This window comes from Hyperolius riggenbachi, chromosome 5 (assembly GCF_040937935.1).
Source record: "Hyperolius riggenbachi isolate aHypRig1 chromosome 5, aHypRig1.pri, whole genome shotgun sequence".
NCBI classification, from domain to species: Eukaryota; Metazoa; Chordata; class Amphibia; order Anura; family Hyperoliidae; genus Hyperolius; species Hyperolius riggenbachi.
The window spans coordinates 412,721,064-412,793,152 of NC_090650.1; the positions used below are offsets into that span (position 1 = coordinate 412,721,064).

The 72,089-nt window shown below is 46.8% G+C and overlaps 1 long non-coding RNA gene across 1 annotated transcript; it reads right to left on the minus strand.

Annotated features, from left to right (window-relative positions):
• Positions 1-7,913: 7,913 nt before the first annotated feature.
• Positions 7,914-44,532, minus strand: LOC137517872 (uncharacterized). The gene is made up of 3 exons (XR_011020697.1): positions 44,272-44,532; positions 16,633-16,909; positions 7,914-8,140 (listed from the first exon to the last, which is right to left on the minus strand). It is a non-coding gene; the product is annotated as an uncharacterized lncRNA (long non-coding RNA).
• Between the last annotated feature and the right edge of the window lie 27,557 nt (positions 44,533-72,089).

The window sequence follows — 72,089 nt, forward strand, 5'->3', positions numbered from 1 at the left end:
GCCCTCTGTGTGAATCATTTCAGCAGGCAGGGAAAGACTGTGTGACTCATCTGTCTGAGTCATCAGTAGAGAGAACCGGCTGTGTGAGTCATTTAGCAGGCAGGGAAAGACTGTGTGACTCATCTGTCTGAGTCATCAGTGGAGAGAGCCAGAGAGAGCCGTCTGTGTGATTCATTTCTGCAGGGCAAAGAGAGGATCGGGACACTGCTCTACTCTACCGCTCAATGGGCTGCGGTAATTTACCGACCTCCAAGGGCAGCTGGGGAAATCTTTATGAATTAGCACACAGACCGGGAAAATACAGAGTGCGGTATTTTCCCGACAAGATTTTTTTTATCGCACTGCTGTTTATGAATCGAGGCCATTAAGTGTGAACTGTGCCATAGAAAAACAAGGGCATTACTTTGAAAATCAGTTGTCCTGAGAGCAACTGATTAAAGAAAACCTGAACTGAAAATTAAAAGTCAAAATAAGCATACACAAGTCATACTTACCTTCCATGTAGTCTACTCCTCAGTGTCTTTCTCCTGTCCTGCGTCCTGTTTGTTCACTGTGATCAAGGGAATTTTCTGTCCTCCATTTTGAAAATGGCCATTACCCCATAACAGCTTTCTGGTCAGCACACAGTTAAACTGTAACATCGCTCACTTGAGCCATAGGGAAACGTGGACATTACATGGTACATCAGTTTTCCTCTCAACTATAACTGACAGCAACTGATATTTTACTGACTGCAACTGATATATTTCAGATCTGACAAAATATTGTCAGAACTGGAAGGGATTATTGTCAGAAGAGAATGGTGAGCTTCTGAGAGGAACTGATGGCAAGGTAACTATGTAATGTTCTTTTGAAGTTACCTCATTTGTTTACTTTATACTATACTATATTTTTACTCAGTACAGGTTCTCTTTAAGTGTAAAAGAGGCCTAAGCCCTATACAAAAAGAGTTTAATTTATCTGAGGCTTCTACCAGTCCCCTGCAGACGTCCTGTGCCTGCGCCGGGACAAAACAGTCCTCTGGTTCCCCGCCACGGCTCACCTCCGGTTTTTAGCGACTTTAATGTCACAAGCCACTGGCCGCACAAGTTCTTGCTCCCACTCATGTCGCCAGGAGAATCCTGCGCAGCACCCAAGCCCCACTATTACCAACCTCGCTCCCCATTCTGTCCAACACCTTGGCTAATGATCACTGGTTTAAATAGGCTCTTCTCCATTTTGCTCCGCCGTTTGATAAGGAAGCAGGTAAAAGTGCGAGTATCCATGGCTGGAGTGTGATATTACAAGAAACCCATCCAAAATGGAGAACAGGTAGAAGAAGGATGCCAAACAACAGGTGTCCTTTAAACAGTGACAGTTTAGCGCGTAGGGGGTTGTTTTGAGACAAGGTGAAGAAGGACAGGACTTAAAATGAGTCAGCAGGAAGTTTAAAAACAAGATGATACCATTTATTGGCTAACTTAAAAGAAAAAGTTTTGCCGCCCTTCTGCTTTTACCACCCAAGGCCATGGCTTTTGTGGCCCTGTTGAGAGAATAAGGTGTTAGGATTTTGACTACGTGATTGCTGGTTAATCCTTAATCAACCAGGGCTACATTTCCAGAAAGGCCTCACATGTCCCAGCCTAGGATGGTTGGTCATGAATGAGAGATCAGTGATGGTTTTAGGTAAAATAGGGCCCTAGTCAGAAATGAATGTTGGGCTCTTTCCCATTTTCATGTAAGCCTGTGACCTCTACAATCCCTCACTTGTCAGGTCCCTAAGGAGTTTGGGTTCTTGGACAATCTGACCTTATGGAAGCTCTCCAGCCTTGAGAGGGATTGCTGCATGTATAGGGTGACCAGATGGATTTGGCTAAAGAGGAGGGCACAGACAGTCAAAAAGAGTACAAAAATGTTACCGGTATTTCGTCTTGTGATAATCAGAAAACTTGCATTTTCTCTTTTTGGTGTTAGACTTTGCTGTTTCTTTTGAATTTGACATTTTACAAAAACCTATTCGTTATTACTTTTATATTAAACAACTAACAATTAACAGCTGACTGTTGCGCTGTCGGACGTAACTAGAATATAAAACAGTGTTGCCACCAGGGATAGCCGCACATGTTCACAGCCGAAAGGTTCCCGGTGAATAACAACTGTTAGCCATTCGCATTTTGCGGAACCCCAACTACTAACCTTCCCTCCAATACTCCAATTCAGGTTTTTTTTGGCTACACACACTGGTACAGCCCCTGCACACGCAGGGGGCCAGGGGCCCTGCTCAGGGCTGTTTTGGGGGGCAGGAGGGATCGCAGCATGAGGGGAAAGCGTGACCACACATCGGCGGGGAGGGAGGACAGTCCTCCCCCTCCCTTACCTCGGGCTCCCCCTCAGCACTCCCCTCCAATATCAATCATTGGCAGCAGCGGCGGGCAGGACACATACCTCCATGCGTTCCATGCGCCGGAGGTTCCGCTCTCTAAGTGGCTGCTGCTACTTCCTGTTTAAATAGGAAGTAGCGTGAGGCACTTAGAGATCAGATCTCCACATTGGATGGATGTATGCGTTCCTGCCCACCGCCTGCTGCCACTGATTGATGCTGGAGGGGAGCGCTGAGAGGAGAGACCGAGGTGAGGGAGGGGGATGACCGCCCCTCCTCCCCGCCGATGTGTGGCTATGCTCACTCCTCATGCTGTGACCCCTCTTGCTCCCCAAAACGGCCCTGAGCGGGCCTGTGGGGGGGAGGGCCGTCCAAATTTTTGCAGGTGGGCCTGGTGGTTTCTAGTTACGCCCCTGGCTACACATGTTATTGGTGGGACGATCCTGATGCCCACACTTGTTTTATGACTCTTGTAAGGTGGGCCTCCAGGCTGTGAGTGCCACGAGGGGTAGGCAAGGGAAAGGGTGTGAACATTAAGGAGGCCCCATCAAAGTTTTGCTGAGGGGCCCCACGATTTGTAGTTACTCCCACGTTTGTTACCCTAATATTTATTTCTACAAACTTTTTGTGATGTGAAAGCAAAAATAGCTATATCCACTCATCGCTGGTGTAATCCAACCTTGTTGGATCAACCCCATGTCCTTCTCTTGACTTGACTCTAGCTCTCCTGTAAAGCACAAACACAGGCCACAAAGCACAAATTGATTGAATCAGTGAATTGCTGATGCTCACTCACATGCTAATTAACATGATATCGTTATGCTGCACTGGCCTGACTGATCTAATAGATGTCAGCAGTACTCAACAGCGCTTCCTTTTTAGAATGAAGGCCAGATACGCGCATCCTCTGGCCAATTCCACAGCGCAGTACCTTCTCCTCCCTGATGAGGTCACTGCTGCTCTATTTAGAGTGTGTCAAAAATTCCCCTTTAAAACTCGGCACAGAAATTTGTACTGACAGCCGTCATGACCACCGAATGGAACGAAAAAGTCATCGAATCCTTTTTTCAAGAGAATTATCTCGATGGCTTTCAAAAGAAATTCCTTAATCACTCATTTCTGGAGATCCGCTAAACAAAAAAGGCAGTTTGACCCAGAAACGCTGCGGTCCAGTTTGCCGGGAAGACCCCGATAAGTAGGCTAATTAGTGATCATTCCTATCACCCCCGTCTAGGCCCATTAAAGCTGACGGTAGTGCCGGATGGGGGTCCGATAAGGCTCATTAAAGGAGCTCACCCAAGGATGACATGCTGGAAGATCAGAGAGAAGAATTGTGATGGTTCTATTATAAGTATCACGCTCCTCATTACCGCTCACATGCAGCAACGTGCTGCTACGGAATAGAAGGACCCGTTGGTTGCATCAAAGTGTACGGCCAAAGGTGAACTGAAGACAAGACAAAAAAAGGTTAAAGAGGAACTCCAGCCTAAACAAACATACTGTCATTAAGTTACATTAGTTTTGTTAATAAAATAGATGGGTAATATAATCTCTTACCCACCCTGTTTTAAAAGAACAGGCAAATGTTTGATTTCATGATGGCAGCCATCTTTTTGGTTGAAAGGAGCTGACAGGAAGCATGAGACACAGTTCCAACTGTCCCGTGTGCTGATCACCCCTCCCAGTTGCTAGGCAACATGAATAACAACATAGGAAATCCCATCATGCTTTGCACAGCATCAGGGAAAAAAGCCCGGGCAGTTTTCTTTGATGGGTGGAGCTTAGCTAAAAAATGCAGCTACAAATGATGCTTTGGTAAGAAAAACAAAGTTCTGATGCTGTGAAACTGTTGAAGAAACACCAAGCATTTTCAGTGCTGCTGAGTAGATTTTTAGTTCGGAGGTTCACTTTAAAGCGGCCCTGATAAGCAACAGCATAATACCCTTTAAAGAAAATACATTTCTTGGTTACGGATAATACAAATCCTGACATAAATCTGCATTGTGTCTACTTCCTGCTTTTATGAAGCAGGCATAGGGCTTGATTCACAAACCTGTGATAACTTTTATCACGGTCCCGCTAGCGTTATAGCGCGCATAACGTTTTTCATGCACAAACGCAAATTTATGATCGAAAATGCCAATTGTCGCGCGAAAACGGGCATGATTTTGTGCACAAATTCACGTTTGCTCCCTAAAAACATTAGGCGCGTTATAGTGCGCGCAAAACGCTAGCGTGACCGTGATAAGTTATCACGGCTTGGTGAATCAAGCCTATAGGGTTAACATCCTGTGTTTAGAAATTAGCTGCTCTGCCGATGCAGCCAGCTGACAAAGCTGAGAGGTCAAATTACAATTGTGATTAGTCACAGATGAGGAGGAATTAGACAAACTCTCTAAATACATACAGGGTGCATTTCTCTACGTTTTCAGGTCCACTGAAAATTCCATATGGTGTCACTGGGTCAGATAAATAAGACTACCTCCAATACAAAAAGACAGATCCTGTCATGACTGTAATTGCTGCAGAATCAGGGGGCCTCAGGGATAAATACTTACCTGATGCAATGTAATCAAGATGCTCCTCCCCCCTCCTCGGGATCGGGAATGCAGTCCCAGCCATGTTTTCAAAGTCTGTAGAAAACTCTTCGGAAACCTCTGCCTGCGTTTCTGTGGCCCGCCCCCTCGGTAGCCACCAATTAGGCCATGGGGGGTTGGCCATTGCCTCAGCAGTAATTCTGAAAAAAAAGCCATGGTCGTAATTCCAAGGGGGAAGTGGAGCAATAACCTGCCTGCGTGGATAAATTATGTCAGATTAGGTAAGTATTTAACCCTAAGGACCCCTCCCAGTTCTGTATCACTAGGACAGGCTCTGTCTTTTTTGCTTGAAGTATTCTTTAAATAAGATTAACAATTGCCATTTTTAGCAATTCATTCCGTAAAAGTTCATAGCAGCACAGCTTATGTCTGGACGCTGTATTTAGTCAGCATTCTGACTAATGCTTGGGGATTAGTCAGAGAGATACATAGAAATGAAATAGTCACCTTTAGGAACAGTAGACTCTGCCCAGGAGAAATTGCTTATCTGTGTTGTCACAGCAGAAGCTCCTTCTGGAAGTTAATTTAGGCTACACCCTCCCACACTGCTAACCTTAACCACCCACCCCCATGACTAACCTTAATCAATCTTAAAGAAAATCTGAACTGAAAATGAAAAGTCAAAATAAGCATACACAAGTCATACTTATCTCCTGTGTAGTCTACTCCTCAATCTCTTTCTAGTCTCCTGTGTCCTGTTTGTCCACCGTGATCAAGGAAATTCTCCGTCCTCCATTTTGAAAATGGCCATTACCCATAACAGCTTTCTGGGCAGCACACTGTTAAACTGTAACATCGTCCACTTGAGCCATAGGGAAACATGGACATTACCGGGCACATCAGTTGTCCACTCAGCTATAACTGACAGCAGCTGATACATAACTGACAGCAACTGATATATTTCAGTTCTGCCAAAATGTTGTCAGAACTGGAAGGGATCATTGTCAGAAGAAAATGGTGAGCTTCTGAGAGGAACTGAGGGCAAGGTAACTATTTAATGTTCATTTAAAGTTACCTCATGTGTTTATTTTAAATAATTTTACTCAGTACAGGGTCCCTTTAATCATTGCTAATCATAACCCCCCCCACCACCACCACACACACAAACACACAGCTAACCTTAACTCCCTTGCCCCTCGGCTAACCATAACTCCCCCCTGCCAATTCTAGAAAAACACAAAAATGCTTGTTTCCCGGCGCCACCACAGGGTCCATTTGAAATATTGTTAACAGGTGGAAATTCGGGTACCTGCTATTTGTAGCCGTGTCTTACATTGCGAGCAGTGCCCAAATTTCCACCTGTTACCGATATTTCAATGGGCTCCTGTGGTGGATCCCATTCTTCCGTCGCTAGCGGGCACCCCACATTTCCTGCTGCCGCCAGAGGTGCCCCTTAATGTTAGGTAGCCAGCCCAGATGTACTCATCAGGTTTTGATAGTAAGAGGTCCCCCCTCGGTGTTAGGTAGCTAGAGGTTCTGCCCCCAGCTCATTCACACTACCAGAGCTTTTCTAAGCGCTTTGTGATTTTAAAAGCTCCTGCTAATGTTATCCTATGTGAGTGTTCACACTGGAGACATGTGATTTTGTAAAAATCCCCATAGCATTGCATTAACAAGAGCTTTAAAATCTCTGGTGTTTAAAAAGCTCTCGTAGTGTGAATGAGCCAACCTCAGTATTAGGAGGCCAAAAACCCACGCAGACACGGGGAGAACATAAAAACTCTGTGCAGATAATGCCCTGGAATTAAAACAGGTGACCCGGCCGGCGCTTCAAGGCGAGAGCATTAACCACTACGTCACCGTGCTGCACCACTAACTCTATTCAATTCAGTATATTTGAAAAGGGTTAGCGCCGCAATGGTGAGCAACACAGGCGCTATACATTTCTGTAAATCGCATTGCAATGCAAGAGTGTGTCTGGGCCCTTATTCTGTATAGGAGCACATTAAAGAGAAACCGTAACCAAGAACTGAACTTCATCCTAATCAGTAGCTGATGCCCCCTTTCCCATGAGAAATCTATTCCTTTTCACAAACAGACCATCAGGGGGCGCTGTATGACTGATATTGTGGTGAAACTGTTCCCACAGTGTGATGTCAGGACCATGGTTCTGACAGTTTCCTGTCTGTGAACCTCATTGCATTGTGTGAAATAACTGTTTACAGCTGTTTCCAACTGCCAAAAAAGCAAGCAGCATCTCCTTCCAGTGACATCACCTGCCAGCGGTAAAAATGTCTCCATGTGATAAATGTCAGAATGTAAATCAGGAAGAGGAAAGCTTTTACAATGGGCAAACACTGACTAAATCATTTATACATAATTATTGTAAAAATGAAGCACTTTTTTATCACATTATTTTCACTGGAGTTCCTCTTTAAGGGCTTGTTCACAATGCAGGCATTTTCGTCTTTTTTTTATTTGCCCGCCTGCGTTTTTCCAAAACTCCCCTATGAGAAGGTTCCTATCAGCGCGGGTCGTGCGTGGTGCGGCTAGGAAAGCGGTGCATGTTCCATTTTCGTGGCCATTCCGCCTCAATGCAAGGTATAGGAAAATCGGCGAACGCCTACAAAAACGCGCATTAAGGCGATTGCGCTCGCATTGTTAAGAATAAATACCCTGTATTTTTTATTTTCTGGGGTCAAAGATTTCACTTCCTGACTTGCGTCAGGGAGTGAATTACAAAACCGCTGGAAAAAAAATGCTTAGAAAACAGCTAAGCACAAAAACGAATCGCCCACCCAAGTGCAGAGAATCGGAAAAAAAAGACGCCTCAAAAAAACACAATGCGGACGGACACGCGAACGGAACGCAATGTGAACAAGGCATAACTGTCAAGGCCTATAAAACTACTGCTAAAGTTCGGGGAACTTCAGTAGTAAAAGCAAGAACAGCTACAGTACATTTTATTTCCCAGTCCTCTGAGAGCAGCCATAACATAAGCAGTATCTGCACGGGAATACATTGACATATTTTTATTCACAATATTCTGAATACACCGAGCCACAGTCAGTAGAGGGGCATCCTATCTCCTGGGCATGAGAACCTGGTGGGCCGCATGATTTTCCCCGCACTGACAAACGTGCATAAACATGTTGGCGTGGTGGTTGGAGGGCGGTGCGTGCGGTCTTTGTCTGAAGATCCCTCCATGGTGGAAAGTGACTCAGCTTCTGCTATCAGGGAAATCCTCAGAGGAACAAGGATCAACAAATCTGTTAGCAGGCTTACAGTGATTATTTTCTTGCTGAGAAAATGTGTTGAAATGCATTTTATAATGTTCATTCCCCTCAGTGCACAGTTTGTTGTTTTGATGTGTCATTCACATAAATGCCAGTTGATAGATGCTACTCTTGGGTGAGAGGTGACATATTGTCGGACTTGATTATCCCAAAAAGTCATGTGAGGAAGCTGTACTCAGGGCGCGTACGTACAAAAAGGGCGCCTGGACAAAAAGGGCGCGGGGTGTAAACTCTAAATAATAATTAATCATTAATAGGGTTTATAAATATAGTGTGCTATATTTCGTTTACAAATAATGTTTAACAAAATTATAAATCATTAAATAATGTTTATGAAATCGGAAATTGTGAAAACGTTAATCTTCCCTGTTTCAAAAGTTAAACTTATAATTACGTTTATAAAAAAACCAATAATATATGTTTAATTGTTATAATTGTATATTATTGTGAATAACCGTCATTTATGGTTTGTTGTTATAATAAAATTTGAAAATATTGTTTATAAAGATGATATAAATATAACTACGTTCGTAATAAATGTTGTAATACATTAGTAATTATTACTAAAATTTTACTAAAACTATACCTAAGCCTACTCTTACACAGAACCCTACCTGTACCTATCCCTAACCCCTAGACTCCCCTGTTGGTGCCTAAACCTAAGACCCCCCTGTTGGTGCCTAAACCTAAGACCCCCCTGTTGGTGCCTAAACCTAAGACCCCCCTGTTGGTGCCTAAACCTAAGACCCCCCTGTTGGTGCCTAAACCTAAGACCCCCCTGTTGGTGCCTAAACCTAAGACCCCCCTGTTGGTGCCTAAACCTAAGACCCCCCTGTTGGTGCCTAAACCTAAGACCCCCCCTGTTGGTGCCTAAGTAACCCTCCCTGTACCTACCCCTAACCCCTAGACCCCCCTCTTGGTGCCTAAACCTAGGACCCCCCTGTTGGTGCCTAAACCTAAGACCCCCCTGTTAATGCCTAAACCTAAAACCCCCCTGTTGGTGCCTAAACCTAAGACCCCCCTGTTAGTGCCTAAACCTAAGACCCCCCCCTGTTGTTGCCTAAGTACCCCTCCCTGTACCTACCCCTAACCCCTAGACCCCCCTATTGGTGCCTAAACCTAAGACCCCCCTGTTGGTGCCTAAACCTAAGACCCCCCTGTTGGTGCCTAAACCTAAGACCCCCCCTGTTGGTGCCTAAGTAACCCTCCCTGTACCTACCCCTAACCCCTAGACCCCCCTCTTGGTGCCTAAACCTAGGACCCCCCTGTTGGTGCCTAAACCTAAGACCCCCCTGTTAATGCCTAAACCTAAAACCCCCATGTTGGTGCCTAAACCTAAGACGCCCCTGTTAGTGCCTAAACCTAAGACCCCCCCCTGTTGTTGCCTAAGTACCCCTCCCTGTACCTACCCCTAACCCCTAGACCCCCCTATTGGTGCCTAAACCTAAGACCCCCCTGTTGGTGCCTAAACCTAAGACCCCCCTTTATTATGTGGATAATAATGTTTTACTAATTGTGGATTCAAAAAATTTTTTGCAATTTACGTTACGTACTGATCGCTTTATTTTGTGAATAATAATGTTTTACAAACAGTAAGAGATAAAACTTTAAATAATGTTTTAATTATTTAAATAAGATAAATATGTTTATTATTTTCATAAACGTTATTCGGCACGGGTGCATTTTATAAACGTAAATCACCACAAGTTCAGTTATAAATCATTAAACATCGCCGGGCGCCGTTTGTAAACTTTATTTAGCTCCTGGCGCCGTTTATAAACTTTATTTAGCTCCGGCGCCCTTTTTTCCTACTCGGCGCCCATTAAACGCTATTTATTATGGGAGTGAATGGCGGCGCCCTTTTTGTCCACTAGCGGCATGCGCCCTTTTTTCCCAGCTCCCTCAGGGCTGGTTCTAGATTTTTTGACCGCCTGGAGCGATACATTGGAACCCCCCCAGGACTGGAGAGACACGTCGGGCTGTGCATTGCAGGCACTGGCACTATGCCTACCTCTCTACTTCCTCCAAGATAGCTTCTCCTCCCTGCTGGCCTGCAGCCTCTGATCCCCAGGATGCCAGGTATACACTGCACCTCCTCCCATAGCATCTCCTCCCTGCTGGCCCGCAGCATCTAATACACAGGATACCGGGTATGTGCTGCACCTCCTCCCATAGCATCTCCTCCCTGCTGGCCCACAGCATCTGGTCCCCAGGATGCCGGGTATGTGCTGCACCTCCTCCCATAGCATCTTTTCCCTGCTGGCCCGCAGCATCTGATCCCCAGGATGCCAGGTAAACACTGCACCTCCTCCCATAGCATCTCCTCCCTGCTGGCCCGCAGCATCTAATACACAGGATACCGGGTATGTGCTGCACCTCCTCCCATAGCATCTCCTCCCTGCTGGCCTGCAGCATCTGATCCCAGGATGCCGGATATGTGCTGCACCGCCTCCCATAGCATCTCCTCCCTGCTGGCCTGCAGCATCTGATCCACAGGATGCCAGGTATGTGCTGCACCTCCTCCCATAGCATCTCCTCCCTGCTGGCCCACAGCATCTGATCCACAGGATGCCGGGTATGTGCCACACCTCCTCCCTTAGCATCTCCTCCCTGCTGGCCCACAGCATCTGATCTCCAGGATGCCGGGTATGTGCTGCACCTCCTCCCATAGCATCTCCTCCCTGCTGGCCCGCAGCATCTGATCCACAGGATGCCGGGTATGTGCTGCACCTCCTCCCATAGCATCTCCTCCCTGCTGGCCCACAGCATCTGATCCCCAGGATGCCGGGTATGTGCTGCACCTCCTCCCATAGCATCTCCTCCCTGCTGGCCCGCAGCATCTGATCCCAGGATGGCGGGTATGTGCTGCACCTCCTCCCATAGCATCTCCTCCCTGCTGGCCAGCAGCATCTGATCCCCAGGATGCCGGGTATGTGCTGCACCTCCTCCCATAGCATCTCCTCCCTGCTGGCCGGCAGCATCTGATCCCCAGGATGTCGGGTATGTGCAGCACCTCCTCCCATAGCATCTCCTCCCTGCTTGCCCGCAGCCTCTGATCCCCAGGATGCCGGGTATGTGCTGCACCTCCTCCCATAGCATCTCCTCCGTGCTGCCCCACAGCCTCTGATCCCCAGGATGCCGGGTATGTGCTGCACCTCCTCCCATAGCATCTCCTCCGTGCTGGCCTGCAGCATCTGGTCCCCAGGATGCCGGGTATGTGCTACACCTCCTCCCATAGCATCTCCTCCGTGCTGGCCCACAGCATCTGGTCCCCAGGATGCCGGGTATGTGCTGCATCTCCTCCCATAGCATCTCTTCCCTTTTGGCCTGCAGCATCTGATCCCCAGGATGCCAGGTATACACTGCACCTCCTCCTATAGCATCTCCTCCCTGCTGGCCCGCAGCCTCTGATCCCCAGGATGCCAGGTATGTGCTGCACCTCCTCCCATAGCATCTCCTCCCTGCTGGCCCACAGCATCTGGTCCCCAGGATGCCGGGTATGTGCTGCACCTCCTCCCATAGCATCTCTTCCCTGCTGGCCTGCAGCATCTGATCCCCAGGATGCCAGGTATACACTGCACCTTCTCCCATAGCATCTCCTCCCTGCTGGCCCGCAGCATCTAATACACAGGATACCGGGTATGTGCTGCACCTCCTCCCATAGCATCTCCTCCCTGCTGGCCCACAGCATCTGATCCCAGGATGCCGGGTATGTGCTGCACCTCCTCCCATAGCAACTCCTCCCTGCTGGCCCGCAGCATCTAATACACAGGATACCGGGTATGTGCTGCACCTCCTCCCATAGCATCTCCTCCCTGCTGGCCCGCAGCATCTGATCCCAGGATGCCGGGTATGTGCTGCACCTCCTCCCATAGCAACTCCTCCCTGCTGGCCCGCAGCATCTAATACACAGGATACCGGGTATGTGCTGCACCTCCTCCCATAGCATCTCCTCCCTGCTGGCCCGCAGCATCTGATCCACAGGATGCTGGGTATGTGCTGCACCTCCTCCCATAGCATTTCCTCATTGCTGGCCCGCAGCCTCTGATCCCCAGGATGCCGGGTATGTGCTGCACCTCCTCCCATAGCATCTCCTCCCTGCTGGCTTGCAGCATCTGATCCAGGGGCATAGCAATAGGGGTGCAGAGGTAGCCACCGCATCGGGGCCCTTGGGCCAGAGGGGCCTTGAAGGGTCCACCTTCTATTACAGTATTAGCTCTCTATTGGTCCTGTGCTCATAATAATCACTTCTATAGATACTTTGAATAGTGGTAATCATTAACAAGCTGTGGTTGACACTGTGGTTATCCTTGGCAGGTTTTGGTGCGCCGTATCATTTGCTATGTATGGATTGCTTGGTGGGGGGGGGCAGGGCTTAAAAAGGGGGGGCGGCGATTTATTTAAAGATTCCCTCAGGCGGCAACAAGTCTAGGGCCGGGCCTGGGGGGGGGGGGCATGTATAACTTGCACCGGGGCCCATAGCTCCTTAGCTACGCCACTGATCTGGTCCCCAGGATGCCGGGTATGTGCTGCACCTCCTCCCATAGCATCTCCTTCCTGCTGGTCTGCAGCATCTGATCCCCAGGATGCCGGGTATGTGCTGCACCGGCGCTGCATCCCCAAGGGCGCCCAGCTGCAGTGTCCTTTTTTTTAATATAATTATTTCTCGGCGCCGGGTCTCCCCCGTCAGTGACGTCACCAGTGATGTCACCGCCGCACCGCCGCGCAGCGTCCTTAGCAGTGGGACGCTGCGCAGAGCGGCAGAGAGACAGCGCCGCCAGACCCATCCTCCCATTCGCCGCCGACAAGTCACGAGGCAGGCAGGGAAGGAAGAACGGGAGGTCAGGTGATAAGTGGAGCTGGAGACAGCGTGGAGCCGGACGGACGAGCCAGCACAGGGCTGTCAGGCGGAGAGGACCGGAGCCTAATAGTGCTGTGCGCACTATTAGGTATATTGACGGTAAGCCTCAGTGAGAGGAAGCCTGGCAGAGGGAGGGTGGATGGACACATATACCCCTTGCTACATATACTGAGGACACATGTACCCCTTGCTACATATACTGAGGACACATATACCCCTTGCTACATATACTGAGGACACATATACCCCTTGCTACATATACTGAGGACACATGTACCCCTTGCTACATATACTGAGGACACATATACCCCTTGCTACATATACTGAGGACACATGTACCCCTTGCTACATATAGTGGGCACATATACCCCTTGCTACATATACTGGGCGCATATACCCCTGGCTACATATACTGGGCACATATACCCCTGGCTACATATCCTGGGCACATATATCCCTGGCTACATATCCTGGGCACATATACCCCTGGCTACATATCCTGGGCACATATACCCCTGGCTACATATCCTGGGCACATATACCCCTGGCTACATATCCTGGGCACATATACCCCTGGCTACATATCCTGGGCACATATACCCCTGGCTACATATACTGGGCACGTATACACCTGGCTACATATACTGGGCACATATACCCCTGGCTACATATCCTGGGCACATATACCCCTGGCTACATATCCTGGCCACATATACCCCTGGCTACATATCCTGGGCACATATACACCTGGCTACATATACTGGGCACATATACCCCTGCCTACATATACTGGGGACATATACCCCTGCCTACATATACTGAGGACATATACACCTGGCTACATATACTGAGGACATATACACCTGGCTACATATACTGGGCACATATACCCCTGGCTACATATAGTGGGGACATATACCTCTGGCTACATATACTAGGCACATATAGCTCTGGCTACATCTACTGGGCACATATAACCCTGGCTACATATACTGGGGACATATACCTCTGGCTACATCTACTGGGCACATATACCCCCTGGATACATCTACTGGGCACATATACATCTGGCTACATCTACTGGGCACATATACCCCTGACTACTTATACTGGGGACATATATACACCTGACTACTTATACTGGGGACATATACACCTGGCTACTTATACTGGGCACATATACCCCTGGCTACATATACTGGGGACATATACACCTGACTACTTATACTGGGGACATATACACCTTGCTACTTATATTGGGGACATATACACCTGGCTACTTATACTGGGGACACATATACACTTGGCTGTCAGATTACATGTATTTTGGGGGAACCACTATGGCAGAGCTCAAACTTCCCTGGCAGACCTTTTAACACCACTGCTAAGGTCATGAATATTTGGCCCCACCCATTACCACGCGCACATTTTGTTGCATGGCTACGCCCCTTTTTTGGCACGGGGCGCTGCGTGCGCCGCAGGTCCCTCCTTATAGGGCGCACTAATAGTCTTTGTCCCCGGGCGCTGAAAGCCCTAGCTACGCCTCTGATCACTGGCCACATGTGAAGTCCTGCTTTCTCTTTGACTACTGCGGCACCTCATGTGGCCTGACAGCTCGTAACAGGTCACATGAGGCACCGCTGTAGCTATGGATACAGGACGCTGGATGGGTGGGGGGAGATCCCATCGCTCTATTTCTGGCTCTGAACATAGCGTGGCACTTGATTTGGCCTGAGGAGGTGGACGGAGACCCACGAAACGTGTTGATAGTGCATATGAATTTGTCTTCATTGAGGTAAGCAGTGGCGTAACAGAAGGCCCTGCAGCCCCTGCGCCCGCAGGGGGGCCCGCCCCCCCCCCCCCCTGGGGCCCGCTCGGGGCCGTTTTGTGGGGGCTGGAGGGGTGGCAGCATGAGGGGAAAGCCTTGGCCACAGTCGGAAGTTCCCCCCTCTCCCTCACCTCGGGGCTCTCCGCTCTGCGCTCCCCTCCAGCTAGTTACAGTGTGTGGGCAGCAGGCAGCGGCGGGCAGATACATACCTTCTTCCGTGCGTTCAATCGCAGACTTCTCGCTCTAGTGGCTGACGTCACTTCCGGAAGTGACGTCACTTCCGGAAGTGACGTCACTTCCGGAAGTGACGTCAGCCGCTAGAGCGAGGAGTATGCGGTGGAATGCGCGGAAGAAGATATGTATCTGCCCGCCGCTGCCCACACACTGTAACTAGCTGGAGGGGAGCGCAGAGGGGAGAGCCCCAAGGTGAGGGAGAGGGGGGAACTTCCCCTCTCCCCGCCGACTTTGGCCAAGGCTTTCCCCTCATGCTGCCACCCCTCCAGCCCCCACAAAACGGCCACGAGCAGGCCCGCTCTGAAATTCTGCAGGGGGGCCCGGTGGGGCCTAGTTACACCCCTCAAACCTTATTTATTCTATAGGTTTTAATTCATTTTATTATCGTTTGAGCGCCTTTTCATCCTGTTTATCCATCGCTGGAACACTAAGACCAGGTGAGTGAAACTAGGGACAGGAAGTGCAGGGAGGGGAACATTTGGAAAGGGGAGCCGCCTCTTGCTGCCCTCTCATCGTTGCCATCCTGAAGCATGTGATTTACTTTGCTTCATGAAAGAACCCTTCCTGGGTACATCTTAATACAGACAATGGCATACACAAAAGATAGGCATTGGTACATAATACAGAATTGGTAGACATAGTAATTACAGTGACAAATGTAACATAAGGTTGGCCGGGGGGGGGGGGGGGGGGTGTCAGAAAAGCATTTATCGATTTGTTGGCTTTCCGTGGCTCTTCCTTGCATGCAGCATTGTTCACCCCTGCAGGGAGACACAAAAGCATGGCGTTAAACGATCCTGGAAACAACCTGTTGCTTCCAAGATCGGCAAATTGCAGAGCAGACAATGGAAAAATGGGGATCGAAATGCGGCGTTTGCACAAACAATGGTAAACGGCAGTAACCGAAAGTACCAATGGTTGTCCATTCATCTGAGTGGACAGCGTTTAAGTGACGACTGCCGTGGCTGTCGTTTACAGTCGTAGAACCAAGCCTTAGTTAGAGCGGATGCTTGTTTCGGAAAAAGTGAGGGAAGATTTCAAAGGTTGAAGAATGACAGATGTGTTTTGGAAAGGGATTCCAGAGGAGGGGTGAGGCTCTTGAGAAATCTTGTATACATGATTGTGAGGAGTTTATTCTAGAGTAGAACAGAGGTCATGTGCAGAGCAGAGATTGCGATTGGGTTATCTGGGAACTAGTGAGGTGTAAAGAGGAGAGAGATTGCGGAACATCTACTTTTATTCGACACCAACATTGACTATTGGTTAGTGTTAGGTGTAGGTACAGCAGGAGGGATAGTGTTAGCCAGAGGAAAGGGTGATGTGAGTGTAAGGAGTAGGTAAGGGATTTAGTGTTAGGTGTAGGTAGGAGAGAGTTAAAGTGAGAGATAGGTTAGGGAAGGTGATAGTAAAATATTTGTAACATTACTAAAATATTGCTATCATCTTCACTCGGCAACCAAATTCCCAGATGCCTGTCTCCATTTGTCCCCAAGACAAATAGGGCACAAGGTACTCACTGAGACTATGGCAGAATCAACCCAAAGTGTAACATCCATCAAAATTGGACATATCTTTTGATCGCGGAAGCTGAACAACTGGAATCCAGCGAGTTAACTGTTGATCTCTTAATTTTCTTCCTCTCTGAAGGCCTCTTTCGAAGAATCCTGGAGGAATAGCCTCTTCTGTAATCACGGAACTGTTTGAGATCTTTTTCAATACGTTGGCAAAATAAACGGAATTGCATATAACTACTGGAATGATCAGCACATGGTAACCAGAGTTTTCAGCTGAGGTCTAAAACATAAACAAAAGAGCGGTTACATGTATATATTGTGGGGTTCTGCTAATCCTTTAAGGATATACAACAAATGACTTCAAAGGCGTACGGGATGTGTTGAGTGTGCCCCTGGGAGCTAGGCAGTTATTATGCAGCTTCTTGAGTCTGTCATAGGCCCCTCATTCATTCACCCATCACATGGCCTACGCGTAGCACCATGTCACTCAATGAAAGAGCGTTTCAGCTTGATTTTTGGGCAATCAGAAGAAGGTTTTGCTAAAACCTCCTCAGCACCTCCGTCTCCGGATCTGTGTGTTGTGATGGAGCCGTTGCCCTTCCTCTGACACTTACTGAACTGTTCTGCTTCAGCCAGGGTTTTGGTTTTCATCATGGGTTTGGCTGTCACATCTTTGCTACTGAGGTCACATACTGTTTGCGCAATGAACTTTACATTTTATATTCTCTTTAAAGTGTTAATGTGTACAGACAGTTTCTGAGGTTTTATGCACTTGCAGAAGTTAAGTAGCCCATATTTAAAGAAATAAATAATGCCTGAGTGCTGTACCTATTGGCAGACCCCTAAATGCTTGTCATGTGGCACATGGCCCTATTTTCAAAACTCGGCTCCCCCTAGGATTGACGCTGCTTCTGTTTGGGTGAGGGTAGGTAAAGACAGCTTCAGGACCTGTTTTAGATCTAGGGGGTCCCAGGGAGTACAGGAACTTGGAACCCCCTTACATAGGGAGAGGGTGTTTTACTAGCCACATGAAGGGTTTTGGATCCCAGAAAGGGGCCCCATGGTAATTTTTTTGCTGAAGAGTCCCATGGGTTGTTGCAGCATCCCAGCTCAAACTGACAATATTTCAACCAAAAACACTATCACCAGCGTGCTCCTCTGGATGGGAGGCAGAGTGCTGTTGTTCTTTTACTGCTTACAATGATGCACATTGGAAGCTCTGGAGGGACACATAAAATGCCAAGGAGGGCCAGATTCGGCCTGCAGGCCTTGTGTTTGACACCTGTGGGTTAGATAGCAAAAGGAAAATATAGTTGAAGGAGAAATATACTGTAGATGGCACTGGGTTATTGGTCTTTAAAGGGAAGGTCCAAGCAAAAAAAAAAAATGAGTTTAACTTACCTGGGGCTTCTACCAGCCCCATGTAGCCATCCTGTGCCCTCATAGTCACTCACTGCTGCTCCAGTCCCCCGCTGGCAGCTTTCTGACCTCGGAGGTCAGGGCCGCATTGCGTACATTTTTACGCATTCCCGCTAGTGCAGGCACATTAACGCATACATTTTTACGCGTTAGTGGTGCAACGCATACATTTTTGTTCCTGCACTAGCTGGAATGCGTAAAAATGTATGCAATGCGACCCTGACCTCCGAGGTCAGAAAGCTGCCAGCGGGGGACTGGAGCAGCAGTGAGTGACTACGAGGGCACAGGATGGCTACATGGGGCTGGTAGAAGCCCCAGGTAAGTGAAACTCATTTTTTTTTTTTGCTTGGAACTTCCCTTTAAAGAGAACCCGAGGTGGGTTTGAAGAATACTATCTGCTTACAGAGGCTGGATCTGCCTATACAGCCCAGCCTCTGTTGCTATCCCTAACCCCCCTAAGGTCCCCCTGCACTCTGCAATCCCTCATAAATCACAGCCACGCTGCTGACAAACAGCTTGTCAGAGCTGGCTGGGTTTATCTCTATAGTGTCAGTCTGCTGCTCTCCCCGCCTCCTGCAGAACTCCAGCCCCCGCCTGCATCCCTTCCCTCCCTGCTGATTGGAGGGAAGGGACGGGGGCAGGGACCGGAGCTATGCAGGAGGCGGGGGAGCAGCTGAGACTGAGACTACAGATGTAAACACAGCCTCACAGCACGGCTGTGATTTATGAGGGATTGCAGAGTGCAGGGGGGCCTTAGTGGGGTTTGGGATAGCAACAGAGGCTGGGCTGTATAGGCAGATCCAGCCTCTGTATGCAGATAACATTCTTTAAACACACCTCGGGTTCTCTTTAAAGCACAAAAAATCCTTATTATGGCTCCCCCATGAGAGGAGATGGGCTAGTCCAAAATCTGTCGGTTCTGTCAGATTTCTACTACCTACTCTAAGTGACAGCAACATAGGAGAAAAGTAATTTATGGCTCATTTCACTCTGGAAGAAACGTACTTCTTATTTGTATACGTTTAAATATATTTTACCTTTTATGATTTTTGGGACAGTGGTCCTTTAAGCAAATACTTTATATGAGTAGGATTCATCATCAACTATGAAGCTGTAGGAATGTAGAACAGTAGATATGTGTCTAGTGCCCCGCTGAGGTTGGGACAAGTAGCTGCAAATGACTTCAAAGAGAATCTGTACTGTCCAATTTGTACAATAAAAAACATACCAATCAAGTCACTGTGATCTCCTGGGTCCCTCCTTGCCGTCTCTGCCACACCCCGCCGTGATCCTGACTTTTAAATCGCCAGTTTTAGGCAGTGTTTACAAACAAAAAACATGGCCGCTAACCAGGAAGTTAACCAGGAAGTGATGTATGTGCAAATATATAGGTATACACACACACATACACGAATATGTGTGTATGGATATGTGTGTGTGTGTGTATTACAGTATTCTACAAGTTTATGCACTCCAGTCTGGGATTAGTCACAGTTTCTCAGCATGTGACAGGCAGCTCCCTCCCCCCTCAGCCTCACAAACTGCATCACAGACAAGCTAAAACAGAGCCTGGAGGGGGCGTGCAGGCGGCGTGCATAACTTGTACCCATTACAACAGAGGCAGAGATGTCGCGAATGGTTCCCGAACCGTTTGCCGGCGAACATCTCTGCATCGCTGGGGGTTCTACTACTTCCGGGTCGCTATGATCCGGAGTAGTACGCCTGCGTTGGCCAGCAGAGCGCGTCCTAGATCGCGCTCCTGTTGCCGGGCACTTTCTGCGCATGTGCGTGATATCATGAACGACGTCACGCTCATGCACAGAGAGTGCCCGGCAACAGGAGCGCAATCTAGGACGCGCTCCGCCGGGCAGCGCAGGCGTACTACTCCGGGTCATAGCGACCCGGAAGTAGTAGAAGCCCCAGAGATGTTCGCCCGGCGAACGGTTCGGGCCATCTCTAAACAGAGGCAGCCCATTCCTCCCTTGGTCGACAAAGCTTGACAAAGAAAAGAAGATTAGATATATTACAGAGAAAGTGCAACTAGAAAAGGCTGAAGTAATCCAGAGCACAGTAGAACAGGTATAGGAACTTATAGGATACAAGAAATAAGGCTGAACATTTTGTTACAGAGTCTCTTTAAAATCTCTTGAAATAAAGTAATTCTGACACATTTGTTTTGGATGTCAATAACAGCCAATCAGCTGCAGTGAATAGGAACTCCCCAGTAATAATAATAACAATACATTGTGTACCAGACAGCCTCCCTTGTGTCAGGAGGATTTCTGTAAAACTACATTACTTGTACATTAGAAGTCACTTAAGGACAGCGACGCTGGAGAGCTTGGAAAAGGGGATTATATTAAATGAACTTGAGACTTTGCAATAGGGATTCCACGACTGCATAATCCCCCAGACTGCATCAGAGACCCGCCAGCAGATACAGAGGAATGTTCAGTAAGACACGAATCAGAATTTTGGGCAAACCATTTTGGCCCAGGCACCCCTTCCCATCCCCCTGCATATTACAATGTGGTCTTCTGTTTATTTTATTGCAAGGGGAGCTCTGTATACAATACCGTCTTTTCCAAAATAGCCAACATGTAACTTCTCATATCTCCTTCCAGTGCCCAAGAGTTATGGTGGCCATACATGGTACAATAAAAACGTTCGATTATCCCGTTAATTCGATCTAAATGATCGAATCGAATGAAAGTTGAAAATATTTTTTTTCGATCAAGAAATTCGAACGATTATCCCGTTTTTTTCGAGAAAAATCAGATTGGACATGCTTGAAAAATCTGTATATTCGATCCAACGGAATAATCGAACTAAGTTATCTAATCGAAAAAAAATGAAAAATTGTACCATGTATTAACCTATTTTGGTTCCTGGACGTAGAAACTACGTCCAGGAACCATGCGCGCTACCGCGCACTCCCGCGGCCGATCGCGTGCGTGCACGCGCACTCCCGGCCGCGGATTCGGTAGCCAAGGAATCAATGTATCGGGCTATGGTGCCCAATCACTGATTCCTCTCCCCCGCGGAAAAAGCGACAGCTTCTCTCGGAAGCTGCGCCTTTTCTGGCCGTTCCCTTCCCGATGAGTCACTCCAAGCGTGAGTTACGCTTAGAGTGACGTCATGTAAACAAACTCATGGCCGCCATCTTGTGGCCAAAAAGTAAAACTACAACTAAAATTGAAAAAAAAGTTAAACATAACACACAATTACATTATAAAACTATACTTTACATCCCACCCTCCCAAAAATACCCAAATAAAATGTTTAATATAAAAAAAAAAAACCATTACAATAAAAAAAAACAAACATGTAAATATTTACCTAAGGGTCTAAACTTTTTAAATATCAATGTAAAGATGAAATATTTCTATATTTTTTTTTATTTTAAACTTGTTAATAGTGATGGATGCAAAACGGAAAAAATGCACCTTTATTTCCAAATAAAATATTGTCGCCATACATTGTGATAGGGACATAATTTTAACGGTGTAATAACCGGGACATATGGGCAAATACAATACCTGAGTTTTAATTATGGAGGCATGTATTATTTTAAAACTATAATGGCTGAAAACTGAGAAATAATGATTTTTTCCGTTTTTTTCTTATTCTTCCTGTTAAAATGCATTTACAGTAAAGTGGCTCTTAGCAAAATGTACCCCCCAAAGAAAGCCTAATTGGTGGCGGAAAAAACAAGATATAGATCAGTTCATTGTGATAAGTAGTGATAAAGTTATAGGCTAATGAATGGGAGGTGAACATTTCTCAAGTGAAAACGACGGAACCTGAATGGGTTAAGAACACTGAAGTCATGTACAAGTAGCCTTGCTTGGGACTGCTCTTTCTTCGTTTGGTCATATCGGTCCAACCCTGTAAGGGTCTGAGCCCACTAACGCAGTTGTGTGCAGTTGTGCGCAGTTGTGTCCGCTTTCAGCATCTGTAACATTGATGAGTTGCTGAAAAGCGGACACAACTGCGCACAACTGCGTTAGTGGGCACATGCCCTTAGTGTCACAGTTCTTTAATTACCTAGGCAGAGGCGTAGATAGGGCTTTCAGGGGATGGCCCGCATCAGAATGTGAGCATGGTCATTGGTGCTGCTATACAAATACATAATAATATGGTAGAACATTAGACTATGCCTATGGTAGGGATTCGATTCTGAGCTCCTCTGAGGACAGTCAGTGACAGGATTATGTACTCTGTAAAGTGCCGCAGAAGATATCAGTGCAATATAAATACATAATAATATTAATATGCTAGGGCATTACACTATAACGATGGTAGGATTATATTGTGAGCTGCTCTGAGGACAGTCAGTGACACGACTATGTACCCTGTAAAGTTCTGCAAAAGATTTCAGTGCTGTATAAAGACATAATAATAATATGGTAGGACATTAGACTATGACTATGGTAGGGATTAGATTGTGAGCTCCTCCAACGACGGTCAGCGACATGACTATAGTCTGGTGGGTCGGGTTTGGCGCTGGAGGCCTCTGGCTCAGGCATGGTGGTGGTGTGCTGGGCTCCGGCCTAGTGGGGTCTATGGCTCAGGCATGCCTGGTGGTGTGGTGGGCACTGGGCAGGGGGCTGGAGACCGTGGTCAGCAGTGAAAGGGGGTGGGTGCCTGGGGGGGCTGGTGTGTCTGGGGTCGACTAGTGTATGGCCACCGAGGAACTTCAGCCTAAACAAACATACTGTCATTAAGTTACATTAGTTATGTTAATTAAAATAGATAGGTAATATAATCTCTTACCCACCCTGTTTTAAAAGAACAGGCAAATGTTTGATTTCATGAGGGCAGCCATCTTTTTGGTTGAAAGGAGGTGACAGGGAGCATGAGACACAGTTCCAACTGTCCTGTGTCCTGAGCACCTCTCCCAGTTGCTAGGCAACGTGAATAACAACATAGGAAATCCCATCATGCTCTGAACAGCATCAGGGAAAAAAAGCCCGGGCTTTTTTTCTTTGATGGGTGGAGCTTAGCTAAAAATGCTGCTGAAAATGATGCTTTGGTAAGAAAAACAAAGTTCTGATGCTGTGAAACTGTTAAAGAAACACCAAGCCTTTTCAGTTCTGCTGAGTAGATTTTTAGTCCTGAGGTTCACTATAACTGCCTTGTGATCAAATTGTATGCTATTATTGTTGCTATGTGTGCAGCCAACTAGATTGTAAGCTTCTTGGGGGAGAGACGTGGCTGGCTCCATGTACATGTATAAAGCATGTGAATTATGTTAACCTAATAATAATACAGGAAATAAATAGTTCTTGCCTTGAAATTTCAGGTTTTTTTTTATTCTTGTATTGTTCCAACCCTATTAGCAGAAAAATGACAAATGAGTTCCACATTGCGGGGGATGTTGTGATGGATCTGTCCAGACCAAACGAGTGGCCGAGCCAAGACAAGTAATCTGGTAACAGGAAGCAGGAATGCCATGCAGGTTGAGTGTTTTTCATGGCAAGCGCTCAGAAAGTCGGTAACTACACCACAAACCCGACTCCCTGAGCGCAGCAAGGAACTCTGTTTTTTATTTTTTTTAATTTTCATATCATTTGATTTCAATTGGTTGGAGCAGAAGCAGATTGCAGGATTGTTTAAATTTACCGACAATGACAGATCTTTTATAGGTGCCAAATAATACAAACCATGAACTCATCCTTCTAAAGTAGTCTTTCTCAAAACGATTAAGCTATGCTGCATTATGAAAGCTGGTATCCAGCAAGTACCCCCTTGTATTATGTACCAAGTACCCCCTGGTATTATAGGCATCAGCCTATGACAGCCGATCGCTTCTGTGCCATCAGAAGGGACAGCCAAGTGACAGGACAGCCGAGTGACACGGCTGTCCCCAGTACAGTGCTGCGTTAGATTGCAGCGCTGTACTTTGTGAATAGATGGCAGTTTCGCTATCTAACAGTCTCCTAGCGGCGATTGCCGCAGGGAGACTGATGACAGAGCGGAGCTCCGTCATTCAAGCAGAGATGCGAACACAAATCAGCGTTCGCGATCTCCTGCAAAACACCCCTCCAGGACTTGACGCCAATCGCATTAGGCGATACTGGCGGAGCTACCGCTTTCATGCTAATTGGCATGACTTAGTCGTACAGAAGTTAAAAGAGGGAGTGCTTGAGCAGCCAGTGCTCCCCCCCCCCCCCCCCCCCCCGCTTCCTGCACGTGCCTGGCTACTGTTATCTAAGACATTTGCATGATCTTGTTTAGTTGTGAGCATCTTGTATGTCCTACCTTGTATGCTAACCCATTTATCTATTGTGCAGCGCTGCGTAATATGATGGCGCTTTATAAATACAATAAATAATGTCACCAGTCAGTGGAGTCTTTGCACTCTAATGATCTTGCGGATCTAACAGTGTACATATTGCTGAAATGAGCATCACAATTTATGTATTGGGTATGAGTCCTCGGTCAGGCAAAACACGTTGGGAACAAAACCCCTCCAATGATGTGCCATTTTGAGTCTGAATTCTCTAGAAGCAGAATTTTGTGTTCAGTAATTATGGATGCAGAGTAACTAGAACTAGGTTTATTTACTGAATTAAGCAGCTCTCTACATTAACCACCCTGGCGTTCTATTAAGATCGCCAGGGCGGCTGCGGGAGGGTTTTTTTTTTAATAAAAAAAAAACTATTTCATGCAGCCAACTGAAAGTTGGCTGCATGAAAGCTAGTGTTGGGCGAACAGTGTTCGCCACTGTTCGGGTTCTGCAGAACATCACCCTGTTCGGGTGATGTTCGAGTTCGGCCGAACACCTGACGGTGCTCGGCCAAACCGTTCGGCCATATGGCCGAACTAAGAGCGCATGGCCGAACGTTCCCCGAACGTTCGGCTAGCGCTGTGATTGGCCGAACGGGTCACGTGGTTCGGACCCGAACGCGCTCTGATTGGCCGAACTGTCACGTGGTTCGGGTAAATAAATACCCGAACCACGTCATATCTCCGCCATTTGTCTGTGGGTTTAGCTTTGGGTAGGCAGGCAGGGTAGTTCGCGCTCCAGCCACGCTAGCCAGGGTCCCCCCCAGTCATTGTGTGTCGCTGCTGGGAACAGTAGTACACCGCTCGTTCAGCCACACTATATAGCATTCTGTGTACTGTTCTGTGTCTGCTGGGAACAGTAGTACACCGCTCGTTCAGCCACACTATATAGCATTCTGTGTACTGTTCTGTGTCTGCTGGGAACAGTAGTACACCGCTCGTTCAGCCACACTATATAGCATTCTGTGTACTGTTCTGTGTCTGCTGGGAACAGTAGTACACCGCTCGTTCAGCCACACTATATAGCATTCTGTGTACTGTTCTGTGTCTGCTGGGAACAGTAGTACACCGCTCGTTCAGCCACACTATATAGCATTCTGTGTACTGTTCTGTGTCTGCTGGGAACAGTAGTACACCGCTCGTTCAGCCACACTATATAGCATTCTGTGTACTGTTCTGTGTCTGCTGGGAACAGTAGTACACCGCTCGTTCAGCCACACTATATAGCATTCTGTGTACTGTTCTGTGTCTGCTGGGAACAGTGGTACACCGCTCGTTCAGCCACACTATATAGCATTCTGTGTACTGTTCTGTGTCTGCTGGGAACAGTGGTACACCGCTCGTTCAGCCACACTATATAGCATTCTGTGTACTGTTCTGTGTCTGCTGGGAACAGTAGTACACCGCTCGTTCAGCCAGACTATATACCATTGTTTACTGACACTATATAGCAGACTATATAGCATTGTGTGTACACCGCTCAGCCAGACTATATACCATTGTTTACTGACACTCTGTGTACACCGCTCAGCCAGACTATATACCATTGTTTACTGCCACTCTGATTCTGCTGGGAACAGTAGTACACCGCTCGTTCAGCCACACTATATAGCATTCTGTGTACTGTTCTGTGTCTGCTGGGAACAGTAGTACACCGCTCGTTCAGCCACACTATATAGCATTCTGTGTACTGTTCTGTGTCTGCTGGGAACAGTAGTACACCGCTCGTTCAGCCACACTATATAGCATTCTGTGTACTGTTCTGTGTCTGCTGGGAACAGTAATACACCGCTCGTTCAGCCACACTATATAGCATTCTGTGTACTGTTCTGTGTCTGCTGGGAACAGTGGTACACCGCTCGTTCAGCCACACTATATAGCATTCTGTGTACTGTTCTGTGTCTGCTGGGAACAGTAGTACACCGCTCGTTCAGCCACACTATATAGCATTCTGTGTACTGTTCTGTGTCTGCTGGGAATAGTGGTACACCGCTCGTTCAGCCACACTATATAGCATTCTGTGTACTGTTCTGTGTCTGCTGGGAACAGTAGTACACCGCTCGTTCAGCCACACTATATAGCATTCTGTGTACTGTTCTGTGTCTGCTGGGAATAGTGGTACACCGCTCGTTCAGCCACACTATATAGCATTCTGTGTACTGTTCTGTGTCTGCTGGGAACAGTAGTACACCGCTCGTTCAGCCACACTATATAGCATTCTGTGTACTGTTCTGTGTCTGCTGGGAACAGTAGTACACCGCTCGTTCAGCCACACTATATAGCATTCTGTGTACTGTTCTGTGTCTGCTGGGAACAGTAGTACACCGCTCGTTCAGCCACACTATATAGCATTCTGTGTACTGTTCTGTGTCTGCTGGGAACAGTAGTACACCGCTCGTTCAGCCACACTATATAGCATTCTGTGTACTGTTCTGTGTCTGCTGGGAATAGTGGTACACCGCTCGTTCAGCCACACTATATAGCATTCTGTGTACTGTTCTGTGTCTGCTGGGAATAGTGGTACACCGCTCACCCGTCACTGTATAGCATTGTGCTCTGTGTCGCTGCTGGGAATAGTGGTACTGTATAGCATTTCTGTACTGCCACTGTACTGCTGCCAGTCAGCGTGTACTGTAAGGATAAGTGAAATGAGGAAGAAATCCGGTGAAAGAGGGAGGGGCAAGGGAAGAGGTGTTTCCCCTGACGGTTCACGTACAGGCCACAGGGGAGCACCCAAGAAAACCCACTCAATACCGCCCATGTTGTCCAGGACAACAACCCTCACAAATCCAAAAGAACAGGACCAGATAATTACTTGGATGACCTCTCAAGCGTCCAGCAGTGGGTTAAGCAGCACCAGCACATCACGCACGAGGTCCGAGTCCTCAGCCAGTTACAAGGAGCCAGTGGGCACAAAGCTGACACAACCGGCAGCGACACCACGCACACAACTGCCAGATAACCAGTCCGATGAATTACCTCAGGACACAATGGGGTATTCGCAGGAGCTATTCCCAGCCCAACAAACTTCCACCTTTCAAAGGTCAATGGAGGAACAGCCAGAAATGTTGTGCCTGGATTCACAACCGTTAACTGTGGGAAATGCACCGCGCACTGAAATACAAGGCGAGTCCGAAGAGGACTCGGAAACCCAAATCCCAGAGCAATTTGGGCAGGAGGGGTTGCAATTGCAGGAGGTCGGCCGACAAGATCTGGAAGACGACGTTGGAGTGTGCTGCGCAGAGGTTGTTGTGGGGAGCTCTACTCCACGGCGGTGGCCCACAATGACATATGACGAGTTTGAGGAGATGGAAGAGGAGGGTATGGACAATGTGGACAGAGACCCAGATTTTGTTTGTGAACGAGAACATCGCCGTCGTAGCAGCAGCACAGATGAGTCTGTTGAAGAACACACTGCTGCACGAGTTCGCCTTGTGCCACAAGGTAGGCGGCGCGCAATTTCAGGCACCACAAGCGTGGAAGTTCAAGTGAGAGGCAAAAGAGGAGCAAACAGAAATCGCCAGCAAGGAGGCAGGTGCTCCAAAGTCTGGGCTTTCTTTGAAGACTGCACTGAGGATGTTACCATGGCGATTTGCAAGGTGTGCAAGACCCGCCTGAGCAGGGGGAAAAATATTAACAACCTCTCCACCACCAGCATGAGCCGTCACATGCTATCCAAACATCCCACTCTTTGGGCAAACGCGTCAGGACAGGGTACCAGAAACAACACTGCCTCCCTTGGGTTCACCAGACCCGCCTCAGCAGCAGCAGTAGCCCAGCCATTGCGTGGTTCACAACATTCACAAACATCAGACGACGCTGACACTGTCACTTTCCGGAGTAGTGCTCTTGAGGTCTCCCAGTGTTCATCAAACACAACAACCAACAGCCCTTCCGTGTGCAGCGCTACGGTTCAGTTGTCTGTGTCGGAGATGTTTGAGCGCAAGAGGAAATTGCCAGCAAATGACCCCCGGGCCGTGGCAGTAACAGCCAGCATAGCCAAGCTTCTGGCCTGCGAAATGCTGCCATATCGATTGGTGGAGACAAACAGCTTCAAGGGCATGATGTCAGTGGCCATCCCACGTTACGTGGTTCCCAGCCGCTACCACTTTGCACGCTCTGCAGTGCCTGAGTTGCATGAGCACGTGGTCAGCAAAATAACCCGAAGCTTGAAGAATGCCGTTGCCTGCAAGGTTCACCTCACCACTGACACCTGGACGAGTGCGTTCGGCCAGGGTCGATACATCTCCCTTACCGCGCACTGGGTGAACCTTGTGGAGCCTGGCAGCGATTCCTCACCTGCTACGGCACGGGTGTTGCCCACGCCACAAACAGCTGCACCGCCGTCCCTCCCACTGGATAACAACAGCAGCACCTACCTCTCTGACTCCTTCTCCTCCAACGCATCTCAAAGCTGTACCTCATCCGGAAACGCTAACCCAGCAGCAGTAGGATCGTGGAAGCAGTGCAGCACAGCTGTTGGCATGCGTCAGCAAGCGTTGCTGAAGCTAATCTGCCTTGGGGATAAGCAGCACACAGGGGAGGAAATTTGGAGGGGAATAAAGGAACAGACGGATTTGTGGCTGGCACCGCTGGACCTGAAACCGGGCATGGTTGTGTGTGATAATGGGAGTAATCTCATTCGCGCTTTAAGGTTGGCTAAGCTGACACACATCCCTTGCCTGGCGCACGTGATGAACCTAGTAGTTCAGCGGTTCCTGAGGACATACCCAGGCGTGCCCGATCTGCTGTTGAAGGTGCGTCGAGTGTCCAAACATTGTAGAAATTCCAGTACTGCTTCGGGGGCACTCGCCAAGATGCAGGAGCGCTTCAATCTCCCCCACCATCGCTTGCTGTGTGATGTCCCTACGCGCTGGAATTCTACGCTGCACATGCTAGCCCGCTTTTGCGAGCAGAAGAGTGCAGTGGTCCAGTACATGACGGCGCAGTACCGAGGCGCATCCGGCCAGCTGCCAAGCTTCTGTGGATCCGATTGGGCCAACATGTTGGACCTCTGCCAAGTCCTCCAAAATTTTGAGCAATCCACGTTGCTTGTGAGCAGTGACAACTCTTCAGTCAGCATTACCATACCACTGCTGTGTTTACTGAAGAGGTCGATGTTAAAAATCAAGGAAACAGCTGTCATGATGCAACTGGGGGAATCTGAAGGAGAAAACGATCAGCGTGATGGTACCAACATCAGGCCATCCGCCTCAGGGAACGCTGGCCCCAGCAGCTATGACGAAGAAGAGGAGGAGGAACAGCTGGAGTTGGAGCAGGAATTTCATGCCACCACTGACGAGGGCCAGAGCGGTGCACGTTGGACTTCCACAATTCAACGCGAATGGTCAGCAGAAGCAGACCAGGAGGAAGGTGACGACTATGATGCATCACAACAACTATCACAACGCTCACAAGAGGATGATGAGGATTCTGGTAGGACTCTGGCACACATGGCTCAATTCATGCTAGACTGCATTGAACGTGACCCACGCATTGTGCGCATTCTGGACAACACCAATTACTGGGTTTATACCCTTCTGGATCCACGGTACAAACACAATGTTCCAAAACTGCTTGAAGAAAGAGTCAGACAGGTCAAAATGGAAGAATACCAGCAGGCCCTTGTGGAGACTTTAGAGAGGAGATTGACATCCTCCCCCTCCTCTAGCCAGTTGTACGCAGACAGACTGACTTCCGCAAACCCAGGACGACCAGGAGGGCAGCAAACAACGCAAGCCGCAGCTAGTACCCAAAAGGGAATGGTATCGGCAGTGTCCTTGGAGTGGGAAAATTTTCTGACACCCATGCAGCCGCAGCCCACTGAACAGCAAGCGTGCAGATCCACCTCCAACACCGATCGCCTGGAGAAGATGGTCAAGGACTACATGTCAGATGGCGTAGCTGTGTCGAACCATCCATCTGCACCCTTCAACTATTGGGTATCGAAGCTAGACACCTGGCACGAACTGGCAATGTACGCAATAGAGGTGCTGGCTTGCCCGGCAGCCAGCGTTATGTCGGAACGCTGTTTCAGTGCTGCCGGAGGCATCGTCACAGATCGGCGTATCCGCCTCTCTACAGAAAATGCAGACCGTCTGACTCAAATTAAAATGAATCAATCCTGGATTGGAAATGACTACGCAACACTCCAGGACCCCAACCAAGTAACATGACCAATGAACATCTGGGATGGTGTTGCGTTTCCGGGCCCTGTTTATTGAACCTCTCATCTGTATTACATTTATGACTGCATGGCGGTACAAAGCCTGCTATCCGCACGCTTCTTGCCCTCATGCAAGGCCGGGGTTGTTGTGTCTCACAAAGCGTGGCCTTCTTCTCCTCCTGCGCCACCCTCCTCCTGTTCCATCACGTGTGCTGCTGCTGGGTTAGCGTTGCCGCGTGGTCCCTGTTTATTGAACCACTTATCTTTATTACATTTATGACTGCATGGCGGTACAAAGCATGCTATCCGCACGCTTCTTGCCCTCATGCAAGGCCTGGGTTGTTGTGTCTCACAAAGCGTGGCCTTCTCCTCCTGCGCCTCCTCCTGTTCCATCACGTCTGCTGCTGCTGGGTTAGCGTTGCCGCGTGGTCCCTGTTTATTGAACCACTTATCTTTATTACATTTATGACTGCATGGCGGTACAAAGCCTGCTATCCGCACGCTTCTTGCCCTCATGCAAGGCCGGGGTTGTTGTGTCTCACAAAGCGTGGCCTTCTTCTCCTCCTGCGCCACCCTCCTCCTGTTCCATCACGTGTGCTGCTGCTGGGTTAGCGTTACCGGTCCCTTTTCCTGGAACCTCTTATATGTATTACATTTATGACTGCATGCCGACAAAAAACATGTTACCTGTGCAAAGAAAACAGACATTTCCCGCATTTAAAAGACAGTTTTCCCTTTGAAACTTTAAAATCGATTTTCTCAAAAACTATAAGCTCTTTTTGCTAATTTTTTTTTCCTCTTGTACCCACTCCCAAGGTGCACATACCCTGTAAATTTGGGGTATGTGGCATGTAAGGAGGCTTTACAAACCACAAAAGTTCGGGTCCCCATTGACTTCCATTATGTTCGGAGTTCGGGTCGAACACCCGAACATCGCGGCCATGTTCGGCCTGTTCGGCCCGAACCCGAACATCTAGATGTTCGCCCAACACTAATGAAAGCCCACTAGAGGGCGCTCCGGAGGCGTTCTTCTGATCGCCTCCGGCGGCCAGAAGTAACACGGAAGGCCGCAATGAGCAGCCCTCCGTGTTTCGCTTACCTCGTCGCCATGGCGACGAGCGGAGTGACGTCATGGACATCAGCCGACGTCCCGACGTCAGCCGCCTCCGATCCAGCCCTTAGCGCTGGCCGGAACTTTTTGTTCCGGCTACGCTGGGCTCAGGCGGCTGGGGGGACCCTCTTTCGCAGCACACGCGGCTGGCAAAGTGCCGGCTACGTGTGCTGCTTTTTATTTGATGAAAATCGGCCCAGCAGGGCCTGAGCGGCAGCCTCCGGCGGTGATGGACGAGCTGAGCCATACCGCCCGGCTGGGTAAAGTGGATCCGCGATAAACTTTTACTCATTGAGAGAGGTAATGGAAACCGTCTGATTGACATTCACTAAAGGTGGCCATACACTGGTCGATTTGCCATCAGAACGACCAACAGATAGATCCCTCTCTGATCGAATCTGATCAGAGAGGGATTGTATGGCTGCCTTTATTGCAAACAGATTGTGAATCGATTTCAGCATGAAACCGATCACAATCTGTGAAGCTGCCGCTGCCACCGCCCCATACATTACCTGCTACGCCGGCGCGAGTCCCCGCTATCACCGCTGCTCCTTCTACGCTGGGTTCCGGCTGGCTTCACTTCCTGTCCGGGGAAGTTTAAACAGTAGAGGGCCTTCTACTGTTTAAACTTCCTGCCGGGACAGTAAGTGAAAACTTTATTGACATAGACATAAAAAGAGTAAAAATTCTCTGTTAGAGGTTCCTTGTGGATATATCCGGTACAAAATATACAGTGCAGACATCAGCTTAATCGTAGATTTTGAAAAGGGCAACGACACGCTCGTTTCGGGCAACAAAGGCCCTTTATCAGGCCAAGTTGCAGAAAGCACTGTCTGCCAATACTGTGGACAATGTACATTAGGGACACCAAGGAAGCAAAGACATCTGAGCCAACCAGATGTAAATTACACCATCCCAATGGCTGAAAAACACCTATTCTGGCGAGCTGCAAGAGTGGGAGTGCAGTCGTTGCCCTTTTCAAAATTTGCACTAAATCTACGATTAAGCTGATGTCTGCACTGTATATTTTGTACCGGATATATCCACAAGGAACCTCTAACAGAGAATTTTTACTCTTTTTATGTCTATGTCAATAAAGTTTTGATATTTTTGCATTGAAAAGCTCCAGCCCGCATTTTTTACTGATTGGGTCCTTTCTATATATACAAAGTGCTAATAGGGGAAAGTGGATCACCCCAAAAAAGGATCATAAGGTTTTTTCTTTTTCCCTTTGTGTAAAAAGACGCTACTCCCAACTATATATGAAACGGGACAGTAAGTGAAGCCAGCCGGAACCCGGAGCCTAGCGGAGAAGAAGACCGCGGGGACCAGGGGACTCGTGCCGGCCGGAGCAGGTAATGTATTGCCGCTATCAACGCACTCCCGACCCGCCGGCGATCGAGCAAAATCTTCCGCACGGACGGATCGACGGGAAGGATTGATTTCGGACGGAAATCGATTGTTCTGTCAGCGTTTGCACTACGATTTCACAGCAGATTCGATCACAGTGAACGAATTTGCTGTATATCGGCGGGAAAATCGTTAGGTGTATGGGCCCCTTTACAAACGATTTGTTCACATCCCGTTTGTAAGCTTAGTTGTCAGCAGACAGTTCCAGATCGCAGCCTAAAGCTGATAATTTAATTCCCCATATTCTTTAAAGGCTTTTTTTTTTCTAATTGTGCAAGGATGGTTGGGGACATCACGCCATCGCCATATAAATGCTGTATCCTAACATGCCTTTTAACGCTGCAGTTTTCCAAAACTTTGCAATGTACGGTAAACCTCCTTCTTTCAACCTCATCAAGAAACAGTCCAAAATTAATGAGCCGTTCATTTCCTGCCCTAATGACGTTTGTAAGTAGTGGCGACTATTAAGCGTCATAGCTCTTAAATTTATATTGTGAACATCCCTGTTTAACCACTTGAGGACCACAGTCTATCTACCCCTTAAGGACCAGAGCCTTTTTTTTCCATTCAGACCACTGCAGATTTAACGGTTTATTGCTCGGTCATACAACCTACTATCTAAATGAATTTTCCCTCCTTTTCTTGTCACTAATACAGCTTTCTTTTGGTGCTATTTGATTGCTGCTGCGATTTTTAGTTTTTATTATATTCATCAAAAAAGACATGAATTTTGTAAAAAAAAATGATTTTTTTTAACTTTCTGTGATAAAATTTGTCAAATAAAGTAAAATTTCTGTATACATTTTTGTCCAAATTTATTGTGCTACATGTCTTTGATAAAAAAAAAAACATTCAGTGTATATTTATTGGTTTGGGTAAAAGTTATAGCGTTTACAAACTATGGTGCAAAAAGTGTATTTTCCCATTTTGAAGCATCTCCGACTTTTCTGAGCATTTGTCATGTTTCATGAGGTGCTAAAATTCCAGGATAGTATAAATACCCCCCAAATGACCCCATTTTGGAAAGAAGACATCCCAAAGTATTCACTGAGAGGCATGGTGAGTTCATAGAAGATTTTATTTTTTGTCACAAGTTAGCGGAAAATGACACTTTGAGACAAAAAAAAAAAAGTTTCCATTTCTGCTAACTTGTGACAAAAAAAAAACCCTGAAATCTGCCACGGACTCACCATGCCCCTCTCTGAATACCTTGAAATGTCTACTTTCCAAAATGGGGTCATTTGTGGGGTGTGTTTACTGTCCTGGCATTTTGGGGTGCTAAATTGTAAGCACCCCTGTAAAGCCTAAAGATGCTCATTGGACTTTGGGCTCCTTAGCGCAGTTAGGCTGCAAAAAAGTGCCACACATGTGGTATTGTCGTACTCAGGAGAAGTAGTATAATGTGTTTTGGGGTGTATTTTTACACATACCCATGCTGGGTGGTAGAAATATCTCTGTAACTGACAATGTTTTGATTTTTTTTACACACAATTGTTCATTTACAGAGAAATTTCTCCCACCCAGCATGGGTATGTGTAAAAATACACCCCAAAACACATTATACTACTTCTCCTGAGTACAGCGATACCACATGTGTGGCACTTTTTTCACCCTAACTGCGCTAATGAATACCTTTAGGATTTCACAGGTTGTTTTGAGACATTTGGTTTCAAGACTACACCTCACGGTTTAGGGCCCCTAAAATGCCAGGGCAGTTTAGGAACCCCACAAGTTACCCCATTTTAGAAAGACAACACCACAAGGTATTCTGTTAGGAGTATGGTGAGTTTATAGAAGATTTTTTTTGTCACAAGTTAGCGGAAATTGACATTTTGTGAAAAAAAACCCAATAAAAATCAACTTCCGCTAACTTGTGACAAAAAAATAAAATTTTCTATGAACTCACCATATCCCTAACGGAATACCTTGGGGTGTCTTCTTTCTAAAATTGGGTCACTTGTGGGGTTCCTATACTGCCCTGGCATTTTAGGGGCCCTAAACCGTGAGGAGTAGTCTTGAAACCAAATGCCTCAAAATGACCTGTGAAATCCTAAAGGTACTCATTGGACTTTGGGCCCCTTAGCGCAGTTAGGGTGCAAAAAAGTGCCACACATGTGGTACCGCCATACTTAGGAGAGGTAGTATAATGTGTTTTGTGGTGTATTTTTACACATACCCATGCTGGGTGGAAGAAATATCTCTGTAAATGACAATGTTTTGATTTTTTTACACACAATTTTCTATTTACAGAGATACTTCTCCCACCCAGCATGGGTATGTGTAAAAATACACCACAAAACACATTTGACTACTTCTCCTGAGTACGGCGATACCACATGTGTGGCACTTTTTTGCACCCTAACATGCGCTAAGGGGCCCAGCGTCCTATGAGTACCTTTAGGATTTCACAGGTCATTTTGAGGCATTTGGTTTCAAGACTACTCCTCACGGTTTAGGGCCCCTAAAATTCCAGGGCAGTATAGGAACCCCACAAGTGACCCCATTTTAGAAAGAAGACACCCCAAGGTATCCCGTTAGTAGTATGGTGAGTTCATAGAAGAGTTTATTTTTTGTCACAAGTTAGCCGGAAATTGATTTTTTTTTCACAAAGTGTCATTTTCCACTAACTTGTGGCAAAAAAATAAAAACTTCTATGAACTCACCATACTGCTAACGGAATACCTTGGGGTGTCTTCTTTCTAAAATGGGGTCACTTGTGGGGTTCCTATACTGCCCTGGCATTTTAGGGGCCCTAAACGGTGAGGAGTAGTCTGGAAAGCAAATGCCTCAAAATGACCTGTGAATAGGACGTTGGGCCCCTTAGCGCACCTAGGCTGCAAAAAAGTGCCACACATGTGGTACCGCCGTACTCAGGAGAAGTAGTATAATGAGTTTTGTGGTGTATTTTTACACATACCCATGCTGGGTGGGAGAAATATCTCTGTAAATGACAATGCTTTCATTTTTTTACACACAATTTTCTATTTACAGAGATACTTCTCCCACCCAGCATGGGTATGTGTAAAAATACACCACAAAACACATTATACTACTTCTCCTGAGTACGGCGATACCACATGTGTGGCACTTTTTTGCACCCTAACATGCGCTAAGGGGCCCAGCGTCCTATGAGTACCTTTAGGATTTCACAGGTCATTTTGAGGCATTTGGTTTCAAGACTACTCCTCACGGTTTAGGGCCCCTAAAATGCCAGGGCAGTATAGGAACCCCACAAATTACCCCATTATAGAAAGAAGACACCCCAAGGTATCCTGTTAGTAGTACGGTGAGTTCACAGGAGATTTTATTTTTTGTCACAAGTTAGCCGGAAATTGATTTTTTTTTCACAAAGTGTCATTTTCCACTAACTTGTGACAAAAAAATAAAAACTTATATGAACTCACCATACTACTAACTGAATACCTTGGGGTTTCTTCTTTCTAAAATGGGGTCACTTGTGGGGTTCCTATACTGCCCTGGTATTTTAGGGGCCCTAAACGGTGAGGAGAAGTCTGGAAAGCAAATGCCTCAAAATGACCTGTGAATAGGACGTTGGGCCCCTTAGCCAGGGTTGCTTGTAAACTACGCCAGCGCGAATCTACGCTTCGTAGTATGCAACTACGCATCGTAGTTTGTAGGCGAAGTTTAAGAACTACACACACGCATTTCCGCGTAGTCGTAGTCCCGCTATGCGAAGCTTCGGCCGCTACGCGTAGTTGACATATGTATTGCGAAGTCAACTACGCGTGCGGTAACTGCATCTACATAGATCATTGCGCATGCGCAGAAATTTTATTGCCCTTTATACGCATATAATTCCGCATTGCATGGTGGAATGTATGCTTATATTAGTTTAAATATGCGCATAGTTAGCAGATTATTGCAGAAATTTTTCCGCATAAGGGCATAGGCGGTCGCTTCAACTATGCTACTCACTACGTGGAGCTTGCGTATTTTAACGCCTAGTCTACGGTATGCTAACGTAGCGAAGTGGCAGGTTTCGGAGCCGTAGATTGCGAAGCGTATTTGCGTAAAAATACGCGTAGTTCCAGCGTAGCGAAGTTGGCTGACTATCCCTGCCCTTAGCGCACCTAGGGTGCAAAAAAGTGTCACACATGTGGTATCGCCGTACTCTATGTAAATGGACAATTGTGTGTAAAAAAATCAAAAAATTGTCATTTACAGAGATATTTCTCCCACCCAGCATGGGTATGTGTAAAAATACACCCCAAAACACATTATACTACTTCTCCTGAGTACGGCGATACCACATGTGTGACACTTTTTTGCAGCCTAGGTGCGCTAAAGGGCCCAACGTCCTATTCACGGGTCATTTTGAGGCATTTGGTTTCTAGACTACTCACGGTTTAGGGCTCCTAAAATGCCAGGGCAGTATAGGAACCCTACAAGTGACCCCATTTTAGAAAGAAGACACCCCAAGGTATTCTGTTAGGTGTATGGTGAGTTCATAGAAGATTTTATTTTTTGTCACAAGTTAGTGGAAAATGACACTTTGTGAAAAAAACAATAAAAATCAATTTCCGCTAACTTTTGACAAAAAATAAAATCTTCTATGAACTCGTCATACCTTGGAGAGTCATCTTTCTAAAATGGGGTCACCTGTGGGGTTCCTATACTGCCCTGGCATTTTAGGGGCCCAAAACCACGAGGAGTAGTCTGGAAACCAAATGCCTCAAAATGACTGTTCAGGGGTATAAGCATCTGCAAATTTTGATGACAGGTGGTCTATGAGGGGGCGAATTTTGTGGAAACGGTCATAAGCAGGGTGGCCTCTTAGATGACAGGTTGTATTGCGCCAGATCTGATGGATAGGAGTGCTAGGGGGTGACAGGAGGTGATTGATGGGTGCACTGGGGAGGTGATCGGAAGGGGGTCTGAGGGGGATCTGAGGGTTTGGCCGAGTGATTAGGAGCCCACACGGGGCAAATTAGGGCCTGATCTGATGGGTAGGTGTGCTAGGGGGTGACAGGTGGTGACAGGTGGTGACAGGAGGTGATTGATGGGTGTCTCAAGGTGTGATTAGAGGGGGGAATAGATGCAAGCAATGCACTGGCGAGGTGATCAGGGCTCTGGTCTGAGGGCGTTCTGAGGGTGTGGGCGGGTGATTGGGTGCCCTAGGGGCAGATAGTGGTCTGATCTGATGGGTAGCAGTGACAGGTGGTGACAGGGGGCGATTGATGGGTGATTGATGGGTAATTATTTGGTGTTTAGAGGAGAGAACAGATGTAAACAATGCACTTGAGAGGTGATCTGACGGCGGGTCTGCGGGCGATATGATGGTGTGGGTGGGTGATCAGATAGTCCGCAAGGGGCAGGTTAGGGGCTGATTGATGGGTGGCAGTGACAGGGGGTGATTGATGGGTGATTGACAGGTGATTGACAGGTGATCAGTGGGTTATTACAGGGAAGAACAGATGTAAATAATGCACTGGCGAATTGGTAAGGGGGGGGGTCGGAGGGCAATCTGAGCGTGTGGGGGGTGATTGGGTGCCCGCAAGGGGCAGATTAGGGTCTGATTTGATGGGTAACAGTGACAGGTGGTCATAGGGGGTGATTGATGGGTGATTGATGGGTAATTAGTGGGTGTTTAGAGGAGAGAACAGATGTAAACAATGCACTTGGGAGGTGATCTGACGGTGGGTCTGCGGGCGATCTGATGGTGTGGGTGGGTAATCAGATTGCCCGCAAGGGGCAGGTTAGGGGCTGATGAATGGGTGGCAGTGAAAGGGGGTGATTGATAGGTGATTGACAGGTGGGTGACAGGTGATCAGTGGGTTATTACAGGGGTTAGATTCATACAGTACACAGTAGGGGGGGGGGGTGTCTGGGGAGAATCTGAGGGGGGGTGGGGGGGTGATCAGGAGCCCCCAGTGGGCAGTTTAGGGCATGAAAAAAAATAGCGTTGACAGATAGTGACAGGGTGTGATTGATGGGTGATTAGGGGGGTGATTGGGTGCAAACAGTGGTCTGGGGGGTGGGCAGGGGGGTGGGGTCTGAGGGGTGCTGTGGGCGATCAGGGGCAGGGGGGGCAGATCAGTGTGTTTGGGTGCAGACTAGGGTGGCTGCAGCTTGCCCTGGTGGTCCCTCGGACACTGGGAACACCAGGGCAGGAGGCAGCCTGTATAATATGCTTTGTATACATTACAAAGCGTATTATACGCTTTGCATGTGGCGATTGTGGGGTCAACAACCCGCCGGCGCTTCTGAACGGCCGGTGGATTGTCGTCGTGGGTGGGCGGAGCCAGTTGCCGGGGGAAGTGTGCGTCACTAGTGACGCGATCGCTCCCCGCACATGCCGAAAGGACGCAACGCCGATGGGCGTATTGCGGTCCTTTTGGTATCCAATTTCGGCTGTGGGTGGTCGGCAAGTGGTTAACTACTTCACCCTCCAGGGGTTTTTACCCTAACGGACCAGAGCAATTTTTACCTGTCAGTGCTCATCCCTTTCATTCACCAATAACTTTAACTTTATCACTACTTGTCACAACTAAATGATCTATATCTTGTTTTTTTCGCCACAAATTAGGCTTTCTTTGGGTGGTACATTATGCTAAGAAGTATTTTTAAAAAATTTAAAAACTGAATTTTTTCTCAGATTTCATTCCTCAGATAGTTTTAAAATAAAATGTGCTACTGTGAATATAACCAATGGGCTTGATTCACTAAGACGAATAGCACGCTTTATCAAAGTTAGCACGCCTTATCAGAGTTAACACACCTTATCAGAATAGCATAGCGTACTTATGCCTGCTAATTGGCAATGACGAGAGCTCCACTCTTCCTGCCCTGAGCCCCTGTAGGTTTGTAGCGCTTACTATGCTACTCTGATAAGGGGTGTTAACTTTGATAAGGCATGCTAACTTTGATAAGGCATGCAATTTGTCTTAGTGAATCAAGCACAATGTATTTTATTTGCCTATTTTTCCTGGTTATTAATACGTTTAAATGATGTCCCTAGTACAATGTATTGCAACAATATTTGGAAATAAAGGTGCAGTCATATACCCTCAAGCCATACATAGTAAAAAAAAGCGGAGCCCCAAACGTAACTATTTGTGTAATTTTTTTGGGGGGGAAGGGGGTGGAGGAGGTATTAACCACCCTGGCGTTCTGATTAAATCGCCAGGGTGACTGCGGGAGGTTTTTTTTTAAATAAAATAAAAACTATTTCATGCAGCCAACTGAAAGTTGGCTGCATGAAAGCCCACTAGAGGGCGCTCCGGAGGCGATCTTCCGATCGCCTCCGGCGCCCAGAATAAACAAGGAAGGCCGCAATGAGCGGCCTTCCTTGTTTTGCTTACATCGTCGCCATAGCGACGAGCGGAGTGACGTCATCGACGTCAGCCGACGTCCTGACGTCAGCCGCCTCCGATCCAGCCCTTAGCGCTGGCCGGAACTTTTTGTTCCGGCTACGCTGGGCTCAGGCGGCTGGGGGGACCCTCTTTCGCCGCTGCTCGCGGCGGATCGCCGCAGAGCGGCGGTGATCAGGCAGCAGACGCGGCTGGCAAAGTGCCGGCTGCGTGTGCTGCACTTTATTTGACGAAAATCGGCCCAGCAGGGCCTGAGCGGCAGCCTCTGGCGGTGTTGGACGAGCTGAGCTCGTCCAGACCGCTCAGCAGGTTAACCTATTTTGGTTCCTGGACGTAGTTTCTACGTCCAGGAACCATGCGCGCTGCCGCGCGCTCCCGAGGCCAATCGCGCGCGTGCACGTGCACTCCCGGCCGCGGATTCGGTAGCCAGGGAATCAATGTATCGGGCTATGGTGCCCGATCATTGATTCCTCTCCCCCGATGAAAAAGCGACAGCTTCTCACGGAAGCTGCGCCTTTTCTGGGCGTTCCCTTCCCAATGGGTCACTGTAAGCGTATGTTACGCTTAGAGTGACGTCATGTAAACAAACTCATGGCCGCCATCTTGTGGCCAAAAAGTAATACTACACCTGTAAAAAAAAATAAATTAAAATTAACACACATTTACATTATAAACCTATTGTTTACCTCCCACCCTCCCAAAACTACTCAAATAAAATGTTTACTATAAAAAAAAAAAACCATTACAATAAAAAAAAAAAAAAAAACATGTAAATATTTACCTAAGGGTCTAAACTTTTTAAATATCAATGTAAAGATGAAATATTTCTATATATTTTTTTATTTTAAACTTGTAAATAGTGATAGATGCAAAACGGAAAAAATGCACCTTTATTTCCAAATAAAATATTGTCGCCATACATTGTGATAGGGACATAATTTTAACGGTGTAATAACCGGGACATATGGGCAAATACAATACGTGAGTTTTAATTATGGAGGCATGTATTATTTTAAAACTATAATGGCTGAAAACTGAGAAATAATGAATTTTTTCCGTTTTTTCTTATTCTTCCTGTTAAAATGCATTTACAGTAAAGTGGCTCTTAGCAAAATGTACCCCCCAAAGAAAGCCTAATTGGTGGCGGAAAAAACAAGATATAGATCAGTGCATTGTGATAAGTAGTGATAAAGTTACAGGCTAATGAATGGGAGGTGAACATTTCTCACATGAAAACGACGGAACCTGAATGGGTTAATTTATTTTTATTTAATGTACAATGTGTAAAATGTAGTGTTAAAGGGACACTGAAACGAAAATAAAAATTATGATATAATGATTGGTATGTTTAGTACAGCTAAGAAATAAAACATTAGCAGCAGATATGGGAGTCTAATATTGTTTCCAGTACAGGAAGATTTAAGAAACCCCAGTTGTTATCTATGCAAAAAAGCCATTGAGCTCCATCACTTTCAAAGTCGCAGAGAGCTCTGTCTTCTGAAGCTTGTTATCTCAACTGTCAGTCAGTGTATTGTTTTTTCTTCAGCAGAGTGGACAGGTCAATAGTTCACTTGCCTGCTCTGTAAAATCATTTAGAATGCTGTGTAGTGTATATTTTCTTTGCTTCTAGTGTTCTAGTAATTATCCGTACTACACAAACAATTCATTATATCATATTTTTTTTTACTTCAGGTTAGCTTTAAATATGTCCCTGTTTCATTTTCCTTTTCCCTAGTATCCCTACTAAAATAAGTATTACAAATGGAGCTTGCATAAGTGAGAGATTGCTAAGGATATTATTTCTCTGCTAGCTTCTATCTGTCATGAAGGATAATGTATCCCTCGATAGCGCAGAAGAGAATCACCAGAGTGATAGACGCGATAACACAATATTCCGTCAGTGAGGCTCCCGGGTCTCCAGCGTCCAATGAGAGCTGGATATCTGAATATGGGCAGAGCAGCAGCCATTGGGGACGAGGATAGAGTCAGATGAAAGGTTGACGGAACGCATAACACATGTGGCCACAGCCAGACCTGATTCTTAGGACACCCTTGTGGAGGTGACTCAATAGACAACTCTGAGAAGCACCGAGAATGGATGCAGGTAATAAAAAGGTCCTTGCTTGGGGTGAGAGAGCATAATTTACATTTTACGTGGTGGAATCGGGGGAGTCATAGCTCCAACCCGCTCTTCAACATGTGTCTCCGTGCCTATCTGTTTCAATTACAGTGTGTAGTCATATTTGCTCTTTATAATGCAAACGGTTTCCCTAAGGCCTATTTATTAGCGCAGAATGTAGCGAAGTGACGGTCCGCTGGTTTACCAAGAATGGAAGAGACAATGCACTGGGCTTTGTAATACTCTTGGATGCAGCTACTACAGTGGTTTGCAAAAGTATTCGTCCCCCTTGAAGTTTTCCACATTTTGCCACATTACTGCCACAAACATGAATCAATTTTATTGGAATTCCACTTGAAAGACCAATACAAAGTGGTGTACATGTGAGAAGTTGAACCAAAATCATACATGATTCCAAACATTAAAAAAAAAAAAAAACTGCAAAGTGGGGTGTGCGTAATTATTCAGCCCCCTGAGTCAATAGTTTGTAGAACCACCTTTTGCTGCAATTACAGCTGCCAGTCTTTTAGGGAATGTCTCTACCAGCTTTGCACATCTAGAGACTGAAATCTTTGCCCATTCTTCTTTGCAAAACAGCTCCAGCTCAGTCAGATTAGATGGACAGCGTTTGTGAACCGCAGTTTTCAGATCTTGCCACAGATTCTCGATTGGATTTAGATCTGGACTTTGACTGGGCCATTCTAACACATGGATATGTTTTGTTTTAAACCATTCCATTGTTGCCCTGGCTTTATGTTTAGGGTCATTGTCCTGCTGGAAGGGAACCTCCGCCCCAGTCTCAAGTCTTTTGCAGTCTCCAAGAGGTTTTCTTCCAAGATTGCCCTGTATTTGTCTCCATCCATCCTCTCATCAATTCTGACCGGTTTCGCCGTCTAACAGTCCCTAGCGGCGAACGCCGCTGGGAGACCGATGACGGAGTTCTGCTCCGTCATTCAAGTCCATTTCCAGCCATTCACACCAATTGGCGTGGAGTGGTCCTGGGGCTGCCGCGCTGCTCAAGCCAATCGGCGTGGCAGTTAAGAGCATTTGTAAACACAAGTGGGCACAGTCCATGTCCATGAATACATTTTTCCTTCTCCCCAACCCTAAGAGTGTACCTCTCAACATCCACAAAACTGCCATACACACTACACCCTTCAAAGGATCTTCATCCTCAGTGTCATTTGGCCCCACCATCTGCCATAGACCTGAAGTACCTATACCATATCGCCTGTTTCAAATTTTCTGGTCCTTGTCAGCAGCCTCATTTCTAGGGTGTTGTCCTGGGGTGCAGTGTAGGAGGAGGGGCACAGTGGGCACATCAAGACACCCATGGGGAGAGGGGCACCTGTACCTGGCTACCTATACTAGGGGCCACCTATACCTGGCTACCTATACTTGGCTGCCTATACTGGGGAGAGGGGCTACATCTGGCTAGCCAATACTCGGGGCCACCTCTAGCTAACTAAAACTGGTGGCTCATATAGCATTGCAAATACTGTTCCTTAGCCCTGGGAGCAATTTAGCCTAGAAACTGCCCTGCCTATCAATGGTATTGATATGGCTTTATGGGATAGTGCTTGGACCGGTACTACAGAATACCCAGGTAGCTCATGGTGACCCAGAACCACAAGGAAAGTATAGGGGGCTAAAAGAGACCAAAAAGCCCTCCTACTAAAAAGCAACACTGAGAATAATGTCCCTTCTTAAAGGATAGTAGTAAAAATGTTTCTGTACCGTGTTAGCCAAACAATATATGTAGGTAGAAAAAAACAAAGTCTTGTAAAAGTAATACCTTTTAATGGATAACTGATAAAGTTAAATAATCCAAGCTTTCTGGGATCTAGTCCCCTTCTTCAGGCATATTTCTAGATGTTAGCTGTAGTAAAACACTGATGCAGGGAAGCTGCATGAAGATGGCAGTTGTACTGGTTGCTGTTTAGCAGTTAGATGTCAGGTGATCAGCAGGCTGGAGCCAGTGAGCTTATGCAAGCAAACATGAAATTTAGCAGGTTTCTGAAGATAGTGAAGCCAAGTCAATCATGTTACATAAGGAGTCATGAATCCCATTCCACAATTTAAACCTTCTGTTAATGTCTTGAACATTTTCATAAATTTGTACTCAGAAATCTTTCTTGCTTGTTCATTTTTAAAGTTACCCTTAAGAATAAGTACTTTTAGATCTTGCATGCTGTGTCCTGGTTCACAGAAGTGTTGGCCCACTGGTGTGTCCATTTTACCCTCATTAATTTTAAAGCAGTGATGGTTCATTCTTGTGCGCAGTTTTTGTCCTGTTTCTCCTATATAGATTCCTCTTGAGGGGCATTTCATGCAGCGTATCATGTATACATTGGATGATTCACAGGAAAATTGGTCTGATATTTGATGATATTTCTGTGAGTTTGGTATTTGTATTTGGCTTGTATCTTCATGCAGCTTCCCTGCATCAGTGTTTTACTACAGCTAACATCCAGAAATATGCCTGAAGAAGGGGACTAGATCCCAGAAAGCTTGCATTATTTAACTTTATCAGTTAGCCATTAAAAGGTATTACTTTTACAAGACTTTGTTTTTTTCTACCTTCTAAAAGGACACATCCGAGGAAAAAAACCAAAACAAGATCTACTTACCTGGGGCAGCCCCTCGCAGCTGATCTGTCCCTCCCCACAGAAGATGCTGACCTGGCGGGGTCAGCAGCTGCAACGGAGGGGACCCCGGGACACCGGAGCTGCGGCAAGGGAGAGATAGGCTGCCAGGGGCTGGAGGAAGCCTCAGATTATTACATCACGCTACTCCCATTTATTCCTCAATAACTTTATCGTTACTAATCACATTGAAATGAGCTATATCTTGTTTTATTTGCCACCAATTAGGCTTTCTTTGCTTTGTATTTTTTGCTAAGAATTATTTTATACGCATTTTTAAAGTGAATAAATAGAAAAAAAAAGCAAAAAAAAAAAAGATTTCTCAGTTTTCCTCGATTATAGTTTTAAAATAAAATGTGCTTCGATACATAAAACCCACACTTTTAATTTTCCCATTTGTCCCGGCTATTACAACATTTAAATTGTGTCCCTAGTACAATGTATGGCAATAATATTTTATCTGGAAATAAAGGTGTATTTTTTTCCATGTTTTTATTTTTAATGCTATAACAATAATTATGACCCTTTATTTGCAAAATTAGCAGTAATATACCCTCATGACATACATATTAAAAAGTCCATCAGTTAACTATTTATGTATTATTTTTTTTTTAAAAGGTGTTTATTTTTTTATTTTTACAAATGTTATTTTGGTAACTATAGTATAGGGGTGTAAGTTACATAGTTACATAGTTATTTTGGTTGAAAAAAGACATACGTCCATCGAGTTCAACCAGTACAAAGTACAACTCCAGCCTGCTCCCTCACATATCCCTGTTGATTCAGAGGAAGGCGAAAAAACCCTTACAAGGCATGGTCCAATTAGCCCCAAAAGGGAAAAAATTCCTTCCCGACTCCAGATGGCAATCAGATAAAATCCCTGGATCAACATCATTAGGCATAACCTAGTAATTGCAGCCATGGATGTCAAACAACGCAAGGAAAGCTACTAAGCCCCCTTTAAATGCAGGTATAGAGTTTGCCATAACGACTTCCTGTGGCAATGCATTCCACATCTTAATCACTCTTACTGTAAAGAACCCTTTCCTAAATAAATAAAACGTTTTTCCTCCATGCGCAGATCATGTCCTCTAGTCCTTTGAGAAGGCCTAGGGACAAAAAGCTCATTCGCCAAGCTATTATATTGCCCTCTGATGTATTTATACATGTTAATTAGATCTCCTCTAAGGTGTCTTTTCTCTAGACTAAATAAACCCAGTTTATCTAACCTTTCTTGGTAAGCGAGACCTTCCATCCCACGTATCAATTTTGTTGCTCGTCTCTGCACCTGCTCTAAAACTGCAATATCTTTTTTGTAATGTGGTGCCCAGAACTGAATTCCATATTCCAGATGTGGCCTTACTAGAGAGTTAAACAGGGGCAATATTATGCTAGCATCTCAAGTTTTTATTGCCCTTTTAATGCATCCCAAAATTTTGTTCGCTTTAGCTGCAGCGGCTTGGCATTGAGTATGATTATTTAACTTGTTGTCGATGAGTACTCCTAAGTCCTTCTCCAAGTTTGATGTCCCCAACTGTATCCCATTTATTTTGTATGGTGCTAGACCATTGGGTTAATACTTAATAAAAATGTATGTATGTAAATGTATTTTATGTATTTAATGGTGTGTTAGGGTGCATCTTACTTTTTGGCCAAAAGATGGCACTACACTTAAGTTCCGTGTTCTGTTAGTAGTACAATGAAGTACTGTTTACGTTAGCCTTTTGTGAATGATGCCTGTGTCTCCCTCTCATTCACTCATTCTCTCATTCATCACAGGCACTGTGATTGGGTTTGAGAAGAAGATGTTCTTATTCCCTGATCACAGAACGGCAAGACTGCAGCGGAATGGTCAGTAATGGTGAGGTAAACAAACAGGTACGTGTATCCACGCCCCCTGGTTGTTAAGTGAAGTTTCCAGGGGCGTAGATACACATACCAGTTGTATGAAAATGGAAGAAGGTATTTGCAGCATTAAGTGAGCAACTGTGGTTTTCCATGATGCATCACTCCAGATTCGATCAGAGAGGGATCTATCTGATGGTCCATAGCCACTTTAAGTCACTAGCCCAGAATGAGCATGCAGGTCAGATGATGTGACACTGGTGTGACTCCATTGGCTGCATGCTTGTTGTAGATGTGTGACTCAACAACTAAAGCCAAAAGCTCACCATGACAGCCGGGCAACTGTTCAGCCCAACCCAGAGAATGCTGAACAATTGGCATCATTTGACTGTCCCTTAAAGGGAACCAGAGACGAAGGATAGTGGAAAATGAAAAAAGATTTTATACATACCTGGGGCTTTCTCCAGCCCCATAAGCCTGGATCGCTCCCACACAGTCGTCCTCCGCTTCCTCTATCCGCCGGTACCGGTCCCGTCACTTCCGGTGGACGCGGCCAATTTTCCGCATGAACAGGGGCTCCCTCCTTATCCTTACGCATGCGCCTGCATAGTATAAAGGCGCATGCGTAAGGATATGGAGAAAGCCTTGTTCATGCGGAAAATTGGCCGCGTCCACCGGCAGTGACGCACTGCGCTTGCCTCGACTGGCCGGGATTACGGGACCCGGTACCGGCGGATAGAGGAAGCGGAGGACGGCGGCGTAGGAGCGATCCAGGCTTATGGGGCTGGAGGAAGCCCCTGGTATGTATAAAACTATTTTTTACCATAGTCTCTGGTTCTCTTTAATGGACCCCCAAAATAATGCTCCTACCAAAGTCCAAAGTTTAGAACCATTTTTTTCTGAGGCAAAAGGGTAATTTACCTGCCAGTCAGGGGTGTAACTAGAGGGGAGCAGCCCAGAGGAACCTGAGCTATGAGGGGACCCCAACCACTAACTTTCCCTTCCTCCAATACAGGGGACTAAGTTCAGATCAGGTGGTTTTATGGCTACACTAGTTAGGGTTGTAAAGATCACGATGGCCACACTTGTTTTATGACCCTTGTGAGATGGGCTTCAAGGCCGTGAAGGGTACCACGGGGAGATAAGGGAAGGGGTGTGAACATGGGGGAGGGGGGCACCAAAGCTTTGCAAGGGGGCCTCATGATTTGTAGTTACACCAGTGTCAGTATATGCCATCCCTAGCTGGGAAGCTGGTCCTGTAAAGGCATTCTCCAGCCATCGCGTTGCATCTCTGTTCCGAGGCCATTCATTCCATTCAGTTGATTCACGCCCGTGGGACTAAAATAGAACTGGGTGTTGGAGAATGGCCAATGCCGCTAGAGGTTTTTAGGCCAGATATGAACAGACAAGACAGGTTAGCTTTAACATTATCTCTCTAGCTATAAATAGGCATGCTATTAAACTGTTAAGAGTACGAACATCGTACCCTTAAGGGATCGCCAGCAATTTCGCCATGAAGCCTCTGGCAAGAGATGTGAAGGCAGCACACAGATAATATATATGGGAATCCTTCCAGAAAGAGATGACATCACTCTCAACAGGCAACATCAAACAAGACCAGACAATTCGAAGAATGATACAACGCAGTGTCCTGTCTTCCGTCTGCGTGCGTTTATCAATCCCGGAGACATTCCAGCAGACGTTTCTGGGTGGAGGTCTCCTTGTCTTCTTCATCATAAAACTGATATACGTGAGAATGCAAGCACCTCGTAAAAAGGGGAAACGTCAAATCTCGAAATAAAAAAACCTGGTATAAATCAGATAACTTTATGGGAAAATGTCCTTTTAAGTTCTGGGCTCTGGCTGTAACATCGAGAACTTTGGCCAGCTATGGTATTGTCTTTGATGAACTGTATTTGTACATGTTTTATGTAACCTCGAAGAAAGGAAAAGTAAGAGTGAAAGGCGAATTAACGGTGATGGGAAGGAAAGTCATCTCGCGGCTTTGATTATAAATTATTACGCAGAGTGTAAACCACAACCAAGTATAATGGTTTCAAGGAAATCTCACGTATATGATTATTGGCCAGGATGGAGCCTTAAATTGAGTCGTGAAGGCACCTCCCGTACGTCACTTGGGTCATGAGCCTTCTCTAAGGTGGAGCTGGGATTTTGGATGCGATTTAGATAGCAGGCAGACATGATATTCAATAAGCACCATTGTACCAGAAAATATCACCCAAAACCACAACATACCTCAGAGCTCTGAAGACAGAAACTCGTTCTTTTCACGAGGTCTTTGTTGGTGAGTCAACGCCACTAATTCATCCAGCAATTCACGGTCATTCATCATTAGCCCAGAACGGCAATCGGTTCCAGAACAGAAGGTTTTATGTCTTTCTTGATCAATATTTTCCAAATGTAATAAATAGTCTGTGTCACGTTTAAGTCGACCTCCAAAGAATTGTAAAAATGAAATGTAACTGAAAATGATCTTTTAATACATTTATTTTACGGCACTGTCTAATGACTACAATAGTTGTGATCCTCGGGGAAGCAGGGAGGTTGGGTTTGAATGAAAAGATGAAGTGTTGGGTAGACATGCAGGCAGAGAAGTGGGTAAGTGGTTGTTGGAGCCACATGCAGAGTTGTCAGTTTAGGAATAAGGAGAGCTGCTGGAGACTCCTAATCTAATAGGCAAGTTATTTTTTTTTTCAGTACAAAAGTGAAATGTTTTATGTCTTTTTTATGAATTTAAATAACAAACTATTTTTTTTTAAATTTGCATCAATCATCAGAAGCATAGCAATAGATAAAATAGCTGCTATGGGGCCCAGGAGCAAGAGGGGGAAAAAGGAAAAGGGTAAAGCCAAAATTGTAAAATATCATCTATAACAATGTTTTTTTAGTCATTTATTAATTTTTATCGGAGTTAGAATTATTAATATGTTAAGATAACGGCATGAACTACCTAAAGACCACGTCACGCCAATGGGCGTGACCGCAGCAGCAGCCCTAGGACCTCCTAACGCCAATTGGCGGTAAGTCCTGAGGCCGGCTACTGCAGGAGATCGCGCGCATCTCCTCTTGGGAGGTGGAGCTCCACCCCGCCTTCAGTCTCGGGAGACTGTTAGATGGTGTAACCGCAGTCTATTTACATAGTACAGCGATACGATCTGCAGCAGCGCTGTACTGGGGACAGCCGTGTGTAAAGGCTGCCCCCTATGGGACACAGGAGCGATCGGCAGTGATAGGCTGAAGCCTATCACAGCCGATTGCTATGATTGGCTGACTGGGGGAGGAAGGGGAAAATATAACATTAACAAAAAAATTGTTACAAATATTAGAAAAATAAACAAATAAACATTTAAAAAAAACCAAAAACATCTGGGGGGGCGATCAGACCCCACCACCAACAGAGAGCTATGTTGGTGGGGGGAAAAGGGGGGTGTAATCACTTGTGTGCTGTGTTGTGCGTCCCTGCAGCTTGGACTTAAAACTGCAGTTGCCGTTTTAGTAAAAAATGGCCTTGTCTTTAGGGGGGTTTAGCACTGTGGTCCTCAAGAGGTTAAAAAGGGCTTGGGTTGTAGCTGAAATTGCAAAATATCATCTATAACAATGAAAACGTAAAAGTATTTACAGTCATAATGAGGATAATAGAACATTGGTAAATATTACCGATATTTCACTACAACTAAACCTAATACTACTCTCACACAGAACCCTCCCCCTCCAATGTCTAACCTAAGACCGCCCCTGGTGGTGCCTAACCCTAAGACCCCCTTCCTGACGCCTAACCCTAAAACCTACCCTTTAAGCCTAACCTTAAAACCGCCTTCCTCTGCCACAAATAACGTACAATCAAAAACAGTAAATTTCTACACCAACAAATTTCAAAACAATAATTTACAAAATAATAATACTCAAAATGAATTTCAAACTGATAATTTTCCAACCAAGAATACTCAAAAGTAAAAATTTCTGTTAGATGGGCCCGGTGCCTGCTATTTATTGGGCGCCCACATTTCTGCTTTTGGCTCCCAATACCCGATATTTTGCATTAGCATCTATGGAGTGCCCAAATGGTCCAGTTGCCTAGAGAGCCCCAAATTTCCTCCTTCCCAGTTAGTTTCTAACCTATTGACTGAGCTCTTCCTCTATTACTGCATGTACCGGTATTTGAATCAAGTAGCGGAGCTCACGGAGGGGTAAATAGTGGTCATGTAGTGTAGGGATTTGGGCAATCGGAGGGCACTCGTAGATCCAGAGTCTGCAGTTGTGTTGGGGCAAAAGGAGGGGGTTACTATATATCTGTGTCCATGCACTGTACCTTGCACATACACTGTCCCATCCACTCATATCCATGGGGCAGGGGGGTAAAGGCAGGGCTGGTACTTACATAGAGGCAAGCTGGGCAATTACCCCTGAGCCTGCAAGAAATCCAAGTCTCCCCACCTTTCAGAATCTCTGTGGGGGTGCCAAGGGTGTGACACCTGTGGGTTGAAAGTCCACTCCAGTGAAAAAAGTAAGCAGTTAAAATCTGAAGGAACCGACAGGTTTTGGAGTAGTCCATCTCCTCATGGAGGATTCTCAGGATTTTATTGTTTTCAAAAGCATTTCCTGAATGGCAGTTTAACTGCCAAAATAGTAAGTCAACAGCCAGTCTCCCTACTCACTTGCAAACTATTTTGTCAGTTAGACTTTGCAACTGCTGTTTTGAAAACAAAGAAAACCCTGAGAATCCCCCATGAAGAGATGGACTAGACCAAAGCCTGTCAGTTCTGACAGATTTTAACTGTTTACGTTTTTCACTGGAGCGGTCCTTTAATGCATCATATCTCCCAGGTTCGGCCTGTACCTCTCCCTTCTTCCTTCCTCAACATCTCCATGGAGTAGCCTCTCTGTTCCTGTGACCTGCCAGCATGCCTACAGGTAATTAACCACTTCAGCCTACATCTTTGAAAATCGTATGCATCCGAGCAATGTTCACCTCCCATTCATTCGCTAATAACTTTATCGCTACTTATCAAAATTAATTGATCTATATCTCGTTTTTTCCACCACTAATTAGGCTTTCTTTGGGTAGTACATTTTGCTAAGAGCCACTTTACTGTAAATGCATTTTAACAGGAAGATTAAGATAGAAATGGAAAAAAAATCATTATTTCTCAGTTTTTGGCCATTATAGTTTAAAATTAATACATGCTACAGTAATTAAAACCCATGCATTTTATGTGCCCATTTGTCCCGCTTATTACACCTTTTAAATTACGTCCCTATCACAATCTATGGCGCCGATATTTTATTTAGAAATAAAGGTGCATTTTTTCAATTTGCGTCCATCACTATTTACAAGCTTATAATTTTAAAAAAATTTAATAAGATACTCTCTTGACATGTATATTTAAAACGTTCAGACCCTTAGGTAACTATTTATGTAGTTTTTTTTTTTTTAATTGTAATTTTTTTTTTTTTTAATACAAAAATGTATTTGGGTAATTTTAGTTTGTAAGGGAAACTGCTAATTTTAGATGTAATATAATGTATTTTTTTTATTTAATAAAAGTATGTGGGTGCAGTTTACTGTTTGGCCACAAGATGGCCACATTCAAAAAATTCCTGGATGCGAACGATGTCGCATCTAGGAACCAAAATGAAGAGAAGAAGTTTCCTGGGGGCAGAAATACCACGCTCTCTGATGAGAAAGCGTCGGTATTTCTGCCGGGGACTTAGATCGGTGAATGGGAATTATATTCCCATTCACTGATCGGGGGGGGGGGGCAGCGGGAGGTAGCGGGAGCGCGCGCGGGGGCGCACCCGATCGCGCGCACCACATGGATGCAGCACCACTGCCTATCTGGACGGATATATGCGTCCAGATATGGCGAAGTGGTTAAAAAAGGTGCTGTCGGCAGGTGCGTAACTAGAAATCACTGGGCCCCCCTGCGAAACTTTGAATGGGGCCCCCCCACCCCGGGCCCCCCCACCCCCACCTCCCTCGCTTTTTGTACAGGAAAACTGAAAAACAATGTTATTCAATTGGCTAGTGTACACTTGAATGTGTTTTCCCCATGCAGATAAAAACAGCAGTGAAGCACTGCACACATTTTCTCTATCAATTACATTAGCTTTTGTGATAAGCGTGCATGTTTTCACACATACAGAGACACATGGTGTGCAGAAAATGCATACAGAAAACTTACAGAAGAGTGTGCTCCCAGCCTCAGCTTATCACACGTACTCTGTCCAATTCTGATGGAGCAGAACTGGCTCTGCAGACTTCTCCAGCATCACTACAGTAAACAGCGCTTGGGAAGGGGGTGAAGACACAAGACCCCGCCCGCTGCGCACTAAATAGGCACTGTTTACAAATCTTTGCCTACAAAGTGGTTGAGCAGATGCAGTCATTAGAACAATTGTGCAGTGAGCAGAACGTTTTTTCTCTCCGTGCCCTTAGTTGTCAGTCTCACAGGACACCACCACTGTGGCTTCTTGGCCCCCCACGGCTGCATCCCTTGCAAGGTCTATTGTTACGCCCCTGGGTGCGGACAGGAAGATAGAGGAGGCTGGAGCCTGGGTAAGGAAGAAGGAGGAGAGAGCGTAGAGCAGAACAGGAACATAAAGGCTGCCAAATACTGCTAACTGGAGTGGGGGAGGGAGGACACAAAGGCCTCCTAATACTGCTATATGTGAGGGAAGCACAAGGGTCTCCTAATACTGGACACAAAGGCTGCCTAATACTGCTGACGGCACGTAGGCCACTTGATACTGAAGGATGGGGGGCATGTTTATTTTCACCCAGGGCCCTATTTCACCTAACAGGTGCCGTCCCTGAAGTGTGCCCCGGTCTGAGGCTACATTGGCATTTTGCTCTGGTTTCCCATGATGATTTGTACTATTGTCTTAATGAAATGCATTATTAAAATTGGGGCTTTAAATGCATCAGAAGCAGAGGAAGAGTGCACCAGGCAGTCAAATAGTATTTTATAAAATGAAATAAAGATGTCAGTTTATATTTTTCTCCCTACAAGTATTCTTTAATAAAGATTTAATATAATATTTAGCTAGGGGTGGCTCATCAAACAAGCATCATCATCAAAATCACATAAATAGAATGTATCGGGTAAAGGAACGCATAAATACCTCTAACAATTTACAGACGTTCCTGTCACGTGTATAGCTGCAGCATTGTTAGCAGTGTGGTTGTTTGGGCATGACAGTGCTCATGAGCTACATTTCCCATAATGCCCAGCACATCCTTACTGCCAGGAGATAGGAGGAGGGCAGTGCACAGTTCTAGAAGGGAAGAAAATAGCTTTCTTCTTTGTTGTGTTGGTTAGAGGATGGACAAAGCCATGAAGGCAGCGATCCTCTGGTTTGTGTGTCTTAGATTCTGTAGCAGGAAGTGCATACCCCATCTTTTGGAAACTGGAAAAAATGACACTATCTGAGACACACCTTTGCCACACCTTTAGCCATGCCCCAATTTTTACATGCGGCACACTGTAACGTTTGCGGAATTATTTCCGTGGTAAGCGCACAGGACGCGCGCTGACACTACGGAAATCCTCCACAAGCGTGTAATATATATATAACCCAGCTATGGTGCAATGCACCTGTAGAGGGAGATTCCCACCAGCAAATGGAGCTGTGGAGTACAGACGGACTCAGCCTCTGTACTGCCACAGATGCCAGATGGGAATTGCACGAGTTTGAAGCAATGTAGGGCTGGATAGCCCTAAAAGAGAAAGAGCACAGAGACAGAATAAATGTGTGTCCACCAATCTAGTCGCCGCCCAGCGATGGTGAACACACAACAACAGAACCAAAGTGGGAACGCAATCGCAAGAGAGGCGATTGCCAGAAGTGACACAAGACTGAGCAGAACAGAGCACGAGAGTAGCAAAGACACAGCAAGCAAGAACAATAAGGAAAATAACAAACGCTAACTAAACGCAAACACCGCACTCATTCGCAACAATGAACGCGTTTGAGCACGATCACTGCGCGTTAGGCGCCCAGTGATAAGCGTGCCACCCTAACTAACCAATGAAACACAAACACGAAATAGAGAACGCGAACGCTTGCTAAACGGTTACCTCACCGAGCCTACAGCAAGCATTCGTACAAGACAAGACAGAGAGAAGGAGCAGCCAGCAGCAACCGCAGCTCTGGCCTACGCTCCCAGACAGAGTTCAGAAGCTGCTAGAGCGAATGCGATCCAAACAGACAAACAGATCAGGCTACCAGTAGCAACCTCTGCTCTGGTTAGCACCCCTAAGGCAGAATACAGAAGGAAGAACTGCCACTACCACTAGGGCTAATGCAATCCAGACAGATGGAGCAGCCAGTAGCAACCGCAGCTCTGACCTACACTCCCAGACAGACAGAACGATTCCCTGTCGACCGCAGCTGGCGACAAGGCAATCAAGACAGAGAGACAGAACTAGGCAAAACAGATATACAACCTGACTGCACTAGAAGGGATGCCTAGAGCAGTCCCCAGGAATTACTCTAAGATAATCTTAGCAAACGACAGCAAGGCTGACACTCTAGGAGTGTATGCAGGAACAAACCTTCATGACCAGCAAAGGACTCTGTGAAACCATGGTATTTATACTGCAAGCCTTCAAAGGAGGCAACTAGGCAATTTGCATGACAAGTATATGCAAATTCCTCAGCAGCAGAGCAGGTCTGAAACTTGCAAAGTGAAGACAGGTCTCTTTTCCAGAGACCTGCAGCCCTCAGACTTAATGGAATACTTAAGTCTAAAAAAAAAAAAAAAGATATTTACTCACCCGGGGCATCCCTCAGCCCCCTGAAGCTGGATGGTGCCCTCGCAGCCCTGCTCCGATCGTCCTGTCCCCGCCGGCTGCAAGGGCACCATCCAGCTTCAGGGGGCTGAGGGATGCCCCGGGTGAGTAAATATCATTTTTTTTTTAGACTTAAGTATTCCTTTAAGGAATGGTCAAACAGCTGTCTGCACTTGCAGACAGCTGAGCAGATCGTTACACACACAAACAGCAAACTGTTTGTGGGTTTTCTTGTGCATCATCTTTAGAAGAGGCCTCCTTCTGGGACAACAGCCATGCAGCCCAATTTGGGTATTTCTTGTACCCTCGGCCATCTTCAAGTAGAGCAACATAAGCTCATCAGAGAGTTTTCTGCCACGAGGTGTCATGTTGAACTTCCAGTGCCCAGTATGAGAGAGTGTCAGCGTGAGAACGCCAAATTTAACACACCTGTTCCCCATTCACACCCGAGACCTTGTAACCAAGTAACATGACCAAGGGGAAGGAAAATGTCTAATTGGGCTGAATGTTGGCATTCTTCACTAGGGGTGTACTCACTTTTGTTACCAGAGGTTTTGTCACTAATGACTGTGGGTTTTGGGTAATTTTGATGGGATGGCAATTTTATACAGTTATTAAAGCTGTACAGTGACTACTTCACATTATATCTAAATAGGGCCGGCCCTACCAAGAAGCAACCAGAATCACGTGATTTAGGGCGGCAGCATGTAGGGGACAGTACATGAAGCAGACAATTAGGGGATGTCAAAGAGGTTGGTGGTACACAGCAGCGAACAAGGCAGAGGGAGAGAGAGAGATATGGAGCAACGTGGTGAAAGAGGCGGCTGCCAACGGATGAAGACATGCCCACCGGGCAGGAGGAGGCACACAAAAGTTACATGGACTATGTGCGGCAGTCTAGACAGTAAAAGTGGCCGCACACGATACAATAAAATGATCCGATTTTACGGCAATTCGATAAAAACAATCGTATCTCCCGAAACAATCGAAACCTTGTTTTTCATTCGACTGAAAAATCCGAGCAGATTTCCCGTTTTCTTCTATTTTCATTGATCCAGAATGCCAGATATTTTTCTTCAATCTTTCTAAAGATTGTATGGTGTGTGTTAAATTGTCAATTTATTAATATACACACCCTAGCAATTTTGTCAGACTTTCCAATCATTTTTTTTATTATAATTGGGGAAAAATTGAACATACATGTGTGGTACATTGGTCATATTTTTGAAATGTTACAATCAGTCAGAAAAATTGTTTGCAATTCTTAAATTGAACAGATATTTAAAAAATGTTATGGTGTGTGGCCACCTTAAGGCTCGGTCCACACTACATGTGGTTTCATAATGCAATCTGCGGTCCGGGCTCCAGTTTTCAAAAACCGGAACATGCATGGCAAAACACCAGATCCGTGCTACATTTTTGCAGCACGTTTCCAGTCCGTTTAAAACATTCAGTGGCTGTGCTCATGCTGGAGGGGCTAGCAACCTGAAGAGGGCCAGCACACACAGCGGTGGGGAGGGGGGTCGGACCCCCTCTCTCACCTGGGTGCCCGATTCCGCGCTCCCCCTACAGCGACTTTTGTTAAAATAATTGCGGTGACTGGGGAACTCAGTCACTTCCTTGAGTTCCACTGCTCGCCGTGGCACTTCCTGCAATGCCGCCCTCTGTACTTAAGAGGGCGGCATTGCATGAAGTGATGCGGTGAGCAGTGGAACAAGGAGGTGAGTGAGTTCCCCGCTCACCGCAGGCAATTATTTTAACAAAAGTAGCTGGAACGTTGGAGCACGGAAGCCGGCACCCAGGTGAGGAAGGCGGGTCCGACCCCCCCTCCCCACCACTGTGCCTGCTGGCCCTCTTCTGGCTGCTACCCCCTCCGGCATGGCAATCCAGATTTCCCTCCGTTTTCTGTATACAAAGTAGCTTGTGAAGAGGGAGATCCGTTTTCCTATTGCCTTACCCTACTCCTCCGTGTATCCGGGGTCTGTGAAGTCCTGACAAATCCAGACCCTGCGTTCAGTTTTTCAAAGCGGATCCCGCGGATCGCCCGCGGATCCGTGTTTGAAGAGGGTGAAGAGGAGAGCTACTTTTAACATTGGTATCCGTGGCTTTGGTTTTGGTCCGGGCCCCAAAACGGAGCCACGGATACGTTTTTCAAACAAATGTAAACCGAGCCTCACAGGAGGATGTGGCGTGGAGAAAAGGGCGTCCTCATAATGTTTGTTTCGGGCAGTAAAAAGTCTACAACCTGCCCTGTATCTAAAGCTGGCCACTAACGGTCCAATTTCTAGCGAAAAATCGTTCGAGCGATCAGAAATTCTGATCGGATGAAAAATCGTTCACTACACCATCAACTAACCAATCATTGCTTCCTATCTATCACGACCACCAAGAAAATCCAAATTTTCGTCCGACAAAAATTAATTCGGGCAACAATTTTTTTTTACTCGTTCATAATCGATTGTGTACACCAATGGAGATTATTTACAACCAATCCGATCAGAATTTCTGATCGCTCGAACGATTTTTCGCTAGAAATTGGACCGTTAGTGGCCAGCTTTAGTGTCATATCTTCGGCGTTGTCCCACGAAAATATATAATAAAATATTTACAGACATACGAGAAGTGCACTAACATTTGTAAGATACTGTATGCCCAGTTTATGTAACTTTTCCTGGTAAGCGAGACCTTCCATCTCCTTCCATCGCCCAATTTTAGTTGCCCATCTTTGTACCTGTCTTGACGCACAAAACTGTATCCTATACTCCAGATGTGACCTCACAAGTGATTTATACAGAAGGCAGCGGCAAACCCAGGATTTTCACGGAGGGGATTCCTGAAAGGTCTCCCTCAGCCATGCACAATACAGTATAATAATATGGTAGGACATCATGTTGGGTACACATAATGCAATTTCCCGTCTGACCGAAAACAGGATAGATCAGAAACAGTTTGTATACAGATAATAATGAGGACAGCCGACACTGGTAATGAAGGGGAAAGTGAAGCATTCACACAGCAGGGCACAGGGCTGTGCTCATACCTGACTCTTAAGTTCCCCAGAGCCAGGGACGGATCTAGGGGGGAGCAAGCGGGTCTCTTGCCCCAGGCGCAGTTTGTTGAATTCTTAAAAAGGCGGCAAAATGTGGATGGGGAATGGCAGTTTAGGCGCCAAAACCTGACCTTGCCCCAGGCGCAACTTGGGGCAACTTGGTCTAGATCCGTCCCTGCCCAGAGCTGCTCCATGCCCTGTACATATGTTGCTGCTCCATGGTCTGTACACATGCTGCTGCTTTATCCAAAGTCAACTGTAGCCAGGAAAGAAAAGGGGCAGTGCTGTGAGCTGCAGGATACTTGCAGATATTCTGGTGTACTTCTGTCTTTCCCCAGACACTGCACTGGCTCTGGTCTGAGGGGGGATTCTGGGCAGCTGTAATCCCCCCCTGCGTTTGCCTATGGAGGGAGTAGTATACTAGCAATATGTTTAGTTATTTGGCATCAGGGGCAGACCTACCATGAAGCCTTTTGAATCACATGACAAATCTAGAGGGCGGCATTTAGACAAACAGTTTGGGCCACCTGGCGCCTGCCTCCGCTCCAGCCTCCGCTCCAGCCTCCGCTCTCCTGCAAGCCTTTCTAGCATGCACACTACCCTCCTTATCTACGAATTCCCATCCTCATTTGACCAGTGGCACTTGCCACCCTTCCTTATGATGTCATAAGCAAGTGAGATGTCGATATATGCATCTTATCGAGTCATATTACTGTAAAACCCCATCAGCGTCGAGAGATCACCATGGCCAATCAGAGGGGAAGCTTTGGCACGCGAGAAATCAGTTGGGGGCACTGGCACCAGACTGGCCAATCACAGCCTGCTGCTCCTTTTGCTAACTGGTGCCAATGGTCTCGCGGGTGGAACTATGGCATCATCATTGGCAGGGACGGATCTAGGGGGGGGGGGGGGCAGGGGGGTCTCTTGCCCCAGGCGCAGTTTGTTGAATTCTTAAAAAGGCGGCAAAATTTGGATGGGGAATGGCAGTTTAGGCACCAAAACCTGATCTTTAGGCGCCAAAACCTGACCTTTAGGTGCCAAAACTGGATGGGGAATGGCAGTTTAGGCACCAAAACCTGACCTTTAGGCGCCAAAACCTGACCTTGCCCCAGGCGCAACTTGGTCTAGATCCGTCCCTGATCATTGAGCTGATCACTGCACTCCAAAGTTTGCTCGAGACAGAAGAAAATCTAGAACCAGCTCTGTTTGGCTTAGTGGATTGCACAATGACCTTGGGGCACGCCTTTATAAAAACTGGATTCCTCCCTTTGAAATTCTAGCACCTGTAGGTGGCATTATAGCCATGACTATTACTCTGCAAAAAAGTGTAACAGTCAGTCAGTAAAAGTTACATATTTTGTATTTCCTCACTTAAAAGAAGTCTGTTTACAATGTTAGGTTGTTAGGAAGGTTTAGTTCCACTGTATGCAATAAAATTACATTTTCCAATGCTTGAAACGGTTTTGTTGTACCTTGTGAGTATTCCAATCCTCTCCCTATTAGCGCTGGAGCCTTTTATGGCGCTGCCCGCTGGGACATTCAGTCGGTTATGGGGTCCAACTTGCCACATCTGTATTTTCGTTCTGCATGTTTATTGGCCCATGTAGCGAGCTTGTAAAACCAAACAAACAGTGTTATGATTCTGTGCGATAATCTGTGCATGACTGATGTCATTCTCAAAACAGCAGAGTACCGGGCGATATGCTGAATCATAGTTCATGCCTAGGCACTCACGCTTTCACCGTAGATATCGGAAATCACCGTTTTTGGTAATTTTGGGTAAATACCTGGAATTTGTCTTGGTGTTCCAGACTGGTTATGGGTAACATGGAGCCACGAGGAAAAATAAGTGTGGAGTTCCTACATTTGAATACCTGTACCACCAGAGTAAGGTTCTCCAGCACTAGAGGCCAAGATTCCAAAGTGCCCCTCTCCAAAAAAAAAAAATGTGCCCCTGGCCCAGAATAGGTAGTAGCAGATGTGTTCCCAGTATTGACAAAGGACAAAGAACAGACGTTCCCTCCAAAGACCGCACCACTCAAAAAATATGTTGCAAAGTCATCTTTATTAAAAAAAACCCAACCAGGTCTTCCTAATACTGGAGACATGGAGATGCGGAAGGAAGAAGGTGAGCATGCATTGCTGCTTGCAGCCTGCAGCAAATCGGGGCTTGGGGGGGATCACTGCTAACTTTGCATCAAACACGGGAGGGCCCATACAGCTGGCTCTGGGATCCTTGGCAATATCCAAGTTTGCCAACCCTTCTTGGTGGGTTAGCAGATGGGAGGCTGCTCTGCCCAACAAGTGCACAAAACAACCTCCCACCTGACCTTAAAGTGTACCCGTCTTGAGGTGAATGAAATGAAAAAAAAAAAAAAAAAAGATACTTCCCTAAGAAAAGGAAATCCTCTGAATTCTGAAAAGGCTTCCCACGTCCTCCTGGCCCCTATTACTACCTGCAAAAGAATTCTGACAAGAGCTTGTATAGGCAAAACAGAGGCGACAAAAGGATAAAAATCGCTAAAAAGTTCCAAATAAAAGAGGAGGTCAAGGTGGACTTACCTCCTCCAAGCAGACACAAGATACTGTTGATATTATGCAACAAAAATATTTATTTACATACTCCAGAAAGTGCAACACATTTCACAGGTATATCCCACTTCCTCAGGTTATCAACGGAGCGTATAACTCATGCAAGTCTGGTATAAAGCTCAGCGCCTCCGACAAGAGCTTGTTGGATTTCTGATCGGGGCTGGGCTCCTCTTTCTTCACAAGCGCGGCCATACTGAGCCTGCGCAACTGTACACGTGCATGAAGAGGAGAGTGGTCACAATCTTCAGGAGATTCTCTTCTCTTCTTGTACCCCTCGTTCCAGCACCATCACCCCCGTTCAATTTTCCGCCTCTGGAGACTTCGGAAACACTTGTGTACCTGAGTGCTTCCAAAGATGGACTGCTCCTTACTGCGCGTGTCAGTGCACTCACACATGCGCAGTACAGAGCCGCCCATCTTCGGTAGCACTTGGGGACACAAATGATTATATTGAAGCCACCCAAGGGCTTGCAGAAGTGTATTCAAACAATTGGTTGAGTACACACAACGGTGGTGATGGCGTTGGTACCGGGGGTATAAGAGAGGGCAGGGAAGGCTTTATAGGATCCAGAGCCTTCCCTCTCCATAGGTAGGTACCTGGCTTTTCTTTTTGCCTTTACATTCACTTTAACCTCCTTGGAGGTATGATTATTTCCAGATTTTAGGGTCCTTTCTAAACGTTTCAGACCCTAAAACCAGGAAAAAATTAATGCCGCCAGAGTGTCTGCAGCAGCCCCTGCTCTCACTCAACTCCCTGGGCTCCAGCACTGCAATTTTCCCTCCGTTCTCCAGGTGGCGCTGTAACTGTGTAGTGAGATCACTGATGGCAATTTCACCAGAGTGATTCAGAGCCTCTATGGAGAGGAAGTAGAATGGCTGCCTGCATCTGGATCCCTCGGGAGGTGAGTAAAAACACCCACTGCGCTCCATTGCCCTGCATTGAGCTACGGATGGCTAGCCCGAGCAATAGCTCAGGGCTAATGCCAGAGAAGTTAAAAGGAAATAAATATGGCATCTTCCATAGGTCTCACACCTCGGGTTCTTTTTAAAGCGGACCTAAGCTCAGAACTTCCTCTCTGCTCTAAAACATAATCAGCAGCATAATAACCTATAAAGAAAAACATTTCTTTGTTACAGCTGATACAAATCCTGCAATAAATCTGCAGTGTGTCTACTTCCTGATTTCATGGAAGCAGACATAGGGCTTGATTCACAAAGCGGTGCTAACCTACTTAGCACGTCTAAAGTCTTTAGACGTGCTAACCAGGGTACTAAGTAGGTTAGCACCGGATTTCTCAATCAGATCGCGCGCAAAGTTTTACACGCGCAAAGTCCTATGCGCGTGCTAAGTCCCATAGGCTTTAATGGGCACTCCGCGCGGAGCGCCATGCGCTCTGTGCAGTGCGCAGGTAGAGTTTTACGCGCATAAAGTTTTGTGCGCGAAAAGCTCGTTTAGATGTGCTAAGGGGGTTTTCACAGGCGTGCTAACAGTTCACCGCTTTGTGAATCAAGCCCCTAGGGTTAACCTTCTGTGTTTACAAATTAGCAGCTCTGCCGTGGCAGAGGAAATTCCTGAGCTGACATAGTTGAGAGATCAAATGACAGAGGTGATTATTCTATTCACAGATGGGGAGAGTTAGACAGGCTAAACTCTCTAAATACATACAGGGTGCATTTCTCGGTTTTCCTTCTGTCCTGTGCAAGAGTCCAGGTCCACTTTAACAAGGTTGCTAGTAGCCCATTGCATTGGATCAGCGATAACTGACCTCTAGTGTTATTGAGGAACTTCCTGTCCTCCTCCTCCCTCCACTGAACACAACAGGCTGCTAGGCAGAGAGGTGAAAACGTCTATCCAACTTTCATTGCTAGACAACAATAGCCTTGAGTGACAGAAATCTGGCGGGTGTAGATTGCTTCAATGTGGGTGATACACACGGTGGTTGGCTCTCCCTTATAGTTGGCATAGAAGCAGTTGACTCGTGTGTCTTTGGCACTGAGTCAGACGGGATCTTAATACAGCGGGGAAAAAAATGGGATCATCACGTTACATTTTATACCTTCAATTTTGTTCATTGAGGAGACTCGTCTGATGAAATAATTCTATAGAAATGTAAAGTTTTCATAGTTTTGTACAAAAGGGCGACAAGGGTCAAACCTTTGTGCCAAAATCTTCAAGAAATGGAAACCTGTCCAGATTCTGAACTACATGCCCAGATTTTCTTATAGGAACATATTGTAAAGAAGGACAATGGGTGTCCCAGATATGATAGAATAATGGCGCTAATCCATGAGCTTAGCTGTTCAAAGAAGAACTCCTAGTACCTCCCCACCACACTGTTCTGATTCTGCTTTGTCTACATTCACTTTAAAGGGAACCTGAATTGAGAGGCATATGGAGGCTGCCATATGTATTTCCTGTAGTTAAAAAATACCAGTTGCCTGGCAGCCCTGCTGATCTCATTGTCTACAGTAGTGTCTGAATCACACACCTATAACAAGCATGCAGCTAATCTTATCAGATTTGTGTCAGAAACATGTGATCTGCTGCATGCTTGTTTAGGGACTATGGCTTGATGTAGTAGAGGCAGAGGATCGGCAGGACAGCAAGGCAACTGGTATTGTTTAAATAGAACCCGAGACATCAGAGTACAAATGGAAAAAAAGCCAACTACTTGATTTGGGGGCTAGCTGGATTAGGTAGAGTTAACTACAGCCACTCCCCGTTGCCCCTTCTTCTTTTTGAGTAGTTTAATAAAAAAAAATTTTTTTACCCCAGGTTCAAGACGCTGCAGACTCAGCTCTGTGCTATACAAACTGCAGCTACAAAAAGCGGGCACCTAAAATTACCATTTATAGCTTAACATGGGACCAATATGGGGCACCTAAACCTCCGCGGTGCCTCCGGTGCCAAAATTTCCTGTTTTGGGAAATACTGCTATTTATATGCTGTTACATTGTAGACTACTCATCCCCAAAACTGCGCTCTGAATTATTTTCTGCAGCAGTAAGGAAACACTCAGGTGGGTTGAACACCTGGCCGGTGTGTTTGTGGAGTCCTGCCCCTGACGCATTACACCACAATGCACAAAACGTCAATCCTATGACCGTGCGGCAGAGTGTGTCAGCAGGGTCATATGCATAGTGCTCAGGGCTGTATTTACCATAAGGCACAGTAGGCACATGCCTACAGGCGCCTGATGATGGAAAGGCGGCTCACTCCCCTCCTAGAGCGCCTCCCTCCCTCCTTACCTATGAAGAGTCCTGATGAGAGTGTAAATGAGTTTACTCGCTCTTCTCTTGGCATTCCACTAACGAGATCTCCCTTCAATCAGGAATACCTCTAGCTACCTGATACTTGAGGGGACTTCTAGCTTCTTAATATTGAGGGTACTTCTGGCTACCTAATACTAAGGGCCACCTGAACCTACCTATGACAGGCAAAGGAAGTAAGGGAGAAGTGACAGCTGGGCCAGCCAGCACTCTTGTGCTGTGGTTGGTGAGGGTTTGTAATAATAATACAAACATTTATATAGCACTTTTCTCCTGTTGGACTCAAAGAGCTGCAGCCAATGGGACGTGCTCAGGAGGCCACCATGCAGTGTTAGGGAGTCTTGCCTTGAGCTCCTTACTGAATAGGTACTGACCCTAGCCAGGATTCAAACCCTGTTCACCCAATGCAGTGCCCTTAACCAGTACACTTTCCAGCGACTGTAGGTCCATGGAGGGTGAAGTCTAAGGGGAAGCGGGAAAAAAGGGCGCAGGCAGCTAGTGGACAAAAAGGGCGCCGCCATTCACTCTCATAATAAATAACGTTTAATGGGCGCCGAGCAGGAAAAAAGGGCGCAGGACATAAATAACGTTTACAAACGGCGCCAGGAGATTTTTAATGATTTATAAGTGTGCTTGTGGTGATTTACGTTTATAAAATGCACCCGTGCCGAATAACGTTTATAAAAATACTAAACATATTTATCTTATTTAACTAATTAAAACATTATTTAAGGTTTTATCCCTTACTGTTTGTAAAACATTATTATTCACAAAATAAAGCGATCAGTACGTAACGTAAATTGCAAAATATTTTTTGCATCCACAATTAGTAAAACATTATTATCCACATAATAAAGGGGGGTCTTAGGTTTAGGCACCACCAGGGGGGTCTTAGGTTTAGGCACCAACAGGGGGGTCTTACGTTTAGGCACCAACAGGGGGGTCTTAGGTTTAGGCACCAACAGGGGGGTCTTAGGTTTAGGCACCAACAGGGGGGTCTTAGGTTTAGGCACCAACAGGGGGGTCTTAGGTTTAGGCACCAACAGGGGGGTCTAGGGGTTAGGGGTAGGTACAGGGAGGGTTACTTAGGCACCAACAGGGGGGTCTTAGGTAGTGTTGGGCGAACACCTAGATGTTCGGGTTCGCGAACGTTCGCCGAACATCGCCGCGATGTTCGGGTGTTCGCGCCGAACTCCGAACATAATGGAAGTCAATGGGGACCCGAACTTTCGTGCTTTGTAAAGCTTCCTTACATGCTACATACCCCAAATTTGCAGGGTATGTGCACCTTGGGAGTGGGTACAAGAGGAAAATTTTTTTTGAAAAAGAGCTTATAGTTTTTGAGAAAATTGATTGTAAAGTTTCAAAGGAAAAACTGTCTTTTAAATGTGGAAAATGTCATGTTTCTTTGCACAGGTAACATGCTTTTTGTCGCCATGCATGCAGTCATAAATGTAATACAGAGAAGAGGTTCCAGGAAAAGGGACCGGTAACGCTAACCCAGCACAAGCAGCAGAACACGTGATGGAACAGGAGGAGGCGCAGGAGGAGAAGGCCACGCTTTTTGAGACACAACATCCCAGGCCTTGCATGAGGACAAATAGCGTGCGGATATAGCAATGCTTTTTGCCGCCATGCAGTCATAAATGTAATAAAGATGAGAGGTTCAATAAACAGGGACCGGAAACGCTAACCCAGCAGCAGCAGCAGCAGCAGCACACGTGAGGGAACAGGAGGAGCCGCAGGAGGAGAAGGCCACGCTTTTTGAGACACAACACCCCAGGCCTTGCATGAGGACAAATAGCGTGCGGATATAGCAATGCTTTTTGCCGCCATGCAGTCATAAATGTAATAAAGATGAGAGGTTCAATAAACAGGGACCGGAAACGCGAACCCAGCAGCAGCAGCAGCACACGTGAGGGAACAGGAGGAGCCGCAGGAGGAGAACGCTACGCTTTTTGAGACACAACATCCCAGGCCTTGCATGAGGACAAATAGCGTGCGGATATAGCAATGCTTTTTGCCGCCATGCAGTCATAAATGTAATAAAGATGAGAGGTTCAATAAACAGGGACCGGAAACGCTAACCCAGCAGCAGCAGCAGCAGCAGCAGCACACGTGAGGGAACAGGAGGAGCCGCAGGAGGAGAACGCCACGCTTTTTGAGACACAACATCCCAGGCCTTGCATGAGGACAAATAGCGTGCGGATATAGCAATGCTTTTTGCCGCCATGCAGTCATAAATGTAATAAAGATGAGAGGTTCAATAAACAGGGACCGGAAACGCTAACCCAGCAGCAACAGCACACGTGATGGAACAGGAGGAGGCGCAGGAGGAGAATGCCACGCTTTTTGAGACACAACAACCCAGGCCTTGCATGAGGACAAATAGCGTGCGGATATAGCAATGCTTTTTGCCGCCATGCAGTCATAAATGTAATAAAGATGAGAGGTTCAATAAACAGGGACCGGAAACGCTAACCCAGCAGCAGCAGCAGCACACGTGAGGGAACAGGAGGAGCCGCAGGAGGAGAAGGCCACGCTTTTTGAGACACAACACCCCAGGCCTTGCATGAGGACAAATAGCGTGCGGATATAGCAATGCTTTTTGCCGCCATGCAGTCATAAATGTAATAAAGATGAGAGGTTCAATAAACAGGGACCGGAAACGCGAACCCAGCAGCAGCAGCAGCACACGTGAGGGAACAGGAGGAGCCGCAGGAGGAGAACGCTACGCTTTTTGAGACACAACATCCCAGGCCTTGCATGAGGACAAATAGCGTGCGGATATAGCAATGCTTTTTGCCGCCATGCAGTCATAAATGTAATAAAGATGAGAGGTTCAATAAACAGGGACCGGAAACGCTAACCCAGCAGCAGCAGCACACGTGATGGAACAGGAGGAGGCGCAGGAGGAGAATGCCACGCTTTTTGAGACACAACATCCCAGGCCTTGCATGAGGACAAATAGCGTGCGGATATAGCAATGCTTTTTGCCGCCATGCAGTCATAAATGTAATAAAGATGAGAGGTTCAATAAACAGGGACCGGAAACGCTAACCCAGCAGCAGCAGCAGCAGCAGCAGCAGCAGCACACGTGAGGGAACAGGAGGAGCCGCAGGAGGAGAATGCCACGCTTTTTGAGACACAACATCCCAGGCCTTGCATGAGGACAAATAGCGTGCGGATATAGCAATGCTTTTTGCCGCCATGCAGTCATAAATGTAATAAAGATGAGAGGTTCAATAAACAGGGACCGGAAACGCTAACCCAGCAGCAACAGCACACGTGATGGAACAGGAGGAGGCGCAGGAGGAGAATGCCACGCTTTTTGAGACACAACAACCCAGGCCTTGCATGAGGACAAATAGCGTGCGGATATAGCAATGCTTTTTGCCGCCATGCAGTCACAAATGTAATAAAGATGAGAGGTTCAATAAACAGGGACCGGAAACGCTAACCCATCACAGATGGTCATTGTTCATGTTACTTGGTTGGGGTCCAGGAGTGTTGCGTAGTCGTTTCCAATTCAGGATTGATTCATTTTAATTTGAGTCAGACGGTCTGCATTTTCTGTGGAGAGGCGGATACGCCGATCTGTGACGATGCCTCCGGCAGCACTGAAACAGCATTCCGACATAACGCTGGCTGCCAGGCAAGCCAGCACCTCTATTGCGTACATTGCCAGTTCGTGCCAGGTGTCTAGCTTCGATACCCAATAGTTGAAGGGTGCAGATGGATTGTTCAACACAGCTACGCCATCTGACATGTAGTCCTTGACCATCTTCTCCAGGCGATTGGTGTTGGAGGTGGATCTGCACGCTTGCTGTTCAGTGGGCTGCTGCTGCATGGGTGTCAGAAAATGTTCCCACTCCAAGGACACTGCCAATACCATTCCCTTTTGGGCACTAGCTGCCGCTTGTGTTGTTTGCTGCCCTCCTGGTCGTCCTGGGTTTGCGGAAGTCAGTCTGTCGGCGTACAACTGGCTAGAGGAGGGGGGGATGTCAATCTCCTCTCTAAAGTCTCCACAAGGGCCTGCTGGTATTCTTCCATTTTGACCTGTCTGACTCTTTCTTCAAGCAGTTTTGGAACATTGTGTTTGTACCGTGGATCCAGAAGGGTATAAACCCAGTAATTGGTGTTGTCCAGAATGCGCACAATGCGTGGGTCACGTTCAATGCAGTCTAGCATGAATTGAGCCATGTGTGCCAGAGTCCTGCCAGAATCCTCATCATCCTCTTGTGAGCGTTGTGATAGTTGTTGTGATGCATCATAGTCGTCACCTTCATCCTGGTCTGCTTCTGCTGACCATTCGCGCTGAATTGTGGAAGTCCAACGTGCACCGCTCTGGCCCTCGTCAGTGGTGGCATGAAATTCCTGCTCCAACTCCAGCTGTTCCTCCTCCTCTTCTTCGTCATAGCTGCTGGAGCCAGCGTTTCCTGAGGCGGATGGCCTGATGTTGGTACCATCACGCTGATCGTTTTCTCCCTCAGATTCCCCCAGTTGCATCATGACAGCTGTTTCCTTGATTTTCAACATTGACCTCTTCAGTAAACACAGCAGTGGTATGGTAATGCTGACTGAAGAGTTGTCACTGCTCACAAGCAACGTGGATTGCTCAAAATTTTGGAGGACTTGGCAGAGGTCCAACATGTTGGCCCAATCGGATCCACAGAAGCTTGGCAGCTGTCCGGATGCGCCTCGGTACTGCGCCGCCATGTACTGGACCACTGCACTCTTCTGCTCGCAAAAGCGGGCTAGCATGTGCAGCGTAGAATTCCAGCGCGTAGGGACATCACACAGCAAGCGATGGTGGGGGAGATTGAAGCGCTCCTGCATCTTGGCGAGTGCCCCCGAAGCAGTACTGGAATTTCTGCAATGTTTGGCCACTCGTCGCACCTTCAACAGAAGATCGGCCACGCCTGGGTATGTCCTCAGGAACCGCTGAACTACTAGGTTCATCACGTGCGCCAGGCAAGGGATGTGTGTCAGCTTAGCCAACCTTAAAGTGCGAATGAGATTACTCCCATTATCACACACAACCATGCCCGGTTTCAGGTCCAGCGGTGCCAGCCACAAATCCATCTGTTCCTTTATTCCCCTCCAAATTTCCTCCCCTGTGTGCTGCTTATCCCCAAGGCAGATCAGCTTCAGCAACGCTTGCTGACGCATGCCAACAGCTGTGCTGCACTGCTTCCACGATCCTACGGCTGCTGGGTTAGCGTTTCCGGATGAGGTACAGCTTTGAGATGCGTTGGAGGAGAAGGAGTCAGAGAGGTAGGTGCTGCTGTTGTTATCCAGTGGGAGGGACGGCGGTGCAGCTGTTTGCGGCGTGGGCAACACCCGCGCCGTAGCAGGTGAGGAATCGCTGCCAGGCTCCACAAGGTTCACCCAGTGCGCGGTAAGGGAGATGTATCGACCCTGGCCGAACGCACTCGTCCTGGTGTCAGTGGTGAGGTGAACCTTGCAGGCAACGGCATTCTTCAAGCTTCGGGTTATTTTGCTGACCACGTGCTCATGCAACTCAGGCAGTGCAGAGCGCGCAAAGTGGTAGCGGCTGGGAACCACGTAACGTGGGATGGCCACTGACATCATGCCCTTGAAGCTGTTTGTCTCCACCACTCGATATGGCAGCATTTAGCAGGCCAGAAGCTTGGCTATGCTGGCTGTTACTGCCACGGCCCGGGGGTCATTTGCTGGCAATTTCCTCTTGCGCTCAAACATCTCCGACACAGACAATTGAACCGTAGCGCTGCACACGGAAGGACTGTTGGTTGTTGTGTTTGATGAACACTGGGAGACCTCAAGAGCACTACTCCGGAAAGTGACAGTGTCAGCGTCGTCTGATGTTTGTGAATGTTGTGAACCACGCAATGGCTGGGCTACTGCTGCTGCTGAGGCGGGTCTGGTGGTGAGTCTGGTGAACCCAAGGGAGGCAGTGTTGCTGGTACCCTGTCCTGCCGCGTTTGCCCACAGAGTGGGATGTTTGGATAGCATGTGGCGGCTCATGCTGGTGGTGGAGAGGTTGTTAATACTTTTCCCCCTGCTCAGGCGGGTCTTGCACACCTTGCAAATCGCCATGGTAACATCCTCAGTGCAGTCTTCAAAGAAAGCCCAGACTTTGGAGCACCTGCCTTGCTGGCGATTTCTGTTTGCTCCTCTTTTGCCTCTCACTTGAACTTCCACGCTTGTGGTGCCTGAAATTGCGCGCCGCCTACCTTGTGGCACAAGGCGAACTCGTGCAGCAGTGGGTTCTTCAACAGACTCATCTGTGCTGCTGCTACGACGGCGATGTTCTCGTTCACAAACAAAATCTGGGTCTCTGTCCACATTGTCCATACCCTCCTCTTCCATCTCCTCAAACTCGTCATATGTCATTGTGGGGGGCCGCCGCCGTGGAGTAGAGCTCCCCAGAACAACCTCTGCGCAGCTCACTCCAACGTCGTCTTCCAGATCTTGTCGGCCGACCTCCTGCAATTGCAACCCCTCCTGCCCAACTTGCTCTGGGATTTGGGTTTCTGAGTCCTCCTCGGACTCGCCTTGTATTTCAGTGTGCAGTGCATTTCCCACAGTTAATGGTTGTGAATCCGGGCACAACATTTCTGGCTGTTCCTCCATTGACCTTTGAAAGGTGGAAGTTTGTTGGGCTGGGAATAGCTCCTGCGAATACCCCATTGTGTCCTGAGGTAATTCATCGGACTGGTTATCTGGCAGTTGTGTGCGTGGTGTCGCTGCCGGTTGTGTCAGCTTTGTGCCCACTGGCTCCTTGTAACTGGCTGAGGACTCGGACCTCGTGCGTGATGTGCTGGTGCTGCTTAACCCACTGCTGGACGCTTGAGAGGTCATCCAAGTAATTATCTGGTCCTGTTCTTTTGGATTTGTGAGGGTTGTTGTCCTGGACAACATGGGCCGTATTGAGTGGGTTTTCTTGGGTGCTCCCCTGTGGCCTGTACGTGAACCGTCAGGGGAAACACCTCTTCCCTTGCCCCTCCCTCTTTCACCGGATTTCTTCCTCATTTCACTTATCCTTAAAGTACACGCTGACTGGCAGCAGTACAGTGGCAGTACAGAAATGCTATACAGTGGCGGGTGAGCGGTGTACCACTATTCCCAGCAGCGACACAGAGCACAATGCTATACAGTGGCGGGTGAGCGGTGTACCACTATTCCCAGCAGCGACACAGAGCACAATGCTATACAGTGGCGGGTGAGCGGTGTACCACTATTCCCAGCAGCGACACAGAGCACAATGCTATACAGTGGCGGGTGAGCGGTGTACTACTATTCCCAGCAGACACAGAGTGGCAATAAACAGAATGCTATATAGTGTGGCTGAGCGAGGTACACAGAGTGGCAGTAAACAGAATGCTATATAGTGTGGCTGAGCGAGCGGTGTACT